The sequence below is a fragment of the Homarus americanus genome, unplaced genomic scaffold, assembly GCF_018991925.1.
Source record: "Homarus americanus isolate GMGI-L3 unplaced genomic scaffold, GMGI_Hamer_2.0 scaffold18559, whole genome shotgun sequence".
NCBI lineage: Eukaryota > Metazoa > Arthropoda > Malacostraca > Decapoda > Nephropidae > Homarus > Homarus americanus.
Window position 1 is genome coordinate 115,708 of NW_024715847.1, and position 72,089 is coordinate 187,796.

The 72,089-nt window shown below is 40.0% G+C and overlaps 2 protein-coding genes across 3 annotated transcripts; both read right to left on the reverse strand.

The window, feature by feature from the left end:
* Positions 1-11,025: 11,025 nt before the first annotated feature.
* On the reverse strand, positions 11,026-31,447 carry LOC121857966 (nuclear pore complex protein DDB_G0274915-like). Of its 2 annotated transcripts, XM_042354206.1 has the most exons (8): positions 31,224-31,447; positions 29,304-29,454; positions 21,855-21,940; positions 20,695-20,887; positions 17,285-17,404; positions 16,133-16,409; positions 11,926-15,144; positions 11,027-11,228 (listed from the first exon to the last, which is right to left on the reverse strand). In XM_042354206.1, the coding sequence occupies exons 1-8, from the start codon at positions 31,430-31,432 to the stop codon at positions 11,164-11,166; spliced, it is 4,320 nt and encodes a 1,439-aa protein (XP_042210140.1). In that variant the 5' UTR covers positions 31,433-31,447; the 3' UTR covers positions 11,027-11,163. The 2 variants fall into 2 exon arrangements, with proteins under 2 accessions (XP_042210141.1, XP_042210140.1); XM_042354207.1 differs by lacking the exon at positions 17,285-17,404 and having other exon boundaries at positions 11,026-11,228.
* A 2,357-nt stretch (positions 31,448-33,804) lies between these two features.
* LOC121857962 lies at positions 33,805-53,043 on the reverse strand. Its single transcript, XM_042354200.1, has 3 exons — positions 52,523-53,043; positions 34,082-34,186; positions 33,805-33,847 (listed from the first exon to the last, which is right to left on the reverse strand). The coding sequence occupies exons 1-3, from the start codon at positions 52,804-52,806 to the stop codon at positions 33,805-33,807; spliced, it is 432 nt and encodes a 143-aa protein (XP_042210134.1). The 5' UTR covers positions 52,807-53,043.
* Between the last annotated feature and the right edge of the window lie 19,046 nt (positions 53,044-72,089).

The window sequence follows — 72,089 nt, forward strand, 5'->3', positions numbered from 1 at the left end:
TACCCCCCTTCAAGATCATACAACATCAATGGAGACTCAAACATATTGGGTCTTTGCTTTGGGACTGATTATTATTAAGCTTTTTACTATAAGCTAATATTTGGAACAATTTCATCTCTAAGAAAATAGCTATAAAAATTGTAACACTGCCAACTTAACAAGTCACTAACAGATTATTAAGTGGCATCATTACATTTCACCTTGAGAAACACTTGTGCACACATCTCTTAAGATTTCTCAAAACAAAGCCCACTTATATGAGTATATTACATAGAAACTTCGCCCATGTCATGCAATGAGCATATTAAACTGAATATCAAGATAACACAGACTTCATTTTCAAAACAATAATTTTTCCTTCTCAGAAAAAAATTCAAGTTTTCAATATGACAATAATCTGGCCTTTATGTAACTGCATCCCTAAAACAGTACAATGACATGTAAAGTGTAAACCTTTATTCTAAATCCTTTACCTAAACTTTCAAAATTTAAATCCCTTTGATTATTGCAACACAGTGGAAGAAGTCTGGATATTTAAGTTACTGAAAACCATGCAAGGTAAACAGGTATTGCCACTCCACTCATACAAACTGTTTCAGGTAGATCATAAGTTAGAGCAACACAGACCCTTCATTCCTTATTTTTGAGTTGTGGAGAACACAGACATATAATGTGACAAATGCGGGAACATTCCAAAAATTTCATTGTCTTTATCACATCCACTGGCTTATAATTTAAGGTTAAATACTACTATCTGTATGAAGTGATGCAGATAGTGTCAACCTCGAAAGGTATGTAAAAATCCAATTTCTGCCGTAATGCCTCTAGAATCTGTAGAAAAAAATGAACAATAACCCAAGATGCCACGTCATTCAGGACAATTATATGTACAGTATCTGAAGAGGTGTATATTGAGCTGACTGGGTAGAAATCAGTGAAGACTTGGGGAGGGAGCTAAGCCAATCAGAGCCATGTGTGGTCACAGACACACCTCCATTCCCTCTCTCACAACTTAGTAAACACCACACATTGTTTCACATACTGTACTGTACTCTTATAATTTATGCATATCTTGACCACTATAGTGCTTTTCTTCATTCACTTCTACTGATTCTGGAGACAGCTACTACTGTACTGTACTTGTAAAGATTTTTATATACATGCCGAGGTTGTCACTGATACCCACAATACTTCACATGTTCATTACCATTTACATACATACAGTATACACAAATGCATCTGAAGACAGTAGAGGATAAACAAAAAACAAACCACATTTGTCTAGTAAATAATAATATTAAATTTGACTTTGTATGAGTGTTGTACCCACACTGTCTCATAGCATGAGTTATGTACAGTACTATGAAGCATATGACTAATTATCTCTTCCAGCAGTTATTATAAATATACCGTACTGCACAAGGATATGATTCTAAGCATAAGTTAAGGCCCTAAATATGTAAAGTTATAATGGGATCTTTTATATACTGTATATTGTACTGCACCGTATGGTAAAATAAAAAACAATTGTGTATAAGTATGTAATTTACCGTAATAGAAATGCAGATTCTCGGGTATGGATGCGTTCCTCTACCTACACACGGCACTGTCGAAAAGACGAGTCATTCCCCGCTACCTTCCCCTCGCATCACTCTCCTGCTTTGAATGTTGTGTTTTGCACCTCAGTGTTGAGAAAGTCTTCCCAGCCCATGTAGTGCAAAACATAGACAAGTTACTCCTGACAGTAAACAAGAAAACCACATGCTGCGGTATTCAGTGAACCACGTGCTTGGCAGAGCATCCGGATAGGGGTACGGTAAGTGTCTCTGATAACCGACGATAAACTTATTTTATTGCAAAACATTCAAGAGTTTTACTGTTATTATGTGTACAATATTTGACAATAATGGGTGCAGATCAGTTTTACGTGTACAGTTATGGAGTAAGAAATATTTAAATTGTTGTTTCTGAACAACATTCTGTTTAATGGATGTGTATCATTGTTTCTGGTTACAGAGAAATTAATGAACCAAGATATTATATGAAAGTGTAATTACAGTGGTGTACTTTCACTTAAAGGTGCAGCATACATATTGCTTCTGCAGAACTTACACCCATGCTCTTGGCAACAATTTAATTAAGAGAATGTGCTTGGCCGTGACCTATCCGTTAAAACCGGCATTTTAATGTACTTGTACGGGCATCCCCATCTCCTCCTTCCCATCTGGATTTATCAACGTCCTCACACCAACAGTACAGTGCAAAGATTGACGATTAACCCACAAGTGATATACAAAAGTGGCAATTTCAACTCGAAGGAAAAGCACAAAAACATAGCAAGACTGATTGTGGTTGGATCTGACCTGACCTCACGGCTTCACCTGACCTAACCTGAAGGATGGAGCACACCTGCATTGCCCCAAGCTACTGTTCTGGCCACGTGGCCAACACCTGCCCAACCGCATCCAGCCCATACGAGCACGAACTGACTGCTACAAGAACAGCGCAGTCCCAACCTTTGTAAAAATCAACACCTAATTATTATATATCATATTTGTATCACTTATGTTACTTGTACATCATTTGTAAATCAAGAGAACCATTCCCCAATTATGTAATTGTATATTTTCAGCCTTCCGGCTGCCATGCTCTTTCAATAAACCGATAATTATTATTTTTATTATTATTCATACAGAATCTCGGGTAACAGAAATTTGCTCTTACCTAATTTTGAAATTACGACCAAAAAATTTGGGATACGGACAAAAAAAAGTTGCCCTTACAGAATTTTGGAGGGAATAAAAATAAAATCACTTGACTCGGCACTCAACATGGTTTCTGGTAAGATAAATTTGAGTGTTTTGTGCATTTATTATCATGTTACATCATGAATGACTCACTGTATGTGTTCAAAACTGTCCCTTTAATAATATATTATGTGCTTGTGTTACAATTTTGGGTCGCAAAAAATTTCCATAGGAATGCATCTCAACTTTTCTAATGGGAGTCAATGGGAAAATGGTTTAGCGATACGGAAGGATTTTCAGGCATGGAATCCTTCCGTAACCCAGCCCAGGGGATGCCTGTGTGTGTATATGACAAATGGAGAAAATTAACTTTCAGATATGTTGTAAAAATAGCAAAGATTATAACTGAATTTAAAACTTTGTGAGAGAGAGAGATAGATCCTCTTCCAGGGTGAAACTAGTCAAGGCAATAGCATGACATGACTAGCACTAAGCTGAAGGAAAACAAAACTTTATCCCACATCCAGTACAGTATTCTACCAGAGTCCTTCTCTTGTTAATACAGTACAGTATTTCCAATAATCTATCACTTATTTCACATTACTGTAACAATTAAAATTTTCATAGCCAATGATAACATAATATTCAGTAACACACGCACAGCAGGTCCTCACTTAATGTTGTGTTTATGTTCTGGGAAAGTTAAGGGAATAAATTTTTCCCACAAAAAAACGAATAAAAAAAAAATAATAATAATAAAAATAATAATAATAATTATATATAAAAATATATATACAGTAATACCCCGCTTAACGCGGTTTCGCTTAGCGCGATTTCACGTATACGCGGTGCCTCGCCAGAGCCGAACTTTCACTTAACACGGGTTTTTTCCACATATACGCGCAGTGTCCGGCTCGAGACACTATTTTTAGATTCGCCCCACCCGCCAGCCTGCCTGTTTTAGCTCATAAAATTCATACAAATTACCCGGCCAGAATATAATTTACATTGCTGGAATTCTTACAATATGATGATCATTTTGAATATAAACATCATAGATTTTGCATTAGACATACAAATTTTAGATATAATGTTTACTCTGAGTAAATATGTTATTTTTGTGCAAAATATATGACATTTGTATTCAAAATATTCCTGGTCTTACAAGGAATCCAGCAATGTCAATTATATTATCCTAACTTTAGTTTGAGGTATTATTTATTAAAATTTAGTGGTTTTCCCCAAAAAATTTCTCACAGAGGGAAGAGCCAGCAGTGTAGTGTGAGAAGAGGGGGAGGGAGTTGAGTCCATTATTTGAATGGACATTAACTTGGCGACTGTATTTCTCTATTTCTCTAAAGTATTAATTGTGTGCATGTACCATCATAAAATTAAGATGTTATTTTTACTAGAACATAGGTATTGTGTCGGAAAAAGTAGAGTCCGGCCAGTCTCTTTGGAATTAATCCCATATGTTCTGTTGTTCACTTGTGCACGGTTCTGTGGTTTGAATGTGGGTACTATATATATGTATATGTATATATATATATATATATATATATATATATATATATATATATATATATATATATATATATATATATATATATATATATATATATATATATATATATACATATATATATATATATATATATTATACTGTATATATACATAAATACTCGACCTATGACCGCCCCAGTCGTACCAAAATTTTGTCAAATTACGTATTTTCGAGTCCCAACGTTAGTGATTGCGCTGTGTACTGACAAAATTTTTGTTTGTAATTCACTTTAAAATGGCTGGCAAGCTTAAAAGAGAAACCCATTTTAGATTTTATATGTATTATTTAAGCATTTCGACCTGGATTTGGGTCCCTAACCCCGTCATAAGTCGGGGATGAGCTGTTTTTGCTGAAAATACTGTACTGTAACCCATCAAGTGGTAGTGAAAAGAAATACAAGATCATATACTGTACCTTGTTAGGAAAATAAAAGTTAAACCGTTTTGGTAAAGGTGAACGTGTTGTGGACATTGGTGTAGCGTTGGGCCTAAGAACAGTGCATAGTATCCAGACCAACACAAACTATATTAATGCCCATCAGTACAATACAAAATAATTGTTTTATCTTATTAACTAAACATTTACTAAGGTTTTGTTAATATTTTGGGGTATAGTATAGTAAATATTTCTTTAAAAAAATACATATATATATATATATATATATATATATATATATATATATATATATATATATATATATATATATATATATATATATATATATATATATATATATATATATATATATGTCATCCACTAATCCCCACACCAACACCATCATTATGACCTGATCTTATGTTTAATAAGGTCACCCTGTATATTTAAGCCTCTCTCTGTCCATGTAATCCAGTTGCCTCTGAAGATGTCTTGAATAAAGACGAAAGCTAAGGTGCTCCGTTGTTTCCCTTTTCCTGTGTGATTTTATCAAGAATTATCTTATCCACGTTTTCATTGTGGATCTTCATGAAATATATATATATATATAGTAAAAGTCCAAAAATCCGGACTTTTCGAAAACTTTCAAACTTTTTAAATTTAGCGGGCTTTTGTGGGTTATGTGAATGAATGGAGTTGTTTTATAAAAATTAATTTACATAATTCTAATAACAAAAGTAATTGTAAATTATAGGTAGCTAATTTTGTTAGTTTTGTAATTAGCTTGTCCTCAAATATACAATTTGAGGCACTATAAATCTTATGTGTGTATGTGTGAACGCCACAGCTACACCAAGCGACCACTCGATCGCTACTTTAAAACAAGCAATCAAACTGTGACAACGTATGTAATTTTGAGTCCTACTCTTTCCATTTACAGAGTACTCTACAAGCCCATAATAATGGCTCCTAAAGTAGATAAACTTCGTTGTGTGAAGAGAAAGAAGAACACATTGAAATTGAGTGACAAACTTGAAATACTTAAGAAACTAGAACGTGGTGTGAGCAATGCTGTTCTAATGGAAACATACGACATTGGAAAGTCAACAATTTATGATATAAAAAAGGCAAAGAATTAAATTCTAGAATTCACAACTTCTTCTGAGCCTTACAATAAAATTGCTGAAAGAAAAAGTTTACATCAGCCCAAATTAGAAAATCTTGATAAAGTGTTGCACGAATGATTTTTGTTAAAACGATCAGATGGTATGGCAATTTCTGGGCCGATGCTTATTGCCAAAGCAAAGTCTTTTAAGGAGCAAATGAACATTGAATCAGAGTGCGCATTTAGTGATGGATGGCTTAGGAATTTCAAGACTCGTCATGGTATTAGACAGTTAGATATTGCTGGAGAAAGACAGTCGGCTGATACACAAGCAGCAACAAAATATAGTGCAACATTTGAAAAAATTGTAAATGACTATGATCTCACAGCCGATCAAATTTATAATGCTGATGAAACAGGGGTTTACTGGAAGTGTTTGCCCACAAAAACTTTGGCTGGAAACCAAGAACGAAATGCAACAGGTTTTAAGCTTAATAAGGAAAGATTAACCGTTCTTGTATGTGCTAATGCTTCAGGTCAGCATAAAATTAAGCTTTTGGTGATTGGCAAATTTAAGCGCCCACGGGCCTTTAAAGGAATTGTGCACTTGCCTGTGACCTATAAAGCCCAAAAGAGTGCTTGGATGGACAAAGACATATTTTGCGATTGGTTTATTCATGATTTTGTTCCATCAGTTCGTCAGAACTTATGGAAATTGGGGAAGCCTGCAAATACAAAGTGCCTGCTACTTCTCGACAACTGTAGGGCCCACCCGCATGAATCAAAATTAGTCTCTGATTGCGGGAATATTTATGCATGTTACTTGCCACCAAACGTAACATCATTGATTCAACCCATGGATCAAGGAGTCATTAGGAACTTTAAATGTCACTATAAAAATGATTTTATGACGAAAATGATGAATAAGAATGTCAACCCTACAGAATTTCAACGCAGTTTTACGATCAAGGATGTAATATTTTCACTCGTGACTGCATGGAATGCAGTCACGAGTGAAACACTTTTAAGAGCGTGGCGAAAGTGATGTTTGCAGATCTAGTGTGTGATCAAGACAAAGATTTTGAAGGATTCCACATAAAGCAGAGGGCATCTGAAGTGCAAGAACTGATGGAGACTGTTAAATTATCTCTGGAAGACAACCATCTACGCAAGCTTAATGCTGCTGACATAGAAGAGTGGATACACATTGAAGATGATATTGAAGTTGCTGCCACTTTCACTGATCAAGAAATCATTCAAAGCATTACAACTCCTGAGAAGATAGAAGAAAACTGTTCAGAAGAATCTGGTGAAGATGACAAAGTTGAAGAAAAGATATCTTGGGCTGCTGCAGAAAAGGGCATTGAAACAGTTATTAAATTTGTGGAACAGAACCATAGCTTCAGTCTTCAAGATGTCATGCATGCACACATGGTGCAGAATAATCTTATCACAAAGAAATTACAAAGTCGTAAACAAGGTGATATACCAAAGTATTTAAAGAAAGCAGTCAAGCAGTGCAGTAGAAGCTGCAAGTGCTCCATCCACAAGCAGTGCAGCAGACGATATAGAAGTCGTGGAAATCAACGAATAAATATTTATTTGTTGTTTTGTACTTTGTATTTATAGGAAAATGTTTCGTTAATAAACTACAAATAAATAAGTAATTTGTATAAAATAAATTCTGCTTTCATTTGTTTACTGTATTTTTCTTTTACAATGTTCATTTTTAAACATGATTTCAAACATTAAACGCCCCTTTTTTCGAAGTGAAAAATATTTGTTTACATTTTTGTCAAGTGTTGAGTTTATTTTTTTTAAACTGCTCGTTTTGATATTGGAAGCATGCTATATTTGCTAATGAATAAACTATCAAAATGTACCTGTTCATCTCTTCTTTATTCCTCCTTAAATTTGAATGTATTTTTTTTTAAAGAAATATTTACTATACTATACCCCAAAATATTAACAAAACCTTAGTGAATGTTTAATTAATAAGATAAAACAATTATTTTGTATTGTACTGATGGGCATTAATATAGTTTGTGTTGGTCTGGATACTATGCACTGTTCTTAGGCCCAATGCTACACCAATGTCCACAACACGTTCACCTTTACCAAAACGGTTTAACCGTTATTTTCCTAACAAGTAACAGTATATAATCTTGTATTTCTTTTCATTACCACTTGATGGGTTACAGTACAGTATTTGTAGCAAAAACACTTAAAACACATCCGTATGTCGTGGAAGCTTAAGAAAGACCGGGAAGATGATGACTGGGGGGAGAGAGAGGCCATATTCTGCATGCCATACAAAGTATCTAAAGAGTAGCAACATTATAACAAAACAACATTAAGCGAGAACTTACTGTACATAATCAAACCACTTGCTTGAAATACTCACTGCAGGAGGAAAAGACCAAGTGCCAAGAACTAACAGAGCGTGATACACAGCCAACATTTCCCTACCTAATGTATATTTTATATGCAGAGAACCTTACTGAGCTGATGTAGCCAAAGGTATATTAATCCCCTTAGCTACAGTTATCCAGATGGTTCCTGTATTGGTTACACAAACTGGATAAACATTGATATCATTCTGCACAACCATTAAACAATTAACATTACCAGCAGATCTTTTCTTAAATATTATGACCAAGAATAGTTGTCAAATAGTTTATACTAATTAGTGGCAGTACTCCTAAAACTACTTAATAAATGAAGATTTTCACACATAAATAATGTTGAAATATTTAGTAGCAATTATTATTACTTAGATCTTTTACAAGGCCAAATATTAATCTCCCCTAAACATTGCCCACTTTATCATAACCTGAGAACCTTCCTTTAAGTTTATTTCACAAAGACAAAGTGATCTAGGTGTTCCGATATTTAAAAAAACTGGTACGGTTCGTGTCCGCTTTACGCGAGCTCACAATCCAATCAATATTAACTACCGGACGAAGGCACGCATCATAACAAGCATGTTAAGAGTCCATAATACTGTACGTAACAACTAGTACAACACTCGTCAAATTTAAAAACAACTGCAGAGTACAAGGATGTTGGCCCTCAAATGAATTAAGAGATATCTGATCACGGGCTGTAGGGAGAGTGAGAGACAAACAATGTCACACAATATTAGAGTCTGGAGATTGATATATTATAATTTAAACTTTTATAGCTTATAAAAATACAGTAATTTACACATGGGGGATTTGTCTTGTAATGTACATTATTTGACAATGAATACCACAACTCACAATGTTTTTTATGTGTAATAACGTTAGGTAAGAGAAGGTGGGTCCAGGAACTATGGGAGACAGAGATACAAGTTACCTGATAGTGAAGGAAAAGTCGGCCTCGGTCCCCCATGGAAGAACTATCATATGGTACTTCCTCTCATATTGATGTTGCTTGTCTTCAGATATTACTGTACCAAGATTTGGTCCTCTGACACACACACACATTCTACACTCACCCAAACATCAAAATTTTTCTTTTCTCTAATTTTGAATGTTTTCTTTTTTATCTACATCTCCTCCTCAGTTCAACAATTCCCCCACTGTATACTGTACTGTACTTAGAAAGCCAACATTCATTCATGTCACAATTATACTCTACACGGCTTGACTGACTGGTGGCTATACTTCCCACAGTACAAACAGTAATAAAATATATTAAAAATAAATTACTACAACATTTCTACATAAATTTCCATTATACTCCCATTCAGTTTGACATGACACCTTTTCTATATGATGCTTTCTTAACCTTTAAACTGTAACCACCTCAGTGAGAGCAGTCATCATGTGGAAGGTCCAGGTTCCTTGCATACTGGGGGGGGGGGGGTCCTTAGCAACCACTTGAGGGTTAAGTAAGTTGTAACTGCTCTCCCTTTGTTAAGCCATAAAAAACATAAAAAATACTGTATACTACAACTGTTTATGGTCTGGTGTTAGGTCATTAAAATGGTAATTCAGAGAGAAGAGAGAAACTAAAATAAGTGGGGGGGAAATTTTGAATTACAAAGAGTGAGGGAGTTTTAGCAAAGCTTGTACTGTATTTACACAACTCTATACAATTAAAACCATTATCCTTCTGGTGACACCTAGCATAAAACCTGCAGACTTCATATACCTGACAACTCATATCTTACATAACCCAAGCTACCTTGATACAAAATGAATAACTCAAATAGTTACTTAAATACAGTACATACTGTTATGTCCATCATACACACATAGTTGGGCTCTTCAGAGTAAATAAAGTTCAGTATAACAACATAACAAGAATGATTTTAAAAAGATAATAACATATAATGTAGAAAGCCATAAGACCCAAGGCAAGACACCGTACGAATTAAAACCAAAGTTTGAGATACGTTGCTGGCACACGGGTCACTTTGTGCATTATTCAAGACACTTCTCTTAATGAACCATACCATAGGATGTAAGAACTGCTCCACCTCACAACTGTTCAACATTTAAAGCCTCTATATTTTATAGTTAATTAGTCTATGGTGATAATGCAATTAAAAAAATAATAATTGTTCAAGTTTAATATGCATCATCAATACCCAAGACAAGTGCATGAGGGGAGCTACCACATGTGTTTGATATATCACTTAGAGAGAAGAATTTCTACATTAGGTTATACTGTACTGTATATGCAAATAGTTCAGTCAGTTTTAAAAGGGTAATATTAAAAGCGCAAAAAAGTATAATTAGTAAACATATCTGGGGAGAATAACTGAAGGGGTATGTTAGTGTACACAGGGTGGAGGAGCACCTCACTGGTGTTCCTGGCTGAATAGTGCTGTCATGGTGCACGAAGGAAGAAGGTTCTGCTTAAAGCATCTTTTCATTTAGTATAAGAAGGTTTATAAGGATATAGACAGATACATAGACTTATTATTTAAAGGAAGGGAGATCATAAGATGATGTAATTAACATGAGCAATCAAGGAGATGTGTGCTTCAATACACTTGAACTTTTGTAAAATAATTAAATATTTTAGATGGCACTAAACCTGAAACACTCAACTACACCATCTTATGACTGTAGTATAGACATCAAAAACAGATCTGAATATATGTTTTACTCTTAAAAATCTAATATATATATATATATATATATATATATATATATATATATATATATATATATATATATATATATATATATATATATATATATATATATATATATATATATATATATATATATATATACACACATACATACGCTGGACATCTGCAGAGTAACCTCTCCAGTGGCACCAAACGTGATGATATGGTGGTAAGCCAACACACATTAATCACCCCAAATTCCACCATTAAAAATGTTTTCAATATTGGTGGGTTGCATCTGCTAGCGATGACGCCTCGGGGCACGGGCTCTTGGCCTTCTTGTGGCAACGGAGGCTGGGCCATTACCTGAAAATAATATATATGCTGTTTAGGAGTACATCATGATACTTTTATCTTTCAAAATTATCTACATAATACTTGGGAGGGGGCATTTTCCACTATTACTCGATGGCTGATCTCCATTCAGCTTCTGTCATCAGGTTCTTATCTCTGAGGAAATTTCTTTCAACCTTTCCCTGTGTCATTACTGAAGGTCTCCTCGTTCTCTTTCACTCACGCACCTCTTGATGTAGTTGGTTTCCTGCATTCACTCCCATATGCCTAAATCCTCTTAGCCTTCTTCTAAACAAAACCTCTCAAACATTCTCAACATCCTGCTGCCCTTTTAGCTCTGAACAGGGTTTCCTATCTTTCGGCATCACATTACATTTCCATCTCTAAAGCCTACGATTCTCATCAAATGATCTCAACAAATTTAGGCAAGTGGGTAATAGGTAAATCACTCTGAAGTGTCCTTTCCACTTACAACATTTAATAAACTCAGTTCATGGAACTTTAAATGAATAATAAACTATTAACCTTCACAGCATCCCTGTTCTACAAGTTATCAACTACTGTACTCAGCAAAGAGTAAGGTGCCATATTTGTCAGGAGACTAAATCACTCAATTGAAAGAAATTAAACCCCATCACATTGTACAATACACACTAAAGCCATCAGGACATTACAAGAACGGGAATATAAAACAAATGGTGTTACTCACCTGCACTGAATGAAGGGGCATTGGTAGAACCAAACTGAAACACTGGACCTCCTGCTGCACCAGTGGCAGAGACTCCACCAAATGTTGAAGGACTGGTAGCTCCTCCAAATGTTGGGGGACTTGCTGCTCCAAATGATGGAGTGTTACTTGCTCCCTGACCAAACTGGAATGTTGATCCTTTATTAGTGGCAGTCTTATCACTGCCAAATGTTGTTGATCCAAATGACGGGGTTTGAGTGGCACCAAAGACGCTAGTGCTTCCTGTACTACCAAAGGTAGGGGTTTGGGCAGGGTTATTACCAGCTGCAAATGATGCTGTTGCTCCCTGCACTCCAAAAGGATTAGCACCACTGTTTGTTTTGTTACCATTTGGTGTTCCAAATGTGGGGGCAGTGAAGGAAGCATTTGGAGAAGTAGCTCCAAAAGCATTAGTTGATCCAAATGGTGATGTTGGGTTCACCGTTGCAGTTGCAAAACTGGGGGTCGACGTTCCAAAGGTTGGGGTGCCCGTTGTTGTTGCTCCAAAGCTCTGACTTGGATTAGATCCAAAATTTGTGGCAGTGGCCGTACTTCCTCCAAAACTAAATGGAGAGGTTGCAGAGCTTGCACCACCAAAACTGGGAGCCTTATTAGTATTGCTGCCAAAATTAAATGAGCTGTTAGCTTTCATATTGGTGGAAGGAGCTGTTCTTGGTGAACTAAACTGAAATCCAGAGGCTTGAGTGGTGGCCGGAGGACCAAATGAGAAGCCTGCCGAAGGAGGTGAAGTGGTCGTGCTGGCAGCTGGCACAGGATTAAAGCTGAAACCAGATGATACAGCTTTACCAGATGTTTCTGTAGTGCTACCAAATGTCTGGCCAGGAGTGTTGCTTTTTGGTGCACCAAAAGTAAATGGTGATGGAGTAGCTGCTGCAGCTGTTGTTGTTGGTGGTGGTGCTCCAGCTGTACCAAAGGAGAACAAAGGAGAAGTAACAGTACTGGTCTGTGTACTTACTACAGCAGGAGCAAATGGCTGTGGAAGTGTAACTGTGCCTGTTGGAGCAGCTGGTCCTCCAAATTGAAAGACAGAGGAGGATGGTCCTGATGTAGCTTGTGTAGAAGATGAGCCAAAAGTAAAGGGTGAGGCTGATGCAGTAGTGGTCGGTTGAGATCCTGCACTTTGTCCAAACGAAAATGAGGATGTCTGATTTGTGGATGTGACACTTGCTGTTGTAGAATTAAATGTAGAAGGTGATGTAATAGATGCTGTTGATACACCAAAAATTGGCTGCACTACAACAGGTGTTACAGATACACCACCAAATAGTGATGGTGTTGTAACAGATGTTGAAGACACACCAAAGGGTGCTGTTGCAGATGATGATGTTACACCAAATGGTGATGGTGCTGCAGCAAGTGATGGTGTCACACCAAATGGTGATGGTGCTGCAGCAGATGATGTCACACCAAATGGTGATGGTGCTGCAGCAGATGATGTCACACCAAATGGTGATGGTGCTGCAGATGATGGTGTCACACCAAATGGTGATGGTGCTGTAGCAGATGTTGTAGACACACCAAAGGGTGCTGTAACAGATGTAGCAGACACACCAAAGGGTGCTGCAGCAGATGTTGTACCCATGCCAAAGGGTGCTGCAGCAGATGTTGTACCCATGCCAAAGGGTGCTGTAGCAGATGTAGTAGATGCACCAAAGGGTGCTGCAGCAGATGTTGTAGACACACCAAAGGGTGCTGCAGCAGATGTTGTAGACACACCAAAGGGTGTTGGTGCTGTAACAGATGATGATGTTACACTATAAACTGGTGGAGATGTAACAGGGGAAGCCGTTGACCCTATTTGACTGCCGAAACTATCAAATCCTGTTGATGGTATAGATGATGATGCTTGTGAAGTCCCAGTAGAGGCAAACAGTGTTGCTGGTGAGCTACTGTCCTGTGAGGTTTTAAATGAAAACTCATGAGAACGACTAGGCAACACACTTGTCGAGTCAGTAGATGCTTTGGACTTCTTGGGGTCTAAAAAGGTAAAAGGAGACTGAGTTGATGCACCATTACTCCCAATACCAAAGGAAATCATATCAGAAGAATAATTTGAGAGTATACTAGCTAAGCCTGCATCTGAAGTTCTTGTTAGAGCATCTCGCAGTCCTTGAGAGGCTGTTGATGACTGGACACTGGGAGAGGTGTTGCTGTAAAAGCCACTTGACATAACATATCTGGTTGATGAGCTGACAGACACACTTGATGTTGGTCCACTGCTAGACTGTGGCGAGCTAACACATTTGTTCAGATTACTTGATCTAAATGTAAAAGAGGTTGCTGCTGATGGGGAAGGTATATATTCAGGTGAAACTGATGAATTGTTGATAGTAGAATCTCTTGGAGGTGTTAGAGTGGCATTAAATGGAATTGAAGAAGTACTCACATTATGAAACATATTGGCAGAAAATGCTGGAGTGGAAGAAATAACATTTGTTGATATAGGTGAGGATTGTGCCAGTGTAGATTTCCCTGTGCTTCCTGTCATGAAGGAAGTGTTCACTGGTAAAATGCCAAGAGCATGGCTTGTCTCTGTACCAGAAGTACATATGGGATGTGCATATGTTTTAAGGAGAGGATTTTCATTTGAAGATGGGGTGGATAGTATCCCACTTTTGGCAGGTGAAGTGGTTTTCAAAAATTCTACAAGTGATCCTGATGAAAGTGGTGCAGCTGATGATTTATTTACAGTAGAAAGTGACACAACAGCTCCACCATTATTAACTTTGGCATCCGCAGGAAGCTTAAACACTTCAGTAACTGACACATCACTGCCTGCTGTAGCTTTATCCTTCTCTTTGTTACCGGAGTCACTGACAGTTGATGCTGTTGAAGTACTGGCTGAAGTACTGGGTGGCTTAAGGAATAATGTAAAGGAAGCAGTGACTTCACTCTTAGCTCCTTCTGAAGGAGTCTGAGTAATACTACCAGTTGATGAAGTAGCATTCTCTTCACTTATTTTAACTTTGGGTATTGAATTAGATGACAAGAGAGTTCCCAAACCACCAACTGCTGATGTAGAGAGTGATGTAGCAGTTGTTTCTATTGTGCCTGAGGTAGTTGCAGGGGTGAGTGATGGTGTTACACTTGTAGTAGTTGATGCAGGACTAACCAATGTAAAGGCTGACCCTGACACAGGAGTTGAATCACCAGACTTAGATTGTTGTAGTTCTTCCCCTTCTGTAAGTGAAATGAGTCAAATATTAGTTTCCTAACATGGAAAAGTCTCATATACAGTACTGTATGTTCTTATGTTTATGTGACTTCATTTGTCAACACATAAAGCATATAACAACACAGTGGGTCCGTGATCTCATTATATTATTTGAAATGAGTGCCAAGTAATTAGAGGGGAAATTTCTAACCCTCCCCCACCTGTGAGCTATATGTTACATTATGGTAGGCAAGGTGCTTCTAAATTTATTAGCATTAAATATTCCATAATTTTCTTATCTCCCATTTATCACACCATATTACCATATTAAAATTGAACATTTATTAATCTTACATTACTAAAGTAAATGTTTACATCAATATACAGTACTGTATATATACAGGGTGAGTCAAAAGTCTCCATACATAGGCAAAATGATCACTTTACTATACAATCACTTTTAAGTCACAAAATATGCTCTACGTGGGAACCATTACACTGAATGCACATACGGATGCGTTCCTCCCACTCATGGTGAACGCAAGTTAACAAGTCTGGTGTTATGCGCGCACACGTATCACGAAAGCATTCCTTTAGGTGATCCGTGTTTTTTATCTTCACCTGGTACATCAGGGCCTTCAAGTGGCCCCACAAGCAAAAATCCAGTGAGCCGGAAACTGCTGATCCAGCCACTGGTGCACATGGATACCGTAATGGGGTGGCGCCCCATCTTGTCGAAAGTACGCTGGAAATTCCCCGTCCTCGTTCAGCAGGGACGGCATGACTGTGTCTTGCAGCATGTTTAGGTACATTTTGAATTCAGATTGGCGTCAATAAAAACAGGGCCAACAACTGTGTTACCCCATACCCTCACCACACCATCACTTTTCCAGCGCCTCGCATCTTTGAGGGACTCATCCAGTGGGGGTTGGCATCACTCCAATAACGTGATCATTTTGCCTATGTATGGAGACTTATGACTCGCCCTGTATATATAGTAATGAGTATTCAAACCTTTAACATGAAAGAGCATTCCCAACATCTTCTTAAGCCTCTGTTGACTCTTTGCCTTCTCTGCTTTATAAGCTTCCAGAGATATCACATGTGTTGGTCTGGGAGGTGTGGGGTTCCTTGGTGTTGAGGTGCGGGAGGTGTTGGCTGTGCCTCCCCCGCCCCCGCAGCTCTCCCCGCGGATACTCTGAGGCGTGTGTGATCCCGAGCGGTCGGAAGGGTCTCGCTCCGACGGTCCCGGACTGATGATGCACGACTCGCCTCCGGTAGCCTCGCTCGTCTGTGTAAAAATTTGACTATATTAAAAATAATTTTTTATTTTACATTATTCTGCTGCAACCAAGGGAACTAAAATTAAGATATAATTTAAAAACCAAAAACCAGAAGCCACAAGCAAAAGCACTTAATCCACTAACCTGAGGTATTATTCCTACCTACAGTACAATAGTCCTATAGTCATTTTCATCATCTGTACAGTACCTGGGATCCACATAAGGTCAGCATTACTAACTACTGTAAACAAACTTGGCAGAGGACTTAAATAAAACTAAAATTATTGTCCATAAATAAACCTGACTGATGTATGGACACCATTATACACAGTAATGTATTTATGTATGGACACCATTATAAACAGTGATGTATACTGTATAAGGACACCATCACAAGTATCTCTACAATAAAAGCTATACCATAATAATTACTGCCTAGTGGTGCTTCATTATTCTTCCTCACTGCCATATACAATATAAGATTGATCTCAGCTTCAGAACTTTGGCCAGGTGACACCTCAACTCTTCTCCTGACCACACTCTGTCTTGGTACCCCTTCCCTCAGCAAGATGTAAGAATCACTAAATATTTTACCTTTACTCATTATACTGTACTATACTTTAAAGCAACCCTGATAAGGTTGTCACACTGCAAAGTATGTCCATCGACAAATCTGAGTAAGGCAAATGAATCCAACCCTTTACCTTTGTGGTCTATTTTTTAAGAGTATTTCTAATACTAACACAACTATAACCAGATGGCAGAGGAGTGGATGCTAAAGTATGACTCAATCGCTACTCATACCAGAAACGAATCCTGTCTCCGAGAGAGAGATAAACTTGCCTGAGGAGTCCTAACAATATATCTGTATCGTTCCCCTTACCTGCTGGTGTAAGGACTGCTCTGAGTGTTTAGACTGTCCTGACTCTACACTTGGATTGCTCTCAGAATCTGTATCTCGCCTGGAGTCATACATGGAGAACGGGGTATCTCGTCCATTTGCCTAAGGAATAAACAATTAATTTTCTAGAAAACTTAACTACTTAAGTCTTGTGCAGTTTTTCAATGCATAGTGTGGCAGGCAGAAGCTTCCAACTTGGTTTCCAACACTGCCACACCCGACACCTCGATCACAGCAATATTTTACGTATATCAAGAAAATATCTACACCTAAACACTGTATAGCTATGATGCATCGTAATACCAAGAGTAATACATGAGGGCCACAAGGAATACATGAGGGCCACAAGGAATACATGAGGGCCACAAGTAACACACGAGGTCACACAGGTAATACATGAGGGCCACAAGTAATACATGAGGACCACAAGTAACACATGAGGTCCACAAGTAACAAATGAGGTCCACAAGTAATACATGAGGGCCACAAGTAACACATGAGGTCCACAAGTTAGAAATACATGAGGTCCACAAGTAACACATGAGGGCACAAGTAAGAAATACATGAGGGCCACAAGTAACACATGAGGACACAAGTAAGAAATACACGAGGGCCACAAGTAACACATGAGGTCCACAAGTAACACATGAGGGCCACAAGTAACACATGAGGTTTACAAGTAACACATGAAGTCCACAAGTAACACATAGAGGTCCACAAGTAACACATAGAGAGCCACAACAATACATGACATCCACAAGTAACACATGAGATTACAAGTAACACATGAGGCCACAATACATAAGGTTCACAAGTAACACATGAGGTCCTAAGTAACACATGATGTCACAAGTAACACATAGGGTCCACAACAATACATGACATCCACAAGTAACACATGAGGTCCACAAGTAACACACGAGGTTCCCCAAGTAACCACGAGGTCCACAAGTAACACATGAGCCTAAGTAACCACGAGGTCCACAAGTAACACATAGGGGCCACAAATAATACATGAGGACCACAAGTAACACATGAGGGCCACAAGTAATACAAGTAACACATGAGGACCACACATAGAGGGCCACAGAAGGCCACATAATACAGTAATACATGGGGCCACAAGTAACACATAAGAAGGCCACAAGTGGGTAATACATGGGGGCCTAAGTAACATGAAGGCCACAAGTAATACATGGGGGCCACAAGTAACATATGAGGGCCACCACAACAAGTAATACATGAGGGGCACAAAGTAGGGGGCCACAAGTAACATGAAGGCCACAAAGTAACACATGAGGGCCACAAGTAATGCATAGGGCCTATAATGCAGGGGCCACAAATGCCAGGGCCACAAGTAATACATGAGGGGAGGGCCACAAGTAATTAGGACGAGGAGGGCCACAAGTAACACATAGGGGGGCCACAACAATATATGAGGGCCACAAGTAATACATGAGACACAAGTAACACATCAGGGCCAAAACAATACATGAGGGCCACAAGATATGAGGGCCTAAGTAACACATGAGGGGGCCACAAGTAACACATAAGGGCCACAAGTAATGCACCAGTGCCAGGCCTAAGTAACCACCACACAATAACACATGTACAACAATATGATGTAACATACCCCACAAGTAGGGGCACATGAGGGGCCTAACACCACAACAATACAAGGGGAAAGTAACACATGAGGCCACAGTAACACATGGGGCCACAAGTAACACATGAGGGGCCACAACAATACATGAGGGCCACAAGTAATACATGAGGGGCCACAAAAACACATAGGGGCCTAGAAGTAATACATGAGGGCCACAAGTAACACATGACAACAATGAGGGGTAACACATAAGGGGCCAAGTAACACATGTAATACATGAAGGCCACAAGAGCCTAGCATGAGGGGCCACAAGTAACACATAGAGGTAATACAGGGGCCACAATACATGGGACCACAAGTAACACATGAGGGTCACAACAATACATGAGGGGCCACAAGTAACACATGAGGGGCCACAAGTAATGCATGAGGGCCTGAAGTAACACATGAGGGCCTACACAGTAACACATGAGGGCCTACAAATGGGGGCCACAAGTAACACCGGGTCACAACAATACATAAGGGCCACAAGTAACACATAGAGGCCATGAGGGCCACAAGTAACACATGAGGGCCACAATAATACATAGGGGGCCACAAGTAATACATGAGGGACCACAACAATACATGAGGGGGCCACAAGTAACACATGAAGAAGTAACACATGAGGGCCACAAGTAACACATACCCCATGGGGGCCACAACAATACATGAGGGGCCTGAGTAACACATGAGGTCCAGAAGTAATATGAGGGGCCACAGGTAACACATGAGGTCCACAAGTAACACATGAGGGGCCACAAGTAACACATGAGGGCCACAATAATACATAGGGACCTAGAAGTAATACATGAGGGACCACAACAATACATGAGGGCCACAAGTAACACATGAGGTCAAGTAACACATGAGGGGGCCACAAGTAACACATGAGGGCCACAAGTAACACATGAGGGGCCACAAGTAATACATGAGGGCCACAACAATACATGAGGGCCACAAGAGTAACACATGAGGTCCAGAGTAATACATGAGGACCACAAGTAACACATGAGGGCCACAACAATACATGAGGGCCTGAAGTACATGAGGGGCCACAACAATACATGAGGGCCTAGTAATACATGAGGGCCACAACAATACATGAGGGCCACAAGTAACACATGAGAAGGGGCATGAGGGCCACAAGTAATACATAGGGGCCAAAGTAACACATGAGGGGCCACAACAATGAGGGCCACAAGTAACACATGAGGGGCCACAACAATACATGAGGGCCACAAGTAACACATAGGAGCCATGAAGTAACACATGAGGGGCCACAACAATACATGAGGGCCACAAGTAACACATGTACACAACAATGAGGGCCACAATACATGAGGCCACAGTAACATAGGGCCACAAGTAACACATGAGGGCCACAAGTAACCTAGAACAATGATTACAATTTAACACATGTAAAACTGTGTAGTGTACTGAAGTAAATACATGAGGGCCACAACAATACATGAGGGCCACAACAATACATGAGGGCCACAAGTAATACATGAGGGCCACAAGTAATACATGAGGGCCACAAATAATACACGAGGGCCACAAGTAACACGAGGGCCACAAGTAACACACGACCATCACAACAATACATGAGGGCCACAAGTAATACATGAGGGCCACAAGTAACACATGAGAGCCACAAGTAACACATGAGAGCCACAATTTTAAGAGGCTATAAACTCTGTGAATAATGTGACAATATTAACGGAAAAATATTAGTTTAATTTACCTGAATAATTCCAAGGTGGACGATATGTTTGGAGGAGGAAAATGAGGCAACCATTGGGTCCAGGACACACCGCTTCTTGTTGTCGGGACTTAGTTGTTGTGAGCTTCCCTGAGCAGACGGACTCAAGTCTAGTGCACGTTTCTCCCCACCGCCACCGTTACTACCACAACTGTGACCATCTTCCAGATAATCTCTGCAATCGTAATTATACCCAACATTAAGTACTGTGCAAAAGTGTTACCTACAAGCAACAAAAGTGTGTCATAATACAATTAGTTCCACAAGTAATTAAAGGCAATTTCATATACTGTACAGTACAGTATACTGTACCATATAGAGATAAGTAATTAATTTTTAATTGACACTGTTCTTGTCATAAGTGATGTGCCGTACACACATTTGTGAAAAGTGAAGATGTTGCTGAGTGACTTCCTCTTCACCAAACATCACATTTTAATAGTTTAGGGAGAAAACCCAAAGAAGATCTGAAGGCTTCATTGTTATACAGCAATTGTCCACACTTATGTGGGTTAGCCGTGATTACTTGATGGCACAAGACAAATTTGAAGCAAGTTTTATGGCTGGATGCCCTTCTTATCACCAACCCACTTTTACAGAGTGGGAACAGGGCATTACTGTAAACTGTATGTAGGACTACTCATTTCCCTCTCAACTGGTAAGGCTAAATAAAAACAATGGTGGCAATACCTGGCATAAAAGTGGCTTTGAAACTATGGTAAGGGTTTTATAAACTAATTTCCATTTTGAGGAGAAAATAACACAAAAATTTAACTCCTTATTATGGGGATGCCACTTTTAATAAATTATTTGGCTAATGCCAGACAATTTTATTCAGCAGTGAGCAGACCCTGCACAAAAGTGGCTAAAAATCCAGTGTTAAACTTCTTAAGGTAAGTCATAGCTGAGTCAGGATGTCTCAGCCAGGGGACTACAGAGGTTTTTCTTGGGGCCCACAGATTGACAGCCAGAATGGTAATTTAACCCAAGTTACATTTTCTGCAGATGCATAATTTGATGACATGCAGATAGTGTTAAGGATACTGTAGTTTTATATAAATGTCTCCTTTACAAATATAAAGGAATATTGTATCATGCAACCTTTGTACATTAGTTAAGACCCTTATACCTGCAACACTTACCTGGAGTAGTTGATGGGTATTGAAGTGGACACAATACTGCCTCCTGTAGCGGTACACTTTTGTCTCTTACTTAAGTCTTCTGGTTCCTGCAATAAAAATCTTCATAATCCTTGGGGTTTTTTTTACACCCCCCACCACCACCAAAAAATAAATAAATATTTTTAATGAAAACTGAGATGGGGAGAGGTTGAGAGACATACCATCAGAGATAAGAACCTGACAAGAGAGGCTACAGCTTGGAGAGCCACCATGGATAACCCAGACATGTACTGCACATATTCTGTACTGTACATACATGGATAATAGTGAAGGATGATTGTGTGTGTGTATATATATATATATATATATATATATATATATATATATATATATATATATATATATATATATATATATATATATATATATATATATATATATATATATATATACATACATACATACATACATATACAGTGACCCCTGGTTTAACTTGAGCATACCGATTGAAATTTAGTTACGAACTGCCTTCCATAAGGATCTTCAATTCGGTTAACGAAAAAAATTCGTTAACGAATTTCTTACGAACCGACCTCAACATGTTTTCGCTTGCACTGACCGGGCAACCAGCTTTAGTATCAGTCCGCCAATACATTAATCGGTTCTAGGGCTTAAATTCCTTACTATTTTAGTAAATATCAAGAAGTTTATACTATTCAATAATTTTAAAGTTTAATATTCAATTTTTAGTCATTTTAACAATTATTGAACATAATTGAAGGTAAAGTGACTAGTTTAATGCGCGGCATCCAGCCTCTTAACACAGCAAACAGGAGTTACTGTCTCTCTCTGTTTTCACTGGAGGTAACATCTTGCTTGAGACTCTCTTCAACTAAACGCTTTTTTTCTGTGTTTCCAAGCAAATTATTGGTCATTTTGAAATATATTTTACATATTGACAATATATAATGCAAGCGCAGTGTTGATTTAAAGAAAATAATCTTGAAATACACCAAGAGAACTAAAATTTTATGGGTGAAATGGTGCCATGGGGTGACTTCTCTTCCACCCCAATGCCTTCTCTTCTTCCTTCTCCTCCACCCCCATTCTAATTCCATCATCATCATCATCATCATCCAGGAGCCTTCTACATACACACCTCAAAGTAAGTGAACTTTTCTACATTTTTGTTGAATTTAGGCAATTTTCGGTGAGCTGGAACCAATTACCCAAAAACCCATTGAAACAATGGTTTCGGTTAACGAACAACCTGCTGGAGCAGTTGTGTTAGATTAACCGAGGACCTAATATGTATGTATGTATGTATGTATGTATATATATATATATATATATATATATATATATATATATATATATATATATATATATATATATATATATATATATATATATATATATATATATACAGTCTACGCGGAAGGTTAAGGCACAAATTGGGCTGTGACTTTACTTTTAGCACAAATCGTTTTACCCTCAAGATAGGGATAAATTTTCATCAGAAATGTTTAGTCACAATTCTAACGGCATCTGGAACCCTTAGGCGACAGCTGTCACATAGCAGCAACCGCTCAGTCTTTGTTTAAGTTGCGTGGGTGGAGGTTATTGTACCCATGTGAGCGCCACGTGCCGTGATTTTACGCCTGAGTTACAGTGCTTTATCGTGTGATTTCTGGGTCTTTAAGATGTCCAGGAGAGTTACTAAGCGTGAGGATATTGCACAGGTGATTGGTTTATACAAGGCTAATCATAAAGTTACTGAAATAGTTGAATTAACCGGTGTGTGCCGCCGGTCAGTGTACCGATTCATCTCGGAATTTGAGGCAAACAGCCAGGAAGAGTTGCCTACCCCTAAACCCAAGTCTGGGCGACCACGGCTTACGTCTCCTAGAACCAGGAAGGTGATTGCTAGGCAAGTTAATGCTAATCCTAAGCTCACGGCCCGGGAATTAAAGCAAGCTAACCCCGGACTCCTTGGTCACGTCTCCTTAAGGTCGGTGCAGCAGCTTCTTCATGACGATCTCGGTTATCGCGCCTACCGCCCACGCCGTAAGCCCCTGCTGACTGCTGCCCAGAAGAAGAAGAGGATCACTTTTGCGAAGAAGTACAGTGTTTGGTCCCTTCAGGATTGGAGGAACGTCCTTTGGAGTGATGAAGCCACGTTTACAGTGAGTGGTTGTGGTCACGATAGGGTGTACCGCCGGCCAGACTCTGACCCGCTCGACCCCAGGTACACCGTCAAGACGGTCAAGCATCCTGATTCAGTGATGGTATGGGGTTGTTTCACTTATTACGGTGTTGGTGAGTTGGTTGTGCTTGAAAAAACATTAAAGTTAACCAGGGTGTGTACCTCGAGCTTCTCTGTGACGTTCTGCCTGACTCGTTTGAGAAAACACGCGCCGTCGTGTTCATGCAGGACGGTGCTCCCTGCCACACAGCCAAGTCGGTTACTCAGTGGTTGGAGGATTGCCAGGTTTCATATTTTAAGGACTGGCCTGGCAATTCCCCCGACATCAACCCTATTGAGAACCTTTGGGGGCTCATGAAACGTCGCCTACGTGACCTCGACACCTCGTCCGTCCCCAAGCTCACCACAGCAATTAAGCAACTGTGGGCCAATTTCACCCCACAGCACCTGCAAAACCTTGCAGACAGTGTTCCACAACGACTGAAAGAGGTGCTGAAGAGGAAGGGAAACACAACAAAATACTAAGAGGGGCGGGTGAGTGTTATTTTCATTTTTTTATTGCCTTACCATGATTTTCTTATTTTTTCCCCACGGTGTGCCTTAACCTTCCGCGTAGACTGTATATATATATATATATATATATATATATATATATATATATACACAGACAGACCCCGACTTACGACTGCTACAACTTACGACCGTCGGGACTTACGACCGCCGCAGATTTTTTATAATTTTTTTTTTTCAAATAACACGGATTTTCTATACCGAAACGTTTCCAGTTAATGTAGTCTCCATGTATAATTAGAAAATTATGGGGGCCCCATGTGAATTCAGCTGACTACATTAAAGGTAAGTGCTGTCACACTGTAACCATTCCTTATTATTTATTACTTTCACTGTACTGTATCCATTCCTCATTATTCATTACTTTTACTGTACTGTATTTCATTGTAGATTATTTATTTAAAAAAAAAAAAAAAAAATTTTTTTATCTATGTCGGACTTACGACCTGGATTTGGGTCCCTAACCCCGTCGTAAGTCGGGGTCTATCTGTATATATATATATACATACATACATACATACATACATACATACATACATACAGTGGTCCCTGGGTTAGCAGACTCAATCCGTTCCAGAAGGTGGATTCGTTAACGGAAACCATTTCAATGAGTTTTTAGATTAGTGGTTCCAGCTCACCGAAAATTACTAAATTCAACAATAATTAGAAAGATTCCTTACTTTGAGGGTGTGTGTATGTAGAAGGCTCCTGGATGATGATGATGATGATGATGGGAATTAGAATGGGGGTGGAGGAGAAGGAAGAAGAGAAGTCACCCCATGGCACCATTTCACCCATAAAATTTTTAGTTCTCTTGGTGTATTTCAAGATTATTTTCTTTAAATCAACACTGCACTGCATTATATATTGTCAATATGTAAAATATATTTCAAAATGACCAATAATTTGCTTGGAAACACAGAAAAAAAGCGTTTAGTTGAAGAGTCTCAAGCAAGATGTTACCTCCAGTGAAAACAGAGAGACTAACGCCTGTTTGCTGTGTTAAGAGGCTGGATGCCGCGCATTAAACTAGTCACTTTACCTTCAATTATGTTCAATAATTGTTAAAATGACAAAAAAAATGAATATTAAACTTTTAAAATTATTGAATAGTACAAACTTCTTGATATTTACTAAAATAGTAAGGAATTTAAGCCCTAGAACCGATTAATGTATTGGCGACTAATACTAAAGCTGGTTGACTAGCCAGTGCAAGCGGAAACATGTTGAGGTCGGTTCGTAAGAAATTCGTTAACCGAATTTTTGTTCGTTAACCGAATTTAAGAATCTTATGGGAGGCAGTTCGTTAACCGAAATTTCGTTAACCGAGGGACCACTGTATATATATGTATGTATGTGTGTGTGTGTGTATATATATATATATATATATATATATATATATATATATATATATATATATATATATATATATATATATATATATATATATGTATATATATATATATGTATATATATATATATATGTATATATATATATATATATATATATATATATATATATATATATATATATATATATATATATATATATATATATATATATATATATATATATATATATATATACACAGTAATATCCCGATTTACGCGTTTCCACATTTACACGGTACCCCACCAGAACCGGAATTCCCACTTTACGCGGTGCATCTACTCATATACGCGGAGAGCGGCTGGCGGTCCTGCCGTGCCGCCATTTTTGGATTCAAACCTCCCGCCATCTCGGGCACATGGCGCTAGTAAGTTGCGCAGTGGATGCCTCTGTTGCGTTATCGCCGACGTCATATGACGTATCGGACTGCGATTGGGCCTCGCATCCTTACCTCCCTCCGCCGCTAGCTGTGATTAGTTTAATGTAATATGACGTGCCCTGCCGCAGGAGGGATGAAGCCGCTGACCTAGCCGAGTCAGTTACATCCCTCCCGGCCACACCGTGTATACCGGTATCTATTGTTCCGTAAGAATGGCTGCTGCCGGACCACCACCACCACAGAAAAACCTTGCATTACCTGGACCTAGCCGCCCTAAGCCAAAGAAGATACGACGTGCCCTAAGCTACGATGTGAAGTACAAGATTATTCAAGATTTGGAGAAAGGAACAAAACAAGTTGATTTGGCGCGCCACCATGGCGTGAAAGAATCTACGATCCGGACGATAAAGAAGGATGCAGCCAAGATAAAAGATCACATGAACATCACAAAGTCTGCAGGTGCTTCAATGATCAAGTATTGCCAGAACAAGGTGCTTCTCAAGACAGAAAATTTACTTGTGTGTTACCTGATTCGTCAGGCAAGACGGAACATGGCGGTCGACACGAGGTCAGTTCAGGAGTACGCACGTGAACTGTACGCAGCAGTCACGTAAGATGGGAATTGCAGAGCCCAAACCCTTCAATGCTTCCTCTGGGTGGCTGCACAGGTTTAAGAAGAGGAACAAGATCACCAACATTAACATTGGTGGTGAAGAAGCTAGTGCTGACCGTTTTGCGGCTAGGGATTTTCCTCTGTTCTTACGTGAGATTATGGAGGAAGGGCAGTACACCGACGACCAGGTGTTCAACATGGACAAATCCGGTCTGTTTTGGAAAAAGCTGCCTACCAAAACTTTCGTTGTCCAGTCTGCCAGCAAGTGTTGGAGCCGGAAGTTGCAGAAGGAGGGCATGACCGTCCTCTTTACCACCAATGCCTCCGGTTCCTGTAAACTCAAGTTATCGGTGATTCACACAGCCCACAAGCCACACGCCTACAAGAACATGGACATGGCCAAGCTAAATGTCCACTGGCTGACCGCACGTAAGGCGTGGATGTTCTCTGCTCTATCCCTCTCCTGGTTTGATGACTGTTTCGTTCCCGACGTGAAGAAATTCTGTGAGCAACAGAATGTTCCATTCAAGATTTTGTTGCTGCTTGACAACGCACCAGGACACTCGCCCCTACTGTTGGATCATCACCCCAACGTATAAGTGGTCTTCCTTCCTCCCAACACTACGTCATTAATCCAGCCCATGGACCAAGAATTAATCTGCAATGTGAAAGCTGCATACTCTGCAAAGAAGTTTAAGCTTCTGAACGACTGTACCAGCACCAAGAATGAGTTGCGTAACCTGGGTGACACCGATAGCAAGAGCAATGAGGACGAGGTACAACAGTTGGCAGAGCAAGAAGTTCTCGTCAAACACTTTTAGAGGAAATTTAACGTCAAGAAAGCTGTGGACTTCTTGGTGGAGGCATTGGATCAGCTGTCTGTAGCAACGGTTCGTCACGCATGGAGACATGTGTTGCAAGGTATCCTAGGTGGGAGGCAGAGTAAACCTGTGACTGGTGAGGTTCAGGCTGTTGCAGTAGCAGTGGACCTTGCCAGAGAAGCTGTGCAGTGTTTTACAGCTGCAGGCTTCTCCGAGACCACCAACGAAGACATTCTGGAGGTGATCAGGGATCCTGAGGAGACTGCCGACGAGATGTTAGAAGACGATCACGTCAGTGAAGAGGCAGGTGGTGCATCATCCCGAGAAGAACACAAGTTAACGCATGGTAATGTTAGGTGTGCCATCGAGTGTGAAGAGAAACTGAAGCTCCTCCTTTCCGACAACCCTAACGATAACCGGTATGAAGTCTTCCCTACCCAGCTGGTGCAGGCTATGGAGCCGTACATCAAGGTGTATCACGACAACATCAACACTAGCCGTCAACAAAGCATTACCGACTTCTTCGCCCGCAACCCACCACAGCCAGCCCAAGCCAGTGATATTGACAGAGACAGTGATGGTGACTTTGAGGGATTTGTCAGAGAGACCCTGACAAATGTGGAGGACAGTGATGGTGACTCGCCTCAGGGCCAGTAGTCTGCCCTCTGCCTTAGAACCAGCCTCCATTCCCGTACACCGACCCATCTCTTCTACTAACATAAGTGTTAAACCTAACCTTGATTTTTCCTAATATAACCTAACCTTACGTAATTGTTAAACCTTGATTTTTCTTTTACCTGGTCCAGTATATTATTCTCTTATTGATATTTCTCTTCTATATTATGTGTGTGTGTATACCATCATAAAGTTAAGATGTTATTTTTACTACAACTTATGTATTGTGTCGGGAAAAAGTGGAGTTTGGGGGTCGGCCCAGTCTCTATTTCAATTAATCCAATATGTTCTGTTGTTCCATTTACGCATTTCCAGTTTTACGCGGGACTCCGCGGGTTCAATTGACCGCGTAAATCGGGGTATTACTATATATATATAATCATCCATCACTATTATTCATGTGTGTACAGTACAGAACATGGTGCAGGGAGGGTGGCTCATGCCACGAGCAACCAGAGACTCTTCATACACCTCAGTAATTTTTATCTATACATTTAAGGTAGCCTGAAACAGGGGGTACAGTACATTGCTTATTGTTGGTGTTCTTTTTTCCAACATTAATTTTCTTACTTTAACAAAGCCTTCCCTCCTCCAGTACTGTATAGGGTGACCACACTCAATAGTAAACACACATTTATTAATTCATAGTTTTGTGATGCATAAGGTATGTTCAGAGGACCCTGGTTTAGCCCTGTAGCTTCACCAAACCTTACATCACCCAATAAAAGGTTTCTACATTAACAAAGAGAATCATTTACTGATCTGTCACATATTCTCAAACTCCTAAAATGAATACTGTCCATATTGAGTTCTTACCATATAACATGATCCTCTCTTTATTCCCTTGCCAACTTGAGCTTGCTGTAAGGCAGCTACCACTGCTTGAACACTGGTTGGGTCACGAACACATTCATTAGATGAACTCGTTGGTTCTAGGACTGATGCTACTGATCGAATATCTGGCATTCTGTGGAGAAAGAGAAATTTTAGTTTTGTTTGATATGCTTCCACGAGTGCAGCCAAAGTGTCACAAACTGTAGTCCGATGATTCAAAGGTGAACATAAAGAACACCCAAATTCATTGCTCTACAGATACACTTTATCATAACAGTACAATGGTCCCTCGGTTAACGAACACAATTCGTTCCAGTCGTTTAACTCTTTAGGTGCGTAATTAAATTTCGCGCCGGTTCCTGAAAAGTGTCAATTATCCTGCCAAAAATGAATTTCATATAATCACATTTTCTATATGTTTTTCCTAGAGAACTTTTAGTATATTTTCCAAATCTGGAACAAAAATTCACATATGTGTGCAAATTTTAGAGAAAAAATGACATTTATACCCAAAAATGCAGGAAATTGGTATAAATCAATGTCTGGTATATGGCAAATAAATTTAATCAATTTGGTTACTAAACAGCAAATTTAGATATGTATTACATATTCAGATAATATCAAACAAAATAGTACAAAAATAAGCTATATTGCATTCAGGAAATACTCCTATACCTCAATACATAATATGTCCGCATGTCGTCTCATTTGGGGAAGTTTTTTCAAGGCCGTGGGATATCCCCGCTTGTCGCATTTAATTAATATAATATTTTGGGCGGGTTTACCCGCATGTCGCATCCAAAGGGTTAACCGAAAATTTTGTTAACCGAATCTATTTTTTCAATGGGAAATTGGGTAATTGGTTCCAACTCACAGAAAAGTACATACAAAGTATAAACAAAATGCAGTACAGTACACTTACTTTGAGGTGTGTATGTAGAATGTTGCTGGTTGATGATGATGATGGGAATTAGAAGTGGGGGGTGGAGGAGAAGGGACAAGAGAAGCATTTTAATGCTTCTTGGAAGGCGAGTCACCTTTCATAATAATGTCAGGAACCTCTAGAATGACAGTCTCTACATGAAAATCCTTTCTCCTTTTTGGAGAGGAACACTGAGGGGAATCATCTTTCTCACCCATGCTTGATGCAGTAACTTCACCAATAAAATTTTAAGTTCACTAGCTGTAATTAAAGATTATTTTATTTAAATCAACACTGCACTGCACTATATATTATCAATATGTTAACTAAATTTCAGAATGACCAATAATTTTAATGTAAAAACGTAAAAATACTCTGCATTCAAGAGACCAAGTAACACTCTTTAGCAGGTGAATCAAGCGGCTGATGGGCGCACAAAAAAATAGTTCCCTGTACTGCATATACAGGTATTATCAATATGGTAACTAAATTTTAAAATGACTAATAATTTTAATATAAAAAATGCAAAAATGTTAAAGAGTACAACCTTCTTGATATTTACTCCACTGGAAACGAATGTAAACATAGAACCGATTACTGTATTGGCGGATTAGCCGATCAGCTGATGCGCACAACAAAACGTGTTTGTCAAAAGGATTTCGTTAATCGAACTGAAAATCCTTATGGGAGCTAATTCGTTAACCGAAATTTCGTTAATCGAACCGTTCGTTAACCGAGGGACCACTGAATTCTATTTACAGTAAAGTACAGTAAAATCAATATGTCTACTTGAAGGCTTTTGTTTCAAGAGATGGAGCAGAAGTTTTACAAGTCATCATTGTGCACAGTACAGTACAAGATACAGTATATAGTACAGTACAGTACAAGATACAGTATATAGTACAGTACAAGATACACTACAGAAACACGACGACCCAATATAATACATAAAGTAAACAATGGAGCTGCACTACACTTACCTTGGTGTTGTAGAAGTAAGGAAATCAGACGAGAGAGATGAAGAGAACGTTGACGACGGTGAACGACCCAATGGGAGAAGTGGGGAGGTGGGAGTTCTCCGAGGCATTAACACTGCCTTTGTGCGGCCATTAAGACACACATTAGGAAGGACTCCAGCTCTGACGTATCTTTCCTGGGCTGTGGGAATGAACAGTAAAGTCAATGTCATCTCGTTATATTCTAATATTTGTGATATATCTGCAGTACCAAGACTTGTCTAGTCTAATGTCATTTTCTTCTTTATTGCTGAACCAGAGAAAAGAAAGAAAAATATGATAAAATCAGTCTGTTATATTTGTTATTGCTACTGTGTAGTGTGGTGGTTGAGTGGATACAGTGGTCACCTCTTGTCCTAGAGGTCAGAGGTTTGATCCCAGGGCGCTCTCAGTCTACCCAAGAGGGTTCAGGGGGTTCGGTCAAACCTCCTTTTCACATAAGACTCGCCTTATGTAACATTAAACTAAATCAAGTCAGATCAAGTGTCAATTCATGACAAGACCAACCTGTACACATTCCTGGCTAGTGGTGTACTGTATTATTTTAACTGATAGTTTGTCATCAGTGTACCAGAATTAGCCTAATGATGTTTGCAAGTGCAGATAATTTACTTCTAAATAAAGCAGCCAACCTGCCAAGCTGAGAGGCTGTAGACATGAAGTGAAGGGAGTTATGACCTCACATGACAAGGCTTACCGCCACTGATACCAAATTATCAGTTAATGGGTGAGGAAGGGGGATGGCGTGGTTATGGTAGGCGATTACAGGTGCTTGTTCAGTTGCAGATTCACCGCACACTAAAGGAATTAGACACCAGCAAAATCATCAACAGTTTACCATCAAACAACACAAGACGGACGTTGATGGCAACTATGTTTCATTAAATTAAACTAATGTTCTAGCATTTGAGAAAAAGAAAGATACAGTGCAGTACTTACTATGTTAACCCTTAAACTCAGGGTAACATTCCTGAACGTTCGCCCCGGGTGATGTTCCTGAACGTTCTTAATATTTGTGGCATGTTTTGAATGTCCAGGCGGGAGGGAATACTTTGTATGGGATATTTGTGTACTTGGCAACTCAACTCACGTGTATTTGTCTCAAGTCTTGTGCCTCGTGGTCAGTTACCTGCCAGACATTATGACAGATGCACGTCTTTAGTCTTCTCTTATGACTCGCCTCACTCCTCCACACCCAAGTGAAGGCATTTGCTTAACAGTACTGTTGAGCTGTTCATGAAGAGTTGCTGTTTGATCTCAGTGGCATTGACATAGTACAGTACTGGGTGATGAAGACAATGATGGGGGAGAAACAGAACCCAGATAATGTTAAGTTTGTTGAGGGGTGAGGAGTGTTAGGCCTACAGACTGGTGCTCCCTCCCTGCCAGCCACCGTGAACCACAGCACAAAGATATGGTGACTTGGTGCAAGGAATGTGAGTTGCCTTGTGCATTTCACGTTACAAAGACTTCCACACGATCAAGAAGTTCTAAATTCAGTAAAAGCACATGTAAATAGTGTGCAATATATATTTCAAAATAGTGATGAGTTTTGTGCTGCTAAATATTCCTACTGCTCAGTATTCTATATACTTCTTTTGAGGAAATAGAAATATTTTGTTTTGCAATAGCAATAAGAAAGAAGCATAATATAAAAGTGCCTTCAAGAAAGAACTGTGTGTCACATTCACTTCCCGCTCACTGTGTGCAGCAGTTTCAAACAAGACATCTTTCATCACTACACACTGCCTATCAATACTCCAGACAACTCTCCAACCATACTACAATGAAAGTTGAATGTAACTACATTCTTCTGGATTTTTCTTATATTGATTCACCCATTTATAAGGTGACAATGGACTAAAAATAAAATAAAATAAAAATTAACGAAATCTGCAGGCATGGGGGGTTGGTTCGGCGGGCCTTAAGACACCTGGGGTCAAAGGGTTAATAATTGAATGCCATAAGTAATAAAAATGCGTCAGTGTGTGTTTTACTTACATGTTCATCAAGTGAAAATGTTTTTAGTTAAACAGTAAAACCTGGTTATTTCAAACTACCTACAGGGGTAAAAGAAGGACCACAAGTACAAAACAGTATCAGATACTGGATGTATTTGGAAATGGGAGATTTTATTACTGACCACTGTATAAATTTGAAATACATTCTTAATAACAAAATATTTTACAATAATCCACCATTAATGCTTAAGGTATGTTCTTAAAATCCATGATTATTGGAAAAAATCTGAAAATTTTGTGTACAGTACAGCATCTACCAAAAAATTTGAGTTAAAAAAAATACTTTATACCCCATGAGAATTGTCTTCTTCACTTTTTGTGTGTAAGATTGAGTGTGTACTGTGAGTAGCTGCGTAAAAAAATTAAATACAGCACTGTATATCTAACCCAAAATTACAAATTGAAAATTAAACACAACATAACGTATAGCTCACAGGTGAGGTATGGTTGGAAAAATTCACACTTGGCCTAGAAATTACTTTTGGTACTTTTAAATAATTTGTTCCAAAACATAACTTGGGTTTTTAGTGTTCCAGATACAGGAATGCCAGATAAATGGTCTGATACCTGTATTTAACCACCAAAATATGAGATCAATGAAAGGTTAAAAAACTTATTGCAGGTCAAAGAAAAGGAAAGAAAAATGTTTAAATTTCACATAAATTTTTTTTTACGTGAGTGGTGTAGGCTACCCATCAAGAAGTTTGTCCAAGTAAAGTTTCACGACAACGGTAACAACATTGGATAAACCTTTAAAGGTTAGCTACTACTGTACCATGCTCATAGACAGTCATAACTAACCAGCAGGGTATTGCCGTCGAGCCTCTACAGGGCTCCTGGAGCAGTGCCTGGGCCTCTCTCACTACTCGGTTGGCAAAGCCCGGGCTCACCACTTCTGCTGCAAAGCTGAAATAAAATAATATGCACAGTAAATTATATAAAAATCATACCTTACAACCTCTTATAATGGCTACATACTATACAACAATACTGTACTGTAAATTTTTTTTTTTTAATTAGGATCTTCATTAATATGTTGGGTCATTCCATTTGCAGCTCAATACATTCAGAGACAAGTTAGTCATGTTATACTGTATTACAATACTAAGCAAAACATATTAAGTATAATCAAATTATAGTACTATACAGTACTTTTCTAACACTAATTACTGTACTTGCCACCTATGGGATTTCAAGAACACTTTTTGGTGTTTATGCACCATTCTGATGTACAGTACTAAAGTGGTTACATACATTAAATTTAAATTCTGAGAGGAAAAAGCGTTTTGGGTCTAAAATCCTCTTAGGCTTACTGTTTTCGCCATAATCTTGATCTAACCAATTTTGTTCAAAATCTCATTATGTATATGTACAGTACATAACAAAATTTTAATACTTTTCTAACACTCGTGATCACGCTGGAGATAAAGGATCAACTTGTTGGTGTTTTATCATCTCTCTGCACTTGTTTGATATTTGTATACTTGTTATGTACTATAATTACTTAAGGTTTTATCATCCTTAATGACAACATGTTTTATCATTCTTAACCTCTGAAGACAACTTGTTATGTTTTATCATCTTTTAATATGTTTTTTTCTTAACACAACTTATTGCGACTTAACCTCACAAATGTTTTATCATCTCTTTTGAAGACAAAAACTTAAGGCGTGAAGAGTTTTTCATCCCTCTGAAGACAACTTATTATGTTTACCATTCTTTGAAGACAACTTGTTATGTTTATCATCTCTAACCTCTAATCACACTCTGAAGACAACTTTGTTTATGTTTATCATCTTCTAACCTTATGTTGGTGTTTTTCATCTCTAACCTCTGAAGACAACTTATTATGTTTTATCATCTCTTAACCTCTGAAGACAACTCTGAAGACAACTTATTATGTTTTATCATCTCTAACTTTATTATGTTTTATCATCTCTAACCTCTGAAGACAACTTATGTTTCATCATTCTAATCATCTCTTAACCTCTGAAGACAACTTGTTATGTTTTATCATCTCTTAACCTCTGAAGACAACTTATTATGTTTTATCATCTCTAACTCTACTTGTTAATCATCTCTTAACCTCTGAAGACAACTTGTTATGTTTTTTCATCTCTTAACCTCTGAAGACAACTTGTTATGTTTTTATCATCTCTTAACCTCTGAAGACAACTTATTATGTTTTATCATCTCTTAACCTCTATGTATGTTTTTATCATCTCTTAACCTCTGAAGACAACTTGTTATGTTTTTATCATCTCTTAACCTCTGAAGACAACTTGTTATGTTTATCATCTCTTAATCTCTTGTTATGTTTATCATCTCTCTCTGAAGACAACTTGTTATGTTTTATCATCTCTTAACCTCTGAAGACAACTTGTTATGTTTTATCATCTCAACCTTGAAGACAACTTGTTATGTTCCCATCATCTCTTAACCTTATGTTATGTTCCCATCATCTCTAACCTCTGAAGACAACTTATTATGTTTTATCATCTCTTAACCTCTGAAGACAACTTGTTATGTTTTATCATCTCTTAACCTCTGAAGACAACTTGTTATGTTTTATCATCTCTTAACCTCTGAAGACAACTTGTTATGTTTTATCATCTCTTAACCTCTGAAGACAACTTGTTATGTTTTATCATCTCTTAACCTCTGAAGACAACTTATTATGTTTTATCATCTCTTAACCTCTGAAGACTACTTGTTATGTTTTATCATCTCTTAACCTCTGAAGACAACTTGTTATGTTTTATCATTTCTTAACCTCTGAAGACAACTTGTTATGTTTTATCATCTCTTAACCTCTGAAGACAACTTGTTGTGTTTTATCATCTCTTAACCTCTGAAGACAACTTGTTATGTTTTATCATCTCTTAACCTCTGAAGACAACTTATTATGTTCTATCATCTCTTAACCTCTGAAGACAACTTGTTATGTTTTATCATCTCTTAACCTCTGAAGACAACTTGTTATGTTTTATCATCTCTTAACCTCTGAAGACAACTTGTTATGTTTTATCATCTCTTAACCTCTGAAGACAACTTGTTGTGTTTTATCATCTCTTAACCTCTGAAGACAACTTGTTGTGTTTTATCATCTCTTAACCTCTGAAGACAACTTGTTATGTTTTATCATCTCTTAACCTCTGAAGACAACTTGTTATGTTTTATCATCTCTTAACCTCTGAAGACAACTTGTTATGTTTTATCATCTCTTAACCTCTGAAGACAACTTGTTATGTTTTATCATCTCTTAACCTCTGAAGACAACTTGTTATGTTTTATCATCTCTTAACCTCTGAAGACAACTTGTTATGTTCTATCATCTCTTAACCTCTGAAGACAACTTGTTATGTTCTATCATCTCTTAACCTCTGAAGACAACTTGTTATGTTTTATCATCTCTTAACCCCTGAAGACAACTTGTTATGTTCTATCATCTCTAACCCTGAAGACAACTTGTTATGTTCTATCATCTCTAACCTCTGAAGACAACTTCTGTTAGTGTTCTATCATCTCTTCAACCCTGAAGACAACTTGTTGGTGTCTCTATCATCTCTAACCTCTGGAAGACATTAACTTGTTATGCCCCATCATCTTAACCTCTGAAGACAACTTGTTGCGTTTTATCATCTCTTAACCTCTGAAGACAACTTCTTGTTATGTTTTATCATCTCTAACCTCTGAAGACAACTTGTTATGTTCCATCATCTCTTAACCTCTGAAGACAACTTGTTATGTTTTTATCATCTCTTAACCTCTGAAGACAACTTGTTATGGTTTATCATCTCTTAACCTCTGAAGACAACTTGTTGTGTTTTATCATCTCTTAACCTCTGAAGACAACTTGTTATGTTTTATCATCTCTTAACCTCTGAAGACAACTTGTTATGTTTTATCATCTCTTAACCTCTGAAGACAACTTGTTATGTTCTATCATCTCTTAACCTCTGAAGACAACTTGTTATGTTTTATCATCTCTTAACCTCTGAAGACAACTTGTTATGTTTTATCATCTCTTAACCTCTGAAGACAACTTGTTATGTTTTATCATCTCTTAACCTCTGAAGACAACTTGTTATGTTTTATCATCTCTTAACCTCTGAAGACAACTTGTTATGTTTTATCATCTCTTAACCTCTGAAGACAACTTGTTATGTTTTATCATCTCTTAACCTCTGAAGACAACTTGTTATGTTTTATCATCTCTTAACCTCTGAAGACAACTTGTTATGTTTTATCATCTCTTAACCTCTGAAGACAACTTGTTATGTTCTATCATCTCTTAACCTCTGAAGACAACTTGTTATGTTTTATCATCTCTTAACCTCTGAAGACAACTTGTTATGTTTTATCATCTCTTAACCTCTGAAGACAACTTGTTATGTTTTATCATCTCTTAACCTCTGAAGACAACTTGTTATGTTTTATCATCTCTTAACCTCTGAAGACAACTTGTTATGTTCTATCATCTCTTAACCTTTGAAGACAACTTGTTATGTTCTATCATCTCTTAACCTCTGAAGACAACTTGTTATGTTTTATCATCTCTTAACCTCTGAAGACAACTTGTTATGTTTTATCATCTCTTAACCTCTGAAGACAACTTATTATGTTTATCATCTCTTAACCTTTGAAGACAACTTGTTGTGTTCTATCATCTCTTAACCTCTGAAGACAACTTGTTGTGTTTTATCATCTCTTAACCTCTGAAGACAACTTGTTATGTTTTATCATCTCTTAACCTCTGAAGACAACTTGTTATGTTTTATCATCTCTTAACCTCTGAAGACAACTTGTTATGTTTTATCATCTCTTAACCTCTGAAGACAACTTGTTATGTTTTATCATCTCTTAACCTCTGAAGACAACTTGTTATGTTTTATCATCTCTTAACCTCTGAAGACAACTTGTTATGTTTTATCATCTCTTAACCTCTGAAGACAACTTGTTATGTTTTATCATCTCTTAACCTCTGAAGACAACTTGTTATGTTTTATCATCTCTTAACCTCTGAAGACAACTTGTTATGTTTTATCATCTCTTAACCTCTGAAGACAACTTGTTATGTTTTATCATCTCTTAACCTCTGAAGACAACTTGTTATGTTCTATCATCTCTTAACCTCTGAAGACAACTTGTTATGTTCTATCATCTCTTAACCTCTGAAGACAACTTGTTATGTTTTATCATCTCTTAACCTCTGAAGACAACTTGTTATGTTTTATCATCTCTTAACCTCTGAAGACAACTTGTTATGTTTTATCATCTCTTAACCTCTGAAGACAACTTGTTATGTTTTATCATCTCTTAACCTCTGAAGACAACTTGTTATGTTTTATCATCTCTTAACCTCTGAAGACAACTTGTTATGTTTTATCATCTCTTAACCTCTGAAGACAACTTGTTATGTTTTATCATCTCTTAACCTCTGAAGACAACTTGTTATGTTTTATCATCTCTTAACCTCTGAAGACAACTTGTTATGTTTTATCATCTCTTAACCTCTGAAGACAACTTGTTATGTTTTATCATCTCTTAACCTCTGAAGACAACTTGTTATGTTCTATCATCTCTTAACCTCTGAAGACAACTTGTTATGTTCTATCATCTCTTAACCTCTGAAGACAACTTGTTATGTTTTATCATCTCTTAACCTCTGAAGACAACTTGTTATGTTCTATCATCTCTTAACCTTTGAAGACAACTTGTTGTGTTCTATCATCTCTTAACCTCTGAAGACAACTTGTTGTGTTTTATCATCTCTTAACCTCTGAAGACAACTTGTTATGTTTTATCATCTCTTAACCTCTGAAGACAACTTGTTATGTTTTATCATCTCTTTAATATTGTTAAACACTTTTACAGCACAGGTTTTCTTTCTCTAGTTCCACAAACTGTCCATACAACATAAAATTAGCAATGTGCGTGAGGGTCGTTACTACTACAGTGGTAACTACATGTCACGATGAAAGTGTAACGAACCTCACGAGTCTTTGTGGGACAACAAAGGGTTAATATTGGTTCATTGGCTGTCCGCAGGCTATACTCCTCACTTGTCTCCTCCTTTCCTTCTCCTTGTATATTAGGTCAGGTCAGGTCAGGTTGGTTGGTTGGTTCCATTGGTATGAGAATGGTCTTTTCTGTGTCCTTTTTGATGCTTTACTAAAATAAGACTTCCGTTCCAAGTGCAAATTAGCGGTTTGTTAAAAATAAAAATTTTAATTTTTTGCAAAAGAAATGTTAATTTGCACAAAAATGGAGGTCAGGTTTGAATAAAACCCACCAAATAAAACTATTCTCATACCAAAACCTGAGGACAGCCACTGGATGAATATTTACCCAGCAAAGCCCCAGAGAGAACATCTCAGGGTCATGTTAGTAGGGTTAGGGTCATCTTCTACCCAAGATAAATCATAACCCAAAAAGTCAACTCGTACCCAGCTCACGAGATAAGTCGTACACAAGATTACTGACCCCCAATTCAAGGGATAATCCATACCTATTAGTATATACTGTATACCTTGCATTTTAGCTTTATCTATGATTACAAAAACAGATTATGTAAATCGTGTAGGAAAGAACAGTGAAATAGGGAAATGTAATGCAGGCTGTTTACACGTTAGGGTGTGTCATACGGAGGCGAATTTTTTTTTTTTTAGTTTGAAAAATTGGCCCATGGTAATAATGATGTAGTTCTATGTGCAGAATCATGTGATATCTTCAGATTTGAAAAGTTTTAATTTTTTGCTCGGTAAATTTTAACTTGAAATCTTATGAAAATTCAGTATTCCCACCCTTTTACCAACACCACTAAATAGCTTGTTTAAAGTAAAGTAAATGTATCAGGTTAATTTATTAGGATGAAAATGATCCAGAATAGTGAAACGAATGATCTTGGACACATTTATTAAATTTAATATTCCTTTAGAAAACAAAATCATCAAATACAAAAACCGGTTTTACTACTACGACCCGGTGTTGCTGCACACCATAGAGAACATGTCTTTCTTGCTTCTGTTTCTACTCATCACCTCCCTGCTGACCACCTGAGCTCGGATGTAGCCTTCCCTCCTCTCCTGGCTGTACACGTGACTGCTGGCCTCGCTCACTTGCTGTACACAACGCTCTATACTCTGGGTGTGCGAGGGCCAGGCAGGGACATGCATAGTTGTCCAGGAGTTCTGACTTAAACATTGGTGAGGCTGCAGGTAAGAGGGGGCTCACTGCCAGCCTGATGTTATCCAGATCAAGAGATCAGTGAGGGTCTTGGCACCTAGATTGACTTCAGGAGTCTTCCTGACCCTGAAGGAATCGCTACCAACTGATTCGTCATTATGCCCATCCTCTCTCATAAGTCTCATATCCAAGATCTTTTTGACTGCCACTCTTCTCTCCTCCTCATCCTTATTGCAGAGCATTGTCTGCAGAACTGCCTCGGGATGAGCATACCAGGAAGATCTCCTCACAGTCTGCTCCACAATCTGAACAACCTTCCTTGGCTGACTCCTCAGGAGCTCAAGCTGGAAGAGAACATGCCTCGGACCTTCGGAGAACGATGACTTGACCTTGGTGTTGAACCACTTTGGCAAGTAGACACTCACGATGAATTGACAATAAGTCTCAGGTTGTGAAGTTGGTTCCCTTTCAGTTTATGATGAGCTTACCCAAATTCTGCAGAACCTGAGAGCCGCTAGAGCTACCTAGAATGTGTAGACGGACCTATCTGCAGGTAAGCAAGTCTATCAGGTATGACCCCAGTTTTGATGGCACGCAAATCATGTAACCATAGTACTGGTCAGTACTCAGGTCGTCAATGACAGTATGTGCAAGCTCAACGAGTGGAGGGCCAACTGTGATTTTTTTCAAAGCTCGGATTTATTTCTAACTCAGTGGCAGAGTCCAGCATCTTGCCAAGAGGACCAGACCATCTGTTGTTTGAAAGAGTCTTGCCATCCAGCTCCTGGATCAGATGTCTGAGTGGCAACTCATTGGTGTGGAGGTCACAAACAATCCAGACCAGCTTTCCTCCCAATCTCCGCCTATCCACTGTATAACTCTTTGCCACCTGTGTCTGCATGGTGCTGTTCCTCCAATGGCCTGCAGGGTCTGGCCCATGCTCTCTCTCTGCGCCCAGTTCACAATGTTATCTGCCACTATCTCAGCTGGTTTCTGATGTCATCTTTCTGGGAGGAAATGCCACAAATACTTCCCCCTCCTGGTTCACTGCAGCAGGAGTAGTGTTCCTCCTTCACCATGGCAGGGAACAACTTGTCAGAATCTCCAACTATGAACACTTTAGTGTCATCCCTTCTCCCATCAAAGAACAAACAATTGATTCCATTTTCTCTTATCCCCTTATCAAACTCTCCTTCTAGGTTACTGACAAGTTTCTCCTGAGCTCTCCTTACTTTTGTTATGAGATCTATCACCAGGTGAACATCATCAGGTGTTATCAAACCACCGCCAATCCAGGCAGCTGTTGCTATCTCTGCAGTTTCTCTGAGACCAGTGTGGTGTCGCATGCTGGCCAGAGCTATGCTCGGGATATCTTTCCTATTTCGAATCTTATGCCTGGAAGGTTTGGGATCATTATTTTCTGGGTTAGGGACAAAGTCACCATTCTCCTGGTCAGCACTCGGATCAGCCATGGGGAAGTTATTAAACTCTGAATCAGCTTGACTCCAATCATCGGCCTTTACTCACCCTGGGCCTTCAAGTCTCCTTTCTCGCAACTCTTTCTCCTCTTCTGTCTCTCTGTGGCAGCCTCTGTCTCTGACCGAATATCTTACAGAAATCATGAGAGCCCTTATACTGCCAGTCTTCTCTCTGTGCTTTGACAAATGCCAGTCTTCGATCAATAGAAATCTTCAGTTCACGCTTGCAAATACAGGAGATGTGGGCCCTGGATTTACAGTCACGATCGATCCAAACTCAGGACAGAGAACACCAATTTGCAAGTAATTATGTCAAATAACCTCGTCTGGAAGTTGCTTGGCAAGCTGTCCTTAACTGCAAGTTTTTCCTTCCCAAGAGATATTCTGTCTTTCCCCAACTGGCTAGTGTCTCACTAATCTTCTTCTGACTTGTTATGACTGAGGCTTGAACTGAGCGTTAGGGCCAGAGTGTACTGTGCCAAGACAGCTTTTGGTCATATCACTGGCAATGTCTTTGTTTGTGTAAGTTCTTTGGTTCTTTTCACTGATTTGCCTGATTAAAACACCGTATCTCAAAGCATCTCTCAATGTAGGCAACTCCGACTTCAGGAGCTCTCTTCCAGACCCAAGATAGTGACTGAGATGGCTGGATTTTTGGTTCCTCGTCCTGACACAAGCAGCCATCGCAAATATTATCAACTTATAAATGCATCAGAATCTGAAACAGAAAAAAAATATTGTTAGTTGGGTTGTTAAAGAATGAAGTCAGAAAGCAATGTTCACTATTTAATTGTAATGCACTAATGCAGCTGTACGTTAGATTTTCGATAAATTTCACGCTAAAATTTACCTAGCAAAAGGCTGCAAAATATTGAAACTGAAATTATTTTCTGTTTATATACACTAAAATCTACCAAAAAAGTGATGGGCCATTAGTTTTAGCTGATCTTCCCTCCTATGACACACCCTATTTACACGTGTAATTTCTATTCGTATAAAATAATAACTTACAATTTGTCACTAATACCAGCGACTGTTAGTGATGACAAAACGGATTTGATATTTGGTAACGAAATGGGGTTTTGGTGATGAACGGGTTGGTGACGAAATGGATTGGTGATGATATGGGCTGTATCCATAAAAAACGGATTGATTTTCCAGCTCCAGCATTTTGTAAACAAATCAGTTAGTATACAAAATATAATTCGGGGCTCCTCCCTGGTACTTCTTCCGGTATAATGAACTTGTTCTACGGAGTGGCTGACATCGTGACATCGTCAGGAATTTCTTCTTGTGACACGTCAACGTCAAGAATAAAATACAGTAGTAATAAGGATATAAAAGTACGAAGAGTGAAAATATTGGCCAACTCATACACAATTAGTTATGATTTTGTATGTTAATGATACTCTAGTTAGATTTTTTTCAAAAGTCACAACCACACGGAAACAAGACCAGTATGAGTAACGTAATGACTTGATTATATGTCACCCAATATTCAGGCTATTCATATATTAAAATCAACCTTACCACATTTATCAGGATATATATATATATATATATATATATATATATATATATATATATATATATATATATATATATATATATATATATATATATATATTGACTCTGCCCTATCATAATGAATTTGTCCCGTTAGTTCGGTCCCTCAAGCTACTAAATATTAATGTTGTTTTCAAGTATGACTCAACCATTACCAATATGTTAATAAGAAATAGCCCAAGTTTGAATGTAAATGGAAGTGTTTATTGTATTCCATGTAGCAAATGTAATTGTAATTATGTAGGACAGACAGGAAAAAACACTGCAGCTCAGAATCAAACAACATAAGTACAATATCAGAACAGCATCTGAAAGCAGTGCCCTGTTCGTTCATGTTAGGAATAATAATCATCCCATTGCTTGGGAATAAAGCTTAGAAGTATTCAAATCATCTTGTGTCACAGAAAGACTTCTGGTTGAAGCTAGTTTGATTAAGGAATTAAAATCAATAAACCTTAGTGATGGTCAGTTCAAAACTGATAATATGTTACATAAACTTATTTGTCAGTGGCCCAAGGTTAAAAATGCTCTGAAAACCTTTAATCTAGATGTAGGATAGTTATTTAGTGGGTCCCTTATTTTTGACCTGACCTGACTAGTCACGTCACCCCCTTCTCTTAAGATCCTCTACGTGTGTGTTGGTGTGGGGATTAGTGGATGACATCATTATGACCTGACCTCATGTTTAATAAGGTCACCCTGTATATTTAAGCCTCTCTCTGTCCATGTAATCCAGTTGCCTCTGAAGATGTCCTGAATAAAGACGAAAGCTAAGGTGCTCCGTTGTTTCCCTTTTCCCCGTGTGATTTTATCAAGATATATATATATATATATATATATATATATATATATATATATATATATATATATATATATATATATATATATATATATATATATATATATATATATATATATATATATATATATATATATATATATATATATATATATATATATATATATATATATATACAGTGGTATGCTATAACTAACGGATCCTACTACTACTACTAATATTCCTATAACGAACGGTTTTACTCATAAAATTGAGAATGCTTATAACGAACGCAACTCCTACAACCAATCATGATGAATGATCGACTATTTCTCGCCTGGCGATGAATATTGTTGTACCGCCGTAATTCACAACAAGAGCGCTTTCAGGCGCCATCTTTCTCTCATTTAGGCCAGCACCACTGTTATTGTTGAAATTTCGTCTTTGATGTGGAAACAGATGGTTTGTAAGTAAATATTTTGTTATACAAGTGTACAATTGTGATAAATTAACTGCTCAAAGTGGAGGGAGGAAGTTTCATAACTCTTAAAACTAAGAAAGAAATCATAAAGAAACTTAGAGGATGGAATCAAAGATTAAGTAAACTTAGTGATGAGTAGGGGATGGCTAAATCGACTATATGTACGTATTTTAAAGAATAAAGAGGAGCGAAAACAGTGCAAGTGGCTAAGGGAATTCCCAGGACTTAGCAAAGCAAGGTGTACGTGATTGAGGAGATGGAAAATTTACTCTTAGTTGTGATAAAGGAGAAAGAAATGGCAGGTGATAGCATTAGAAGCTATACCTAGAGAAGGCTAGACAATTGTTTGGAGGACCTTAAAGCCAAGACTCTCAGTGCAAGTGTGATATAGTGATGTGCCAGTGTTTATGGGTACCAAGGAGTGGTTTACTGGTTTCAGAAGGAGAAATAAAATATAGTGTTAGAGACATGGTGATGTTGCTAGTGCCGATAAGGAAGCAGCTATGAACACTATGACATTTTTTTTAATATTATTAAAGAGGGAGACTTCGAGCCAGCAGGTATTCAACTGTGATGAAATCTGACTATTTTAAAAATGCCTGCATATACATTAATATGAGGAAATCTCTGTCCTGCCATAAGCCAATGAAAGACAGGCTACCTCCTTTCTTTAAAGTAATGCCGGTGACTGCAAAATAAAGCCACCTTGTGTACCATGCAGAAACCCCAGAGCTTTAAAAACACTAGAAGACTCCGCTTTGGTGTTATGTGGGCGTCAAACCCAGCTTGGGTGACCAGGAATTTATTCTCGAGTGGGTGATTGAGGTGTTTGGACCCAGTGTTCAAGAATACCTCAGGAGAATAATCTTCCACTAAAAGCTTTTGTTGGTGAGTGACACGCACCAGCCCACCTCCCACGATGGTTGAATTGCCAGAGGAGTTGAACTTCATCACTGTGCACTTTTGCCACCTACACAACACCTTCATCCAGCCCATGGATCAACAGGCATTTTAACTTTAAGGAAGTTACACAAAGGCAATTGTTTAGAAAAAATGTTTTATATCTAATTTCTTCCAGTGATGTTAGCTTGAAGGAATTTTGGAAGAGTCACTTCAATATAGCAGATGCTGTATTTTTTAATTACCCTCAGCCTGGAAAGAGGTTACTGTGGGAGGTGTCTTTGTTGCTTTGGAGGCCATTGTGGCCTGAATGTGTCCTTCAAAGAGACTTTGAAGGTCAAGAGTTAGAAGAAGAGGTTGTTGTTCATGAAATTGTGGCTTGGGCAACTCCCATGGGCCTGGAAGTGGATGATGATGATGATGATAAGGAGGAGTTGCGGAAGAGCACAGTAAGGAATTGTCCACTGAGGAGCTGCTGAGCTTCACAAAGAGGAAAACGAGACACTGAAGGAGCTTAACTTCTGAGGAGTCAGGGGAGGAGGAGGACAAGGAGGAAAGTCAAAGATCATTCCAGCCAAAGATCTTCATGATGCGTTTTTGCTGGAGCAAACTGTCCAAGCTTGCTGAGGATTATCATCCTGATGTTGGTTCTGTGCAAAAGGCCATCAGTGTGTTCAATGACAATGTTATGAACTATTTTGAAGGTCCAGAAATCACAAGGAAGCAGCCAAACCCTGGATACCTTCTTTACAAAGATAACAAAAAGAACATATATAGACAAAGTGCTCAGGAGATGTCACCAAAGAGGGCTAGGAAGCACACCTCTCCTTCCACTCCTTCTCAATAATCTCCTCCCCCCCCCCTGCCTCCTGTCCTGCGTGCTGAACAACACTAAGGTAAGATAAAGTACCCAGATTTTTTACATTTTCCACAGAATTGCTCAGTGTTATGGTTGCATTTGGGGGGCCTAAACGATAATCTCTATATTTAATTCCATCAGTTATAACCTAACGAGGTTCCTGAACCCAACATGCTCAAGTAGCATACCTTACTGTGTATATATATATATATATATATATATATATATATATATATATATATATATATATATATATATATATATATATATATATATATATATATATATATATATATATATATATATATATATATATATATATATATATACATGCTGTATTGCTCCCGCTAACGCTGCTCTTTCACTTAGCTACGCCAGAGCTGAACTTTCACTTAACACGGATTTTTTTCCATATATACGCTGTGAGTGTCCTGCCTGAGAGATGCTATTTTAGATTTTGCCCACGGGCCACCTCGCCTCACTTCTGCCTGCCTGCCTCCTGCCTGGCTCGTGCTCCGCCTCCTCCTTCCTCCCTCCGCTGGGCAAGCTGCCATGTAAGGTTAAGAGTGTGTCTTTTGCTAAGTAAGACACTATTGACGCCATATGACGATCGATCAGATTGGCCATGCATCCCTACCTCTTGCTGCTACAATTGGCTTAAAGTATTAGACGACCACTCCCGGGAGGAGGGAGGGTGAGAGACGACGCTGACCTAGCCGCTGCAGTTTCATCTCAAGGCCACCCCTGTTAACGCTGCATCCGAAAATTCAGAAATGGCTTCCGCCGACCACCATCGCCCCAGAGAGACCTTCCTACCTGACCCAGCGTAAATTAAGCCAAAGAAGACATCGGCGTTCATTAAGCTAACAGGTGAAGTACCAAAATTGTTCAAGACGGGAGAAAGGAAGACGCAAGTTGATCTCAAGGCCAGAGCGATACAACGACCCACGATTCGCATTTATCAAGAAGGATGCAGCCAAGATCAAAGAGTACATGAAAATCACAGCCGGTGTGTTTATCTATCAGGTATTGCCAGAACAGGGTGCTGGCAAAAGGAAAATTCTGCCGGTGAGCGGTATTTGCGCGCCAGGCGCACTTTAACATGGCGTATACGCTTTCAGTGCAGGAGTACGACAAGAGCTTACACGCAGTGACATCAAACTGGGACCGTAGAGCCCAAACCTTCAATGCTTCCTGGTTGGCTGCATAGGGTTTGAAGAGGAACAAGATCACCAACATCAACATTGTGTGAGGAAGCTGAAAAGGACCGTGGTATAAGCAGGAGATTTTCCTCCGCTTTGATGAGATTATGAGAAGATATACAGTGACTTAATTGGTGGTGTTTAATATGGACGAATCTGGTCTTTTCTGAAAAAGTTACCTTCCAAGACTTGTTGTCCAGTCTGCCAGCAAGGTATGGGTCGGAAGTTGCAGAAGGAACGATCACCGGCCCTGTTTACTACCGCCTCCGCAGTCGTGTAAACCAAAGTTATCGGTGATTCACACAGTTCAAAGCCGCAAGACGTATTTACAAAGAATATGGACACAATTGCTTAATGTCCACTGGCTAACCGCACGGCGCGTGATGTCCTCTGTCCCTCTTCTGGTTTGACAACCGTTTTGTTCCTGACGCAGAAATTTTCGGCGAGCAAACAGAATGTTCCATCTAATATTTGTTGCTCCTGGACAACGCACTCTGACGACTCGCCTTACTTATGGATCGTCAGCCACCCCAACGCAAAAGTGGTCTTCCTTCCTCCCAACATCACGCCATTAATCCCAGCCCATGGACCAGAGCGATCTTGCAATTTTAAAGGCGTACTCTGCAAAGAAGTTCAAGCTCCTTAGGAACGACTCTACCAACACCAAGGATGAGTTATGAAGCTGGGTGACACCAACAGCGGAGCAAAAAGCGGCTAAGGAACAAGAGGCGTGACCAAGAACTTTCGTCAAACAATTTTGGAAGAAGTTTAACGCTAAACAGCTGTAGACTTCTTGTGAGGCATGGGATCTGCTGACTATTGCTACGACTTTTGTCACGATGGAGACATGTGCTGCATGGCATACCAGGTGAGAGGAGGAGGAACCTGTGACTGGTCAGTTCCAGACTGTTGCAGTAGCAGTGGACCTTGCCAGAGAAGCTGGCGCCAATATTACAGCTGAAGGCTTCTCCGAGACCACCAACGAAGATGATCCTGGAGGTGATCAAAGATCCTGAAGTGACTGCCACGAGATGCTGGAAGAAGAACACGCCCAGTGAAGAGGAGGAAGAAGGTGCGCCATTCTCCCAAGAACCTAGTTTAAGTCATAGTGATATTATGTGTCATAGAGTTTACAGGAAAAATTAAGTCCGTCTCTTTCATGACAATGACGATGAACGCTTATGAAGCTCTTACACCCGACTGGTAGGCTAGGAGACGTATATCAAGGTGTATCACGACAACATCACCACTCAGCCGGCCAGCAAAGCATAACTCGAGTTCTTCGCCTCAAGAACTCCACCAACAGCCAGCCCAAGCCAGTGATAGTGAAAGTGAAGCTGATCTTTGAGGGATTTGTCAGGAAGCCCTGACAACTGTAAGTGACAGTGATGTTGATTCACCTAGTAATGGTGATTCACCCGGAGGGCCAGTAGTCTGCCTCTGCCTCGAACCAGCCTCCATCCCTCAGATGTCGACTCCATCTCTTCTACTACCGTAAGTGTTCCACAAAATGTTTCGTTTTTTAACCTATTCTTTATTTTTCCTATGTTAACCTTTTTATCTTTCCAACTTAACCTCTTCTATATTACTTGTTTTTTCATACCATCATAAGTTAAGATAGAATTTTACTACAACAATATAGTTATGTGTCAGTCAAAAGTGGAGTTTGGGGTCGGGGTTCTATTGGAATTAATCCCATATGTTTGTTGTTCACTTAACGCGACCTCTGGGTTCAATTGACCGCTAAGTGGGGTACAACTGTATATATATATATATATATATATATATACATATACATATATATACACACAGTAATCCCTCGGTTAACGAAATTTCGGTTAACGAATTACCTTCCATAAGAACCTTCAATTTGGTTAACGAACAAAAATTTGGTTAAAGAAATTTTTACAAAATCATGTCAACATGTTTTAGCTTACTCACCAGCTGGAATATTAGTCCGCCAATACAGTAATCGGTTCTAGGGCTTAAATTCGTTCCCATTTCAGTACAGGTAAATATCAAGAAGGTTGTACTATTCAATAATTTTCCAAGTTTTATATTAAATTTTTTAGTCATTTTAACACTTATTTAACATAATTGCAGTACAGGAAACTAGTTTTTGGTGCGCCAATCAGCCACTTGACTCACCCAGCAAGGCGTCAGTTTTTATCTCTGGTCAATGGAGGTAACATCTTGCTTGTGGCTCTCTTGAACATAAACTATTTTTACGTTTTTACACAACAATTATTGATCATTCGGAAATTTATTTTACATATTGAAAACATATAGTGCAGTGTTGATTTAAAGAAAATAATCTTGAATTACACCTAGTGAACTTAAAATTTTATGGGTGAAATGACGGAATGAAGCATGGGGTGATTTCTCTTCCACCCCCACTTCCTTCTCTTCTCCCTTCTGCTCCACCCCCACTTCTAATTCCCATCATCACCATCATCATCAACCAGGAGCCTTCTACATACACACCTCAAATTAAGTGTACTTTACTGCATTTATTTTTACTTTGTATGTAATTTTCGGTGAGCTGGAACCAATTACCCAAAATCCTATTGAAAATGGTTTCGGTTAACAAAATCTACGGTTAACGAACGACCTTCTGGAACGAATTGTGTTCGTTAACCGAGGGACTACTGTATATATATATATATATGCAAGTAAATCACTGTAGGTGCGCGTGATCCAGGTATATGCTGATAACCACAAGGAAAGAAGAAAACACGAAGTTCCCAAGTGCTTTCGTGTAATTCACATCTTCAGGGGTGAGTACAGACTAGAGAGAGAAATACAAATCAAGGTGTATATATACAGAGGAGGGTGAGACCAGGTCCACAATGGTCAGGTATTAGGTAATGACCCTACTAATCTTTAAATAGCACACAACAGTTGGTGGTCAGGTCAGATGGTCAGGTGACCCGGCCTTCTCACCTGGTCACAAATCTTCTTAATTACAAAATTGTCCAGCTTGTACATGACGTTACTCAAATTCATGTTGAATGCTTCGGTATGTTTAATAAGACTAAATTCTATGATGTTCTTACTATCAATTGAATTACATGGTAATATTGAGGAGACATTATCCGAGTCAATGCAATGCTTGTTATCCCTCAAATGAACAAACAGAGCATTGGATTCCTGGCCTGTCCTAACACTGTATTTGTGTTGTTTAATTCTAGTTGCAAGATCTTTACCTGTCTGGCCTAAGTAAAACATATTACATTCCTTGCAAGGAACTTTATAAATGCAACCAATTGTGTTGTTGGGGGAGTTCTTGATTAATATTTGTTTAACAGTGCATGAGTTTTTAAATGCCACATTGACATTCCAGGTTTTTAGTTGTGAAGGAATGTGTGAGAAATTTTTGTGAAATGGTAATATAAAGATATTCTTATGGTCATGGGTGGGCTTGGGATCAGTTCTATAAAAAGTTTTCTTAGTAATGTTTAGGCATTTGTCTATGAAAGATCTAGGGTATTTAAGGTTTGAGCCAATATTATATATATATTTGTATTCCTCATCGATGAATTCCGGACTGCAAATTCTCAGGGCACGTAAAAACATTGTTGAAAATACTGACTGTTTGACTTTATTATGGTGGGCAGAATAATAATGAATGTATGAACACACATTAGTTGGTTTTCTATAAATACTGAACTTAAAAGTGTTACCTATTCTGTGTATCAGACAGTCTAGGAATGGCAATTTACAGTCTTGCTCTAATTCCACAGTGAATTTGATCGAGGGGGCTAAGTTGTTAAGTTGTGGCAGGAAAGCTTTTAGGTCCTCATTACATGGCCAGAGACATAATACATCATCAACATATCTAAACCAGACTGCTGAGGGTGGTAAAATATTACTTAACTTCGTTTTTTTCTTTCCTTGTGGTTATACAGGAATTATATATAATATATATATATATATATATATATATATATATATATATATATATATATATATATATATATATATATATATATATATATATATATATATATATATATATGGGTACGAACTATCTCGTAATTGGGTACGAGTTGACATGTTCTGATTGGTACGATTTGCTTGGGTATGAGTTGTCCAGCACCCATGTTAGTATGGTAATAGGAAGCCCATTTATACCATCATATAATTGGACTCCCTCCAAATAATAAGCTTGGTACTGGGAAAATGTGAGGCTCATTAATTTGGAACTACAGTACAATACAGTACAGTACAATATAGTACTGTACAATACAATACAGTACAGTACAACACAGTACAGTACAGTACAGTGGTCAAATGGAATTAAATTGAAAATTAATGATTTATACATATTTATCAAGTCATATAGTTTGGATATACAGTACTATACACCTTAAATACCGGGATAACCGAAAATAAAATGTTACCATTTATGTACAGTAGTGGATATTTTGCCGTGACTGGCAGTTCCTAGTAATGCTATTTTACCGTGAGTGTGCTCTGATTGTCTAAGTACTTTCTGTTTAATATGACGGGGGGTCAGCCCCCGGCTAGGACGATAGGTAGGTTGGATTAGGTTCTAGTAACTGTCACCTCTTTTATAATAATTAGTTTCCATGTACAACAGAAATATGGTTAGGTATGTTTACATCGACTGCCTCACGGCTAAATAAATGCCAAGTGCCCCCAGTCACGGTCAAATATAGTTCTCTTGGACGATTAGCCCATCAGTGTGCACCCGTGGTAAAACAGCGAGAGTAGGGACTTAGCTGGTCACGGCAAAATATCCACTGCTTTCCATTTAACCTACTTACCTCAGGTCATTCCAAGGAACATTTTGTTTGGGTGTAGTAGTTGCAGTGCCATTGAGCACCAGTCGTTGTGGGGGGTGGGTGGAGCCAGCAGCCCTGGGTGTTAGGGTGTGACCCCAGGGAGAGCCAACTGTGGGAGAACCTTTACTGGGGCTGGATGAAGGAAATTGATTTTGTCCGTTTATTAATGAATTCTCCTTAGAGGAGTCTTCTTCACTGGGAGGACTGTCCGCCTCAGCGTCCAGACCCGCCTTACTGGCCAGGTAATCACACGCTGTACGGAACATGGTGCCCCTACTGTTGGTGGTAGTTCACTCGGGTCAGGTCATGACCACACCTCTTATTTCTTCATATAATACGTTACATTAACACATTTCTTTACTATATTTGTATTACTGAATCTCACAAGGCTCGTACAAACACACACCACTAGACTGATGACCACAAGTCACCTCACCAGGCCGCACACAACGCAAATACCGACGACATGTTCAAAATTGTTTACCTCACCGCAGAGCTTGTGAGGCCAGCCACCAGATGGCGGCCACGACACCTGAACAACACCTAGCGCAATGTACTCTACCCTCTATATCTACTATTTCTGTCTATATCTATGTCTCTATATCTATCTATTCATATCTTGGCTAGGTTGGATTTCCTTATTAGCAAACACACGTTTTGGAAAAACATTTTCCATCATCACAGCCGAGAGAACGGATAAAAAGTTTTAAACTTATCGTAATATACAGTACACTGTATAGTACAGTATATAGTATAGTATATGAAAAATGAAATATCAATTTAAATCTACCGTCCGCAAAATTTGTCAAAGTAACATTGCATTGCACAATATACTATACAGGGTGTCTCATAAGTAGCACACCATACTATACAGGGTGTCTCATAAGTAGCACACCATACTATACAGGGTGTCTCATAAGTAGCACACCATACTATACAGGGTGTCTCATAAGTAGCACACCATACTATACAGGGTGTCTCATAAGTAGCACACCATACTATACAGGGTGTCTCATAAGTAGCACATCATATACCATACAGGGTGTCTCATAGCACACATACTATGCACTCATAAGTAGCACACCATACTATACAGGGTGTCTCATAAGTAGCACACCATACTATACAGGGTGTCTCATAAGTAGCACACCATACTATACAGGGTGTCTCATAAGTAGCACACCATACTATACAGGGTGTCTCATAAGTAGCACACCATACTATACAGGGTGTCTCATAAGTAGCACATCATACTATACAGGGTGTCTCATAAGTAGCACACATACTATACAGGGTGTCTCATAAGTAGCACACCATACTATACAGGGTGTCTCATAAGTAGCACATCATACTATACAGGGTGTCTCATAAGTAGCACACCATACTATACAGGGTGTCTCATAAGTAGGGTGTCACACCATACTATACAGGGTGTCTCATAAGTAGCACACCATACTATACAGGGTGTCTCATAAGGGTGTCTCATAAGAAGCACACCATACCATACAGCCCATAAGTAGCACACCATACTATACAAGGTGTCTCATACAGCAGGGTGTCTCACACCATACCATACAGGGTGTCTCATAAGTAGCACACCATACTATACAGGGTGTCTCATAAGTAGCACACCATACTATACAGGGTGTCTCATAAGTAGCACACCATACTATACAGGGTGTCTCATAAGTAGCACATCATACTATACAGGGTGTCTCATAAGTAGCACATCATACTATACAGGGTGTCTCATAAGTAGCACACCATACTATACAGGGTGTCTCATAAGTAGCACATCATACTATACAGGGTGTCTCATAAGTAGCACACCATACTATACAGGGTGTCTCATAAGTAGCACACCATACTATACAGGGTGTCTCATAAGTAGCACACCATACTATACAGGGTGTCTCATAAGTAGCACATCATACTATACAGGGCGTCTCATAAGAGTCCCGGACCTGATATGGTGCATCCTAGAGTGCTAAGAGAGTTGTGCAACGAGCTTGCAGAGCCCCTGAAGATCCTGTTCTGTAAATGCCTGGATGAACAAATGGTTCCCAGTGAATGGAAAGTGGCTTATGTGAGTCCTATCTTCAAGAAGGGCGATCGTCACTCCACGAACAACTATATACCGGTGAGCCTGACCAGCATATTATGCAAAGTACTTGAGAGTATTATCAGAGATGCCGCAATGGAACATCTACTACGAAACAACCTTGTAAAGGATTGCCAACACAGTTTTATGCCGGGGCGCTCCTGCTTAACACAATTGCTGAAGGTATTGGATATTTGGACCCGTATTCTGGAACGGTGTGGTAATATCGACAATATTTACCTAGATTTTGTCAAGGCTTTCGACAGTGTACCCCATGAAAGGCTGAAAATCACACTGGACGGGTACGGAATTCGGGGAAATGTCCTAGCGTGGATAGAAGACTTTCCACAAGACCACAAGCAGTGTGTGGTGATTAATGGCACGAAATCGTCATCCGTACCTGTCACAAGTGGGGTACCACTGTACTGCGCACATCATTATCATTCCTAATAACCCCTTTAATTCATATTACGCTACATAACATACAAATCCACCGCGCTTGTAGAATCTCAGAAAACGGGAAACATTGATAAAGGATAACTCACCTACTCAATGTTACTGAATCATGTGTTGTGTTGAACCCAGGTACGGTTATATAATATTAATTGTATGTATTCATAGCATTAAGGAGAACTCAGGGTATCCATAAGATGATTGGGAAAGTCCAGTTGAGCCGGACTAGTGTACTGTAGGACTAAGTGTGGATCATGGTTTGAAGGTCATACTATTTTCGTCTGTGAACCTGGAGCGAACATAACTTCCACAGATATCATATGAAACTGCATGAGAACAATGATCTGGAAAAGGGATAAATGTATTAGAACTATGTGAGGTGTTGGAAGTAACCCAGAAACTATACTTGAAAGGAAATATCTTGTATGCATCGGTGTGAACTTAATACACCTCGTATCCTCGCGTGACGTATACCCACGACAGGTACAGTGATCAGAGAATCTTATGTCGGTGTTCAAATAGTGCAAGGTGTGAGAGGAGGATCCCTCATTACAGTTTTAAGTGAAGTGGATATACCCACGCCATGAACATTCGGCTTTTGTTTTAAGGGAGCGTCCTTTGTACCCGCCTCGAGTGTGCCGCGTTGATATTATATAACCCAATGAATTTACCCACGAACTAGCAAACCAGAACCTTACCTTAGTGTGTAATTCAGGATTAAAATATGTGTTTATAAGGCATGAGGTTACAATATACTGGAAAGTGTTCATGTAAGAACCGTAAGAAATAAAAGTAAAAGTTAAAGATTGGAAACTGTAGGCCTACGCGGTGATGAGCGACGGGGCACTGCCCTCAGTGTCCGTTCTACCGTCACCTCAGGTCAGTGTCCTCTATCGGGCTACATCCCGCCCTGTAAAAAAAGGCTAATATAGCAGTTATTACAGTTTAAAGCTTTGCCTGATGTATAAGTGAAATAGTAATGTGTTAGGGTGTGTGATAACCGCCCATCAGGCATTATTTCTCAGTGTCCTCCGGTCTACCCTCACCTCAGGTCCAATGCGGTCGGAGTGCCTTGCTGGGCGGCGGCCATTATCCCTGTGAGGGTCCAACCAGGTGGTGACTACTCCCAGCTATGCCAATCCACTGTGAACCTGTGGATTCCCAGCATACCACCCCAAATGAGTAGGAATAAATAAGGAAACGCTTGAGAAACTCCGCGGTCGTCACTTAGAGCGACCTATAATACCAGGCGTAGAAATAGTACTGGTATGTCTCTTGGTGTAGCCCTCGTCTCTGCCCACCGAGGGCGGTGTGCTAACGAGGTGCCTCATATGTGTACCTAGAAATTACAAGGAGTCCCATACCTGCAGGTGTGGAGTGTAACAGGTGTGGTGAGCTGGTGCTACAGGGAGGCGAGATGGTGTTACTATGTATGATGACCTAAGGTGCTATATTCCATACAGGTGGAGCAGTCCGAAGTGTTGAGTGATATTGTAACCAAAATCATCGTTGTTCTTTAGAGGAAGGCCAGCTCAATTTTTTTTTTGTTACAGTATATTTTATAAGGAATAAATTAGTTAAGACATGTTTTGGTTTCACCCTTCTTTCCCCTTATCGATCTGGTCAATGAAAAACCCAACCCAATGCCTAGTTCACTCTGCACGCTACCTAACAAGCTACATACTGCCCAGAGGGGGGTCTGGTGGCAGCAACCCTGAAAATTAAGACTATAGTTAAGTTTTCCTCTTAGAATTAGTGACCCCAGTCTGGCAGTATACCACAGGGCAGTGTATTGGGCCCGCTGTTGTTTGTTTGTTTCATAAATGACATCCCTGATGTTGTACACTCATCCATACAAATGTTTGCCGATGACGCCAAGTTATTTCGGGAAATTAAGAACCAAGCGGACTGTGAAGAGCTGCAGAAGGACCTCTGTGGGCTCCAGGAATGGTCGAAGAAATGGCTGCTGAAATTCAATGTCACGAAGTGTGAGAGGATGCACCTGGGGCGTACCAACGTTAAGGAGGCGTACCATATGTCCCAACGGGATGAAGAAACTGCACTAGTTGAGATTGAATGTGAGAAGGACCTAGGTGTGTATGTTGATAATGAGCTGAATTTCTTGGGCCATTGCAAGAAGAAGGTAAACCAGGCAAATAAATTATTGGGTCTTAAAAGAAGGTCGTTCAGTGAAGTGCTTCCCCATCTGGAGTACTGTCACTCCGTCTGGTCCCCGAGATATGCTAGGGACTGTCAGTTGGTTGAAAATGTTCAAAGGAGGGCCACCAGACTGGTGCCTGCACTTCGGCACTTCAGCTACCCTGAGAGATTGGAGCGCCTGAACTTGCCTAGCTTATACTGCAGACGGGCAAGGGGTGACCTAGTTGAGGTGTATAAGCATCTCAGGGGCACTACTTAGTCGAGTATCCTTACTTGGAGCTGGCGGACGCTCGCCCCACAAGGGGTCACAGCTCAAGATTGAAGAAGCAGCAAGTCCAGAAAACTATGAGGGCAAACTTTTGGAACAATCTACCAGAGAGTGTTGTGACGGCACCGAGTGTAAGCTCTTTCAAGAGAAGACTTGACCAACACTGGAGCTGGTTCAGGTACATTCAGGAGCCGGTGCATGCCCAGTACTTGCCAACAGTGCGTGACAGAGTGTACTGTAGTGGATCCTATCCCCTACAACTGACGACTGAGCTGCCGCGCGCCTACCAGCCATTCAGCGTACAGCCAGCGACGCTGGTAGACCTACTCCCCAGTGCGAACGCACACGTAGCAACGCCAGGAACGCCAGGATCAGAGTACCGGGTAATTCTGGCATTCTCGTCTGTGATTGGCTCTCGCGCTACGCGCACCTCAAATCCTGATGCTCCAGAATTGTATAAATATGGACGTGGCTGGCCAGGGAGACCCCCCCCCCCAAGCCCTACTGCTGGACCCGGAACTGTGAAGACCACCCTCTCTCTGCTGCCATTGTTGGCCATCTTCCCTGACCGGACCATCCACCACTGACATCGTCGACAACATCTCACGAGCGTTTTCGGTTTATCGAGCATTAGCTTGCCCTCCCCACTGGTGGTGTGAGTGACCCACACTCCAGCTGGAGAGCAGCTATAGTGCGATATTCCCGACGTGGTTTGAGTTCTTTTCCTTCTACTGCTATTTTTCCTTTTTTCGCTCTGGCCTAGGGACCTGCACCCTCAAAAAGTGTATTCGTCCTGCGGTCCCCCCTGTAACTGTTCACCTCCCTCCCAGGAGATTGTGAACACGAAAGGGGGTTGGAGCAAGAACCATCCCAGCCGAGTCTTTCCAGGAAAACCGTGATCGTGCGGGTCCACCTGGAAAGAGGGTAGCAATCCTCATCCATCCCCAATAGGCACACTTAGCTCACGTCTATAAGTGAGCAGTCACATACACTAGGAAGTAGGTTTCCCCAAACGGGGCTCCGGGAGAGAAGCTCAGGAACCACTCTACGACCACCCAGCCATCAAGTGCCTGTGGGGAGTGCTGAAATTCCTCTGCTACTTACTCAACTGGAATAGGTAGGCTCTGAAAAAAAAAAAAACACTTAACCACCGGTTATGGAGTGCGTACGCCCTCCTAACTGCGACCCCCGCCTGAACCGCCAACCCGACGACCCGAACCACGACAGGCTCCGCACAGAGAAAGCGGACCACCTGCGGGCCTTCCACGAAGCCCTGAAAAGCAAGAACAACAGGTACAGTGATCAGAGAATCTTATGTCTGTGTTCAAATAGTGCAATGTGTGAGAGGAGGATCCCTAATTACAGTTTTAAGTGAAGTGGATATACCCACGCCATGAACATTCGGCTTTTGTTTTAAGGGGAGCATCCTGTATACCCGCCTCGAGTGTGCCGCGTTGATATTATAACCCAATGAATTTACCCACGAACTAACAAACCGGAACCTTACCTTAGTGTGTAATTTAGGATTAAAATATGTGTTTATCAGGCATGAATGACAATATACTGGAAAGTGTTCAGGTGAGAACCGTAAGAAATAAAAGTAAAAATTAAAGATTGGAAACTGTAGGCCTACGGGGTCACGAGCGGCGGGGCACTGCCCTCAGTACCCTTCGTTCTACCGTCACCTCAGGTCAGTGTCTTATTGGGCTATATCCCGCCCTGTAAAAAAGGCTTATATAGAAGTTATTATGGTTTAAAGCTTTGCCTGATGTATAAGTGAAATAGTAATGTTTTAGGGTGTGGGATAACCGCCCGTCAGGCATTATTTCTCAGTACCCTCAGTTCTACCGTCACCTCAGGTCCCATGCGGTCGGAGTGCCTTGCTGGGAGGCGGCCATTATCCCTGTGAGCGTCCCACCAGGTGGTGACTACTCCCAGCTATGCCAATCCACTGTGAACCTGTGGATTCCCAGCACACCACCCCAAATGAGTGACGACCACGGTCTTACACGTCAGTTAGCGCCAAAATCAAATGATTCATATTACTCTCAATAGCCCACAAAACATGTAATTCTGCTTTCGTTTGAGCCCTCCATCTGAGGAGTCCGTTTTCTCATCACTTCAAGACACCTCAGTCCTCCGTTATCCCATTTTCTCTGACCAACCTCTCTATAAAATGAATTTGAGTGTGAGAGAGAACACCCTTGTTTTGAGTCAACTTAGATATGTCTATTTACAGTTGGAACATTCAAGATCCATTGTGAATGGGGTTGAACGCTTCAACTGCCCTTATTGTTCGTAAAACGGGTCAGGTAAGTGAGTGTCGTGTTTGCCAGCTAGAGTGGCGTATTTTATGTCGTCCGTGGGGATACCCGTGAGTTTCTGATCGCGCCTGAAGTTATATCATTTTGTCGCCCCGACATCAGAGAATCTGATGTTTATAGTTTAGTTAGTGTCAGTTGTCTATTTAAGACAGTCACTAATCTCCTGAACTATTCTCTCAACCGGTATAATCTCCAAGATCTAACATCTCCCCGTGAATAGCTCCTTGTTCGCCTCAGGCCTGAGCTTGCAGAATTAATGTTATCAACGTGTATATTCCACCTTTTCCTGGCAAGCTCAACCTCTGATAAGATTATATGAATAGACATAGGAAATTACCCTGATCAAGAACACCGGAGTTCATAACTAAGTATACAATGATCGAAATGGTAGAGAAGTTATGTTGTTGATACGATCGACCTTTCTGGTATGAATACGGAGGCCCAAGCTGCCCTGCGGTTGCACGTATATACCTCTACAAGAGGGAGAATCACGCATTCGTGACTCATCCTCAACGTCTCTCTAGTGTGTTGAGCTGAATACTCATCGGCTACCATGGGTCGGTAACCGGGTTGGACGATGCGGTTAATTCGACAGGATTAAACTGGGAAGTCCGTTTCCTGCAAATCAGGCACCAGCTCCCTTGGCGTGTGTCGGTCTACAACCGACCCCTAACAGCGATCTTCAATTGTTGTAGAGAGACCAGCGTTACCCTGGGGCACTCCTCACAGTTACATGGGCCTAAGTATTATTGTATCTTGTTTGGGGGATAACTAGCAGAAATATAGTATCCCAGGATAAGTATTGAACCACTGAATGAGAGTTAAAAGTGCCATGTTGTTCCTTGCGAATTAACAGGAGGTATTGTATGTTGCGATAATTGTGGAGTTGTCCAGTGTGTTATGTATTCATCGGTAGTGACCATGAAATGATAATCTGAGAGTATAATGATATAACCAAGAAGTGAAGAGTTAATTTGCCACTTGTTAAAGTAAGACCTGAGGGTCCAGTGATATCTGGTGTATACCAATTACTGAATCTCATTTGTCAGAGTAATAATACCACAATTGTCTAATGAAGTGATAAGTATTTGGAGGTATTTAATGAGGTAATAAGTTCTTGAAGTGTTTGATGACTTAATAAATAAATTGCAGTTCTGTTTTGCCTGAGTGAATCTAAGATGCATCTTATCCAATCACTGTGTTAATAAATATTGAATTAGTAATCTATCACCACTCTATCCTTTCCCACATTGGTTCTCAGAAAATAACTAACTCACGTGCCTAGAAGCTCGCTACCTAACAGTTAACTAAGATATGTTATATTCTAATAAAATCCTGGGTGGTGGCAGGTCTACCGTTGTAAGTATAATAAGTGTGGTAATAAGAAAGACATGGTTTCCCAGGTTAATCCATGGTTTAGAATACAACTAGAACAAAATATATGGAAGAGATTATAATATATATGAAAGAAAATAAAAAGAATGAACATTGACTTGGAAAATATAAGCAGAGAAACATAGGAGTTACTTATATAAGAATATATAAGAATATAAGGTATATAGAGATAAAGAACATATAAGAATATAAGCAAGAATATATAAGAATAAGTATATATGTAAAGATTGAAGAAGGATAACTATATAAAACAGGATACTCATTGGAAAGAATGCTACAAAGAACATATAAGTATATGAATAAATAAGAAGACTAACAAAAAAGAATATCTGGATGGTAAATTATAAAAAGAGAGAACTCGGCCCGTTACAAGGAGACCATGAGAAACTCCGCGGTCGTCACTTGGAGCGACCTATAATACCAGGCGTAGAAATAGTGCTGGTATGTCTCTAGGTGAAGCCCTCGTCTTTACCCACCGAGGGCGGTGTGCGAACGAGGTGCCTGTTATGTATACCTAAAAATTACAAGGAGTCCCATACCTGCAGGTGTGGAGTGTAACAGGTGTGTTGAGATGATGCTACTATGTATGATAACCGACGGTGCTATACTCCATACAGGTGGAGCAGTCTGATGTGTTAAGGATAGTGTAAGACGGAATGACCGAGGTAAGGAGGTCACAGATTGTTATGCAATAAGTATGTGGATGACACGCCATTAATGTAAGACGTCTGGTGCCCATCTGGGTAACCAACATTTTCGTTGTTCTTCTGAGGAAGGCCAATTCATTTTTATGTTTTTTACCAGTATGCTTTATAAGGAATAAATTAATTAAGACATGTTATGGTTTCACCCTTCTTTCCCCTTATCGATCTGGTCAATGAAAAACCTAACCCAATGCCTAGTCCACTCTGCACACTACCAAACGAGTTACATACTGTCCAGAGGGGGTCTGGTGGCAGCGACCCTTAGAAATTAAGATTAGAGTTAAGTATTTCCCCTTAGTGACCTCAGTCTGGCAGTATAAGACAACGACAACTACGAAAAAGACAAAAAGCTGCAAAGGCACAGAAGACCAATACGCGTATCGAATACAAGCCAAAAATGCAAACAGCAACCTTCATGGAGAGCACCAGCGAACTACTGAGCCACAGATCCAGCCACAAGGCTCTAATACTCATGGGGAACGTCCTCAGGCAAGTCATACAGCTCCAGCCACCTCCAGTGGAAGCCACGCCAGTCCTCACACGAGTGACAGCCGAGGTGCCTCTACACCGAAAAAGGCAGCCAGAGAACCAAAGATACCAAACCAGCTCCAGAAAATTGGACGTTTCAACTCCCTGAACCGAATTACGGCCTAGAGGCAAAAGCACCCACAGAACAGAGATATGAACCCACAGTCGATCGGAATCGGACTGAACATATCCATCCGAGGACCACCAGAAGTTCCCGATGAAACAGTGGTGGAAAACATCGCTTCCTGAACATCGCCCGCGCCAGGATGCTCAGGGCATCAAAACAAACACCTCCTGCAGGAAGCAGCAGCCAAGGACAAACGACATTTATGCTGCTGCAAACACTTCTGCAAGAACACCACTGTTTCCAAATTCGGTAGTTTACCGAACTATCTGAGGCATTTCCGCAGGCGTCAACAAGAGGATGTATGATCTTGGTCAGAGTCAAGCATACCTCCTCCGGGTCAGGCAGCAATTTCCATAATAGGGAAAACCTTGTTGGGCTTTGAACCGTCAAAGTAACCCTCCAGGAGCAGGAATTAACTGTTCACAACATCTCCACAAGAACCCAAGGGCTCACTGGGTGACTCAATTATTCCTTCAATAGCAGCCACGCCACACTCATGAGAGGGTTTGATGCACATCATCGCCCTAAGCTCATCAGCCCACAAGTGAAGACGGCCTCACCCTGCTTTACCACAAGATGCGAGATCTGCCACAGACACCGGGCCCACTGTTAAGAGGAAAGGCTAGATCTGGCCTTCGTCTCCAGTACTGTGGCCTCCTGGCTCACCCCGCTGACCAGCAGCCACTGCCACCCTAACAACACTGAGGTGAACAAACTCCTCCACCCCCGAGATGGAATACAATGCCCAAAGACAGACTGAGACTCTACATAAGAAACACCTGGCTAAGTGGCGCAAATCACAGCCATGTGGCGCCGTGGACGGACAACCCCTCCACCAGCGGTGGTCAGGCGTTCACCAAGCGGCAGAGGAGCTGTCCAAAAACAAAGCCCACATCAAGACAGTACAATGATTACTGGTACTACTGTCCCAGGGAGTGAAAAAAACTCAGCCTGAGTGAACATGGCAGAAGAAACTACAGGAGACATCCCACGGACACAAACAGACATCTCCTGCAAGTCATTAGAATACTGAGAAGAAAGGAAGAAATCAAAAGCGTAAGCTGTATCTCAGTAATTGCTCGAACTTTGAACGGCACACCTCCCTTCAGCAAGATGTGGGCCACCACCACCACCATCCTTGAAGGAAGCCGAGAGACTTTAAAAGCACTTCTCTGACCAGGCAGCAACCTCCGAGACAGGCAGGAGACATAGCAGCGTCTGCGACAAGCCCAAGACTCCAGATGATCAGAAAGGCCTGCAACAGTGAAGATGACACCGTGGACCTTTCAACCCAGCAAGGAACTCCAGAAGTCAGCTAAAAACAGAAGCAAGGACACAGCGCAGGGGCCGACAGGATAACCTACTCCTTTCCATGCCCGGAAATGCCGTTCACGGGCTCTTGGAAGTCCATCAATGTGCTTCGTAGACGCTTTAAAAACTTCCACCGGAATGAAAGAAAGGCAGATATGCAGCGTTCAAGCCGGAGAACAAACAAACCGGGAACAAAGGCGTCAATGGAAGGTTGCTGGGGTGGATCCAGAACTACCTCACACAGAGAGAAGCAAGAGTACGCTTTTAGGGGGCAACGTCAAGCTACAGGGTCCATGAAAACGGAACCCCACAAGGAGGCATCCTCAGTCCAATGCTGTTCAATGTCCTGATGGAAAATCAGACTTCCTTTCAGACAAACAGCCAAGCTCCTCTGCTAAGCAGACGAATTACAGCTCATAGTAAGAGGAGCAAACAAACTTGCCAATACGCAAAATGCACTCCAACTTATAGAAGAGGAGTGCAACAGACTTGAACTCAAGATAAATCCAGCCAAGTCGAAAACGATAGCTATCTGCACAGACACACCAGACATGATGCTCTCCATACAAAACACGCCGGTAGTCTGGATCAACAGCCACCAGTGTCTTGGAATCTGGTTCGACCAGAAACTCACTTTCAAATCGCAACTCGAGTATCTCAGGCACAGGACGAAGAGCAGACATAACATAATGAGGTCACTCACCAGCACAACCGCAGGAGAGAACACACACGTGCTCAAAGCCTACTACACGGCCGCCATCAGAATGCTGATAGATTACAGTGCTCCAGCACTGATTGGACTGAGAGAAGACCAGATAGCTAAGCTAGAAGTTATCCAAAATAATGCTTTCAGGACCATTCTCGGAGAACCCATGTGGACCAGAATTTGCAATTTGCAAATGGAAACTGAACTACTACCCCTGGCAGTACAAGTCAAGCAGGTGACAGCCGGTCTCCTCGCCAAAATCTGAAGATCAGATAAGCCCAGAGCTGCCAAAACGCAAATCAGTGCCTCCCTCCACCTCGACCACAGAATGCGAGGGGCCACCTGGTCGCATAAGGAAAGTGAGGTCATTGGGCACCTGCAAGCAGAAACACTCGTCAAGAACAGCCAAGACATACAAGACAAAGACTATGTAGTTCCTCCACCATGGAGCCCTCCACCAGCCACATTCAAAATTACCGAACTAGGTGATAGCAAAGCCAACCTCCAAAAGGAGGACCTCAAAAGAATAACTCTAGAAGCCATAGCCACCAAGACACCGGCTGATGCAGCATCATACTTCACAGACGGCTCGGTGGACTCAAAACATAGTAGATCCAGAGCGCCCTTCAACACCCAAGGTCAGACCCTCCTATGGAGACTTTCTACTGTAATGACTGCTCCACCCTACAAACAGAGTTGATAGCAGTCTCAAAGGCCCTACAACTGTTATATATATATGTATGTTTATATGCTACCTTTATTGAATATATATAGTATACGGTATATTATGTTACTTCTTACCAAAGTCAGAAAGTGTTTAGGCTAGTGTAAACACGAAATGTGTTCGGGACGTTGTAACCAAGAACAGAGAATAAACGCCCAACCAGACCGACCATGTGCTTGTCATTCTCCCATTAAATAACGCAAGATACTACACTGGCGACGAGGATGGGATTCACAAAGTGTTGGTGAAGTCCTTGAAGAGAGGATAGTGACCACTGAAGGGAAGGCTACTCTAATCCTGGAGAATTTAAGTGAAGAGAGCAACCATGGCTGGCATCAGTGGATACATCGGACGATTGGGGGAGTATGATGCAGACAAGTAAGATTTCACATCATATTGTGAGGGAATGGACTTCTTCCTTCTGGCAAATGAATTAATGGACGACGGTGGTGAGGCTCAGAAGAAATAAAGTCCTTCAAGAGAAAAGGAAAGCAATCTTTTGACAGAGGTAGGAGCTAATGTTTATTCTACTCTGGTCAATCTGCTTACTCCAGACAAACCCAAGGACTCTTCACTGATTCAGATTACCAAAATTCTGAAGCAACATTTTGATCCTGCTCCACTTGAGATCGCTGAAAGTTACAGAATTGGCACCAGAGATAGAGGTAAAGATGAATCAGTAAGTAATTATATCGTAGCTTTGAAGAAGTTATCCATTCACTGTAACTTTGGACAGTTCTTGAACCGAGCTCTAAGAGACAGGTTTGTAATAGGCCTGAATTATGAAAAAATACAGAATAAGTTAATGAACACCACTAACTTAACTTTTGAAAGTTCATGTCAGATAGCTACAAGCATGGAATTGGCCGAGAAAAACACCAGAGAATTTGTTCCCATTGCTGGTAGTGAAACAGTTAGCAGTAGTGGATGAGTGTGTAAAGTAACTGTAGCTAAAAGGAATAAGTATACCACAAAACAAGGAACACATGCTGATTTAAAATGTAAGAGGTGTCGAGGGAAACATGAAAGCTTTCAGTGTAAGTTCAAAAATTCAAAATGTTACAATTGTCAAAGTGTTGGACATATTGATCCTGCCTGTAGAAGTGATAAAGGTAGAGTATATGCCGTTGAAGGTGGAGAGAAGGAAATGAAAAACAGTATTCATGAGAGTGTTAGTAATTTTGGATCTGATAATGATGAGAGTGCCCATGTGTTTACTATTTACACCAGTCGTGAAGAGAAAGTTAAACATAGGTATAATGTGGACTTGTGTATTAATGACACACCTGTAACCATGGAAATGGATACTGCAGCTGATTTCTCCATAATGAGTAAAGATATGTATGAGAAACTATTTGCGCATGTGCCTTTACAAGACTCAGGTGTCAAGTTGAGAACTTACACTGGAGAGATTTTGAACACAGAAGGTAAATTAGAGTGTGAGGTAAAGTATAAAAATCAGAATTTAAAGTTGCCATTATTTATAGCTAGTTATGTGAATAGACCAACTTTGTTAGGTAAGAACTGGTTGTGTGAAATGAGATGGACTGGAAGGAGATATTTAGTGTTAGAATGTGTAACAGTATTCCAGGTCTTGAGAAATTGCTTGAAAAATACAAGATTTTATTTGTAAAGGGACAGGATGGTATAAAGGGTTATGAAGCTCATATCACCATTGACAAAGATGTTACACCCATATATGCTAAGTCCAGACCTGTTCCTTATGCATTGAAAGGTGAGGTTGAGAAGGAATTAGACAGACTTGTTAGTGAGGGAATTATTGTGAAAACCGCCAAGAGCAATTGGGCTGCTCCAATAGTAATTGTACCTAAAGCTGATAAATCTGTTAGACTATGTGGTGATTATAAAGTTACCATTAATCAATCTGTTGAGGAAGAGCAATATCCCTAACCCACATCTCAAGATTTGTTTGCCGCACTAACAGGTGAAACCATTTTCACTAAGTTAGACTTTTCCCAAGCATATGCTCAGGTCTCTGTTGATGCTGAAAGTCAACAGTACCTTACCATCAACACTCATAAAGGATTGTACAAGTTCAAAAGGTTGCCTTATGGTGTTAAAAGTGCACCAAAGTTATTTCAGTGCATCATGGACAAAATTCTTGTGGGTCTTCCCAATGTGTTATGTTTTCAGGATGATGTCCTTATTGTTGACAGTGAAATCCAAAATCATGTCAAAACCCTAGCCACAGTATTCGAAACATTGTTGGCACACAATGTCAGGCTCAACAAGAGCAAATGTTCATTCCTAGCTAAAGAAGTAACTTATCTTGGCTACAAAGTGAATGCAGAAGGGCTGAGACCTGTAGAAGATAAAGTAGGAGCCATAGTAAATTTACCTGCTCCAAAAAATGTCAGTGAATTGAAAGCTTTCGTAGGTATGATACAGTATTATTCAAGGTTCTTGAGTGGACTTTCATCAGTTTTAGCCCCTCTCCATGAACTATTAAAGAAAGGGATACCATGGAAATGGAACAGTGCAACTCAGAAGTCATTTGAAGATTGTAAAGCTGCTCTGTCTAGTACTGTTGTTTTGGTCCACTATGATACCAGTAGAACACTAAAGCTTGCTTGTGATGCATCGGGCTATGGATTAGGTGCTGTCATAAGTCACATAATGGATAACGGTGAAGAAAGACCCATTTCATATGCCTCGAGAACTCTTACCCAAAGCGAGAAAAATTATGCACAAATAGAGAAAAAGGCTTTGTCTATCATATTTGGAGTAAAGAAATTTACCATATCTATATGGGAGGAATTTTGTTTTAATAACTGATCACAAGCCTCTCTTAGCAATTTTGGGTCCTAAATCACCTGTTCCTACACTTGCTGCAGCAAGAATGTAGAGATGGGCTTTGATATTGTCGGCATTTGACTATGAGATACAGTACAGACGTTCAGATGATCATTCCAATGCAGATGCTTTGTCAAGGTTGCCATATAGTGGATCAAATGATGGAGTAGAGCCTAAGGTTTATGCTGTAACCATGATAGCAGAAGATTTTCCAGTCACCTCCGGAATGATTGCTCATGAAACTAGGAAAGATGTTGTATTAGGAAGAGTCCTGGAGCATGCACTAAATGGATGGCCAGAGATTTGTCAATCCTTAGACTTTCAACCGTATCATTTAAAGAGATGTCAATTATCAGTAGAACAGGGATGTGTGTTGTGGGGTATGAGAGTGTTAATTTCACAGTGTTTTAGAGGCAAATTTTGAATGAACTGCATTTTGAACATCCAGGTATATGTGCTATGAAAGCACTGGCCAGAAGTTTTGTGTGGTGGCCTAAACTGGATGGTGAAATAGAAATGATGATACGTGAGTGCTCTGTTTGTCAGAATGTTGGGAGTTTGCCACCCAGCACACCTTTGAAAACCTGGAAATGGCCTTCCCGTCCCTTACAAAGAGTACACATTGACTTCTGTGATAAGGGAACAGACAAATTTCTTGTATTAATTGATAGTCATTCAAAGTGGATTGATGTTAAGCACATGTACAGTACTAATGCTGGTAGCACCATTGACGAATTAAGATTAATATTTGCCAAACATGGAACACCAGAAGAGGTAGTTTCTGACAATGGTCCTCCATTCCAATCATTCCTATCATCCTGCCTCTAATGGTGCAGCTGAGAGATCAGTTAGAATTGTAAAGGAAGCACTTTCCAAGCAGATAATTCAAGGAACTGTAGGAAAATCAATGAAACACAGACTAGCAAATTTCTTACTCAGATACAGAACCACGCCACATAGTGTAACAGGATGTACTCCTGCAAAGCTAATGGTGAAGAGACAGTTGAGAACAAGATTAAGTTTAGTCAAGCCAAGTATGTTTGAAGTTGTAGAGAGGAAACAAGCTCAACAAAAAATGTATCATGATAAGAGTTCCAGTGAAAGAGTGTTCAAGGTAAATGATAGGGTGAGAGTTAGGAACATGGCTAAAGGTTATGGTACTGTACATGCAAAGTGGATAACTGGTGTCATTGACAAGGTATGTGGATCTAGGACATATTTAGTGAAATGTGGTAACTCTTTGAGATATGTTCATGTGGGTCACATCATTAAGGCACATGACGAGATGAATGTAGCACCAGGACATGACTTGACACAGTTTCAGATGATCATCATCATGATGACGTCAAAGATGATGTTTCCCAGCATCCACTCACTGTGTCAACTGATTGTAGTGATGATATGTCTGTCACTGATAATGCACAGAGTGCAAGTGAAACCCCTGTAAAACTTTATGGAGGGAATAGTCCTAGAAGATCAAACAGAGTTAGGAGACCTGTAAATAAATTAGACCTCTAAATTATCTGAATTGTGAACAGGCCTTTCAAAACTGTTTAGTTAGGAAGTTATATTTGTTGTGTTCTATTCCCTTCTTCCCTCCCATATGTAATTCTGTAAGTTATGTTTATTTAGGATTTGTAGCAGCCATACTCTCTTTTGAAAGGGAGAAATAGTGTTATATATATGTATGTTTATATGCTGCCTTTATTGAATATATATATGTTATATATTATGTTACTTCTTACCAAAGTCAGATAGTGTTTAGGCTTGTGTAAGCACGAAATGTGTTAGGCACGCGGTAACCAAGAACAGAGAATAAACGCCCAGCCAAACCGACCATGTGCTTGTCATTCTCCCATTAAATAATGCAAGATACTACAACAACAAGCGACAACACAACACAACAAGTCCATCATAATTCACACGGACTCGAAAACGGCCATGCAGGCGCTGCAACACAGTCAACCAAGAGGCAACGTCTGCATCATAACCTCGATCCTCACACAGCTACAGGACTTCCAAAGACAAAATTGCCCAGTCGTCTTACACTGGATTCCCAGTCATGTAGGGATTGGGGGAAACGACGTGGCAGACAAAGCAGCCAAGGCAGCCACATGTTCTAGAAGCGTACACATTCAAGTTCCAGCAAGCGTGCAACAGATCAAGAATCACCTCAGCAAGACTACCAAGCTCCACATACAAAAGAGCTTCCTTAACGCATTCAACGCTGGTTCCCAATCAGTCAAATGGTACTTGGCGGCTACAAAAGGGGAACCACCTTTCGCGGACAAGAAAACACCAAGACAAACCCAAGTTAGCCTTCATCGACTACGACTAGGGTACAAGTGCACTTAGCAGATGATCAGAAATGACGTCAGGGAATGCAACTACTGTCAGGAGCCAGCGGCCAACCCACTGGAACACTATCTCCTCGACTGCGAAGTCACACACGGTCTCCGAAACAAAATTCGAAACTTCCAAGAACACACAACACCAGCGGCCACTCTAACCCGAAAGGCCCAAACAAACCACATTCACCACCTTCTACGGGTCATCACACGATACCCACCACCCAGATAGCTCAGGAAGTATCCTCCCCCAGCAAGTGCAGACGGGGGGCACACCACTCCGAAACTGACCACGTCCAAGAGTGGGGGTTAGTGGTAAGCGTTCACTGACCGAGGGTCCGCTCACACTTGCAACCTGCAGTATCCTTTCATATCTGCAGGTAGGACAACCTCCAATCCCAAATCCAGTCTGGCTGCTCCAAGAACTCTAGCCGGAACCACCAAACGGGCCGCCTACAGGCAAAGGCCCGTGTCGGACTACGGCAGTGGTGGGCACAGCTAAACGAAAAGTTAGCTTTGCTAACCGCTAATCTGCTAACTAAAAAGTTAACTTCGCTAACGCTAAATTGCTAAACAGCTAAATAAATAAGCGGAAGCTAACGCTAACCGCTAACTTTTATTATATGAATTTATCTTCTTTTTTTGGGGGGGGGGGGGTCTAAAACCCTTAAAAACAGACCTAGAGAGCTTAAATTTTCATATGTTGTCTTGTAGCTTAGACATAGAGCTTTCCGAAAAGGTATAGCATGCCAAGATCAGATGATGATCAAGGTGTGCACAAATAATTAAATGAACAAATGAAATTAAACATTAGTTTACATTCAAGTTTCAACATACACTTTATAATCTTTATTTACTGTACGAAAAGACAGAAAGTATTAAACGAATCCAAAAACTATAGTACTGTATAGCATATGTAGCAAATAGCATCATGCCAAAATCAGATGATGATCAACTTATCAAGGTGTACACTATACACAATTTCACAAATAATTAATTTGCATTCTCATACAACCTATAGGCCATATTCATTATTCATGTAAATATGCAATACCAACCACATACACATTATACCAGTGCATTTTTATATAACTTATTGTTGATCTTAGTCATGTACTAACACACAGTCAACCAAGCGTACCTGACTGGCTGTTGGAGACATGCGTCGCGGCGTTACACGCTTAGAGAGGAACAAACATGTATAAATTTTGTAAGTGGACTTAAAGTTAGCGGGACTAAATTTAGCGGAAGCTAATTGGTCCGCTAATGGTTTTCAAAGTTAGTGAAAACGCTAATCCGCCAACGAGAAAGTTAGCTTAGCTAATTAGCGGTTAGCGGATTAGTGGAACCGTGCCCATCACTGGACTACGGTCCGACAATCCCAACAAGTCGCGGAAAGGGGACGTGATTGCTGCCCATATCATCATTGGGTATGACTTTACTTGGGAGATTGGTATCCCAGCATCCCCTGAGCATCGCTCTTGTGCATTATGCAGAAGAACCGACAGCCGCACCCTTATTCACTACCTCCTAAGATGTCCCCCCACACAACGCTTCCGTGACGCCTGCTGAACCACCACTCCACG

Coding starts and splice junctions, on each gene's coding strand:
- LOC121857962 (XM_042354200.1), bottom strand. CDS start 52,806: ATGTTCCGTACAGCGTGTGATTACCTGGCCAGTAAGGCGGGTCTGGAC. Junction 34,187..52,522: donor GTTCCTTGGAATGACCTGAG/GTAAGTAGGTTA, acceptor ATTTTATTTCAG/CTTTGCAGCAGAAGTGGTGA. Junction 33,848..34,081: donor TCGACGGCAATACCCTGCTG/GTTAGTTATGAC, acceptor GGTTAAATACAG/GTATCAGACCATTTATCTGG.
- LOC121857966 (XM_042354206.1), bottom strand. CDS start 31,432: ATGACATTGACTTTACTGTTCATTCCCACAGCCCAGGAAAGATACGTC. Junction 29,455..31,223: donor CTTACTTCTACAACACCAAG/GTAAGTGTAGTG, acceptor CTTTCTCCACAG/AATGCCAGATATTCGATCAG. Junction 20,888..21,854: donor ATACCCATCAACTACTCCAG/GTAAGTGTTGCA, acceptor TTACGATTGCAG/AGATTATCTGGAAGATGGTC.